General features: G+C 39.0%; 2 protein-coding genes and 1 long non-coding RNA gene across 3 annotated transcripts in view; 1 reads left to right on the forward strand and 2 right to left on the reverse strand.

Annotated features, from left to right (window-relative positions):
- Positions 1–5,483: 5,483 nt before the first annotated feature.
- Positions 5,484–6,221, reverse strand: LOC115925532. The gene has a single exon (XM_030989606.1). The coding sequence runs from the start codon at positions 6,219–6,221 to the stop codon at positions 5,484–5,486; it is 738 nt and encodes a 245-aa protein (XP_030845466.1).
- A 21,998-nt stretch (positions 6,222–28,219) lies between these two features.
- Positions 28,220–46,776, reverse strand: LOC589416 (cytosolic beta-glucosidase). The gene is made up of 9 exons (XM_030989205.1): positions 46,639–46,776; positions 39,646–39,876; positions 36,939–37,126; positions 36,154–36,348; positions 34,984–35,299; positions 34,037–34,187; positions 32,853–32,967; positions 31,798–31,966; positions 28,220–30,220 (listed from the first exon to the last, which is right to left on the reverse strand). The coding sequence occupies exons 2-9, from the start codon at positions 39,848–39,850 to the stop codon at positions 30,000–30,002; spliced, it is 1,560 nt and encodes a 519-aa protein (XP_030845065.1). The 5' UTR covers positions 39,851–39,876; positions 46,639–46,776; the 3' UTR covers positions 28,220–29,999.
- A 22,775-nt stretch (positions 46,777–69,551) lies between these two features.
- LOC115925428 overlaps positions 69,552–72,089 on the forward strand; it is a 2,677-nt gene continuing 139 nt past the window's right edge. Inside the window, exons 1-2 of the long non-coding RNA XR_004064709.1 lie at positions 69,552–70,058; positions 71,422–72,089. The exon at positions 71,422–72,089 is cut by the window's right edge and continues 139 nt beyond it. This is a non-coding gene — a long non-coding RNA (uncharacterized LOC115925428). The remainder of the gene's footprint in view (positions 70,059–71,421) is intronic.

Consider the following 72,089-nt stretch of genomic DNA (forward strand, 5'->3'; position numbering starts at 1 on the left):
CCTGTACACACCAAAGTCGGCTCCTGTCAACCAAAATATATAACAGAGTAGGCTAACGGTACATCAATATCGGGCTCAATACACTAATGTTGACCCCTGAACACCGACACCGGCACCTGTCAACAATTAATATTAACTCTAAATCGGATCCCGTATTTGTGTTTTTGGTATACACCAAAGTCGGCTCCTGTACACCAATATTGGATTTCTACACCAAAGTCGGCTAATAATTATGTGTCAGGCCCCCCTGCTTCAGCAATGGTTCTGGCGAGCTTCAAGAAACTGCGAAGTTTATGTCCACTCAATCAGTTGGGGAGAAGGGGGGTGGCGTCTGTATCTCCTTAGAGGGAATATCCCATTATTTGCCTATTTCGTTTATTATATCAAATTACTCGTTTATGGTTTTGATCAAGCAAGGAAAAAAATCAAATCTTAACCAATGGCGTGGGTCTATGATTTTGTAAAAGGGTGGGGGGCAAAAATGCTGGATCAAGTTGAAATAATACATAGTGAGCCCAAGTTTATGCGGAAACATGAACATTATAATGTCTCCTAGTCTGATGAAATATGCTTCTCGTATAATTATCCCGTAGCTGTAATCTAATGGACTTCAAAGCAACATCTTATAGCTGATTTGAGTTCACACATTTTTTTTTAATACAAAAAAAAACTCATCTTGAAACCGAAACGGTGACAGTTGAATGGGCGTATTGATAGAAGGAGCATCGTATATCATGCAAACAGTTATTTGTTACCATGATTATGAAAAGAAATACTCTCTGCCATGCCATTATAAAGAAAACCTTCTCAAGCTGATGATATTGTCTATATATACATCTCTTGGAAATTCCAAGGAGAAGATTTGACATTTTTACAGTTTCACTTCTCAGGTAAGACAATAAAATCATGAGATTCTTCCGGTCTGATGACATGAACAGGAATAAATCATTTATCCTCTTTGTTAAAGTCTGGACTACATTACTTTATTTGCAATCCAATTTGAAAAGACCATTATACTGAAATGGGACGGCCAAGGATTTGATAAAGCCTAGGAGGGGGGGGCATGCCTTAAGCAAGCAAGGACAACAAAATAATGTAAAAGAAAAATCATCGTCATCATACTAAAACCATTACCAACATTAATTTCCTCATCACAATCCTCCTCGTTTTCCTTTTCCTCCTGCTCGTCATTATCATCATCACCAACATCATCATTAAGTTTATTTTATTTTATTTTTTAATCAATTCATTAATATCCCTGAAATTTAGTATTGTAAAAAGCATTATTAATTGCCATCCCATGCTCACTGTCTCCCACGAGGTTGGATTTGGAATAGGGTCGTATTTCATACATATATGAAGAGTTTCATTCCAAAATGAGCTAAATCCACTTTGGGTACTTGAGTAAATCACCTTTTTTATTTCTCCACTTTCCCTTTAGCCATGTACATGTACCTTCATATTGTTATTATGTTAAAGGTGTCACTCTGGACCAATAATACATGATAAGTAAAAAGTCTACCAGTTATTTCTGATTTTTATGAATTTGTTATATTTTTTTTCGGGCGTACCCATTACAAGCTCTGCTTATCGGGTTTCGCACCTTCTTCCTTGTAATACAAGTTCTTTAATTGTATTCATGTTTCTACGTATACATTGTATTGTTTGAACAGATGTCAAATAATATGTTTGTCAAATTGAATGGAAGAAAATAAATGTTCATTTGAATTGAATTGAATTGACCAGTTCACGGTTAGCACATGTCCCAAGTTACCCCGAATATCCACAGATCTTCAAAACATGAAGAGGTCCCACTTTGTACAATTTTAAATAATCATTCCTACAGCGATGGAGGTGCCTTTGTTTCCCCTTTTCAAAGAATACTTTCCACCTGTGGCTGTGTATCATGGAGTGCAATGATTGTGCATAAATGAAAAATGATTACATAACTTTCATGAGCACGTATCCAGTATTTTGTCTCCGTGTATTTCACAATTTGGTCTACAATGACCTTTATCAGCTCATGCTCAGACTGCAACTATGAACTGTCTTATTGCAACAAGCTTTCGCGTCGCCATTATCAGTGTGTGGACATTACAACGATGCATTACTGAATCAAAACATGATTTATATCAGACATACAATATGGTATTGAAATTGTCCCCGACTTGATTTTTAGAAAATAGCTGCGATGGTAATACAAAGTTTTGGTAATGGGTCGTGAATTTGGTTCGAATGAACATATTGAAAGCATATGTGATCCTACAATATTCAGTGATCGTTGTCGCGGTTGAAATCGAGTCTTAAGTTATCAAATTGTAAATAATAAACTCTTCATGTTGTATAGCTCCCTCTCAAGGTCAAGATATTAATTAAGCTATAAAACAATGTTTCTTGACTACAATCGACTGATTTGCTATTCCCGTTTGGAAATCATATATCACAACTACTTATTCTGAGATTTCATGGTCGCAGCTACCACTGTACGGCCGTAGGCGCTATTTGAAATTTATCAAAATTAACCGGTAGCACCGGTAAATTTGTATATTCAATTTTTCTCGAAAGCAGAAGTGTTCTAGGGGCTAAATTTTCTAGTGCTTATAATACACCCACAAGGGCATCCAAATATATCAAAATTGTAAAGAATCACTATCCACCCATTTTTCAAAATTTCCCAAAACTTTGTATTACCTTTAATGCTCTGTTGGATCTGAACTTATAGGTGAGATATGGCAGAGCCATCTATGAAAAGAGTTTGGCCAACTTGGTTTCACTGGGTCACAACATTGTTTGGTGCTTGCCTAACGAAGCAGTAGTCGTCATATTAGGGACTTTTAGATTTGCACGTCGACAGCTTTGACTGCAACGTGTGACGTCATTTTAAGGCACTGCGCATGCGTCACGTCGTCTCAGTCGGCTATCGAGAATGCGTCAACCTTGATTTTCCTAAATCTAGTACGGTACTAGTAGTCCAGGCATTTCGTGAAAAAAAAGGGGTCAACCTCTCACTAATTGCAACAGAAAGTCTGTCAACTGTTTTATACCCAGAAATATGTCCTCTATAACATATCAAAAGTCTTAAGGAATCCAGGCGGGGGAAAGTTCCGTGGCGGCCATTTTTCAAAATGGCCGCCATGTATAACTACTGTTGTACAATTCTGGGGATCACTTTTTAACAGCACCTCATTTTACCATGAATAAGGTGTCATAAGAAAGACAATTACATTTCCTACAAGATGATACCTCATTCAATAGGTTTTGGGATGATTTGCTTACCAATTTTTAGCCAAAAGTGTGATTTTTTACCATTTTTTTCAAAAATATGAATTGCGCCAAAATACATATTTCTCCATATTTATTTGATTATTATGCTAACCAACTTGAAACTTGCTGAAAAACTGTTCAACATCCTGGTTGATATCATATCCAAATTTCAAGTCTATTACTTTTCAAATTAAAAAGTTATAGCGCTCTAAAGTTGAAACTTTGTTATGAGACAAAATGGCAAATTTGGTTGCTAAGGGCTATCTTCTCCTTAGCAACGGTAATATATTGGTGTGAAAAATAGAATATATCACAAGAAATTGCTATCACAAAGCAGGTGACTACTTTTATAGGAAGTATAATGTCAAATGATGCATTTTCATCCAATTTTAAGGATAAATATTGCTTAGTTCCCGTTGCTATGGTAATAATATGCCTAGCAACCGATATAAAACACATATTTTTGTTGTAAATCTAATATTTCCCATATATCTACTTCTAAATAACATAGAGAGTTTTGATTTTAAGTGCTAAACATACATTTCCAGAGACAAGGAATCAAATTAATTAAATTTTAATGAGCTAAACCTAGCCAAAAAATCCGAAACGGCAGCCATTTTCCAAGATGGCCGCCATAAACCTGATATTTCGCAATATCTCTGCTTCTAAATGACTTAGGGCTTTGATTTTCAGTGCTAAATATACATTTTCTGGGCCCAGAAATCCTTTGAAACACATTTCAATGAGCTAAACCTGACCAAAAAGCCGAAATGGCAGCCATTTTCCCAAATGGCTGCCATAAACCTGATAATTCCCAATATTTCTGCTTCTAAAGGCTTAGAATTATAGTGCAAAACGTACATTTTCTGGGGCTAGGAATCCAATGACACACATTTCAATAAGCTAAACCTGACCAAAAAGCATTATTCTGAGGATGTGTCAACTATATACCATGGCATGCCGTATGCCTGATGGACAACGTTCATGTATAGGTCATAATTATTATAATACTGCATGTAGTTACCATAGCCTCAGACTACCGTCTTCGATCCATCAATCTTCCTCAAAAAGTTTATTCATCGTCATCACTGTCACATGCAGCTTGGGTTGAGTTCGTACATGCTGACCCTCTACAGTTGCCACATGCAGCTGAGCACTCTATGCTCTGCTTCTTGCAGGTGCACTTCAGACTGCTGCAGTCTATCTGGCAGTTGCAGCGGATCATCTTGAGGAGCTCTTCTAGAGCTGGTGGCAAGTCATTCTGTACGAGCATGACTCCTCCACTGCTTTCCCGCCAGTCATCTGATCGTAGCTCATCAGCTGCAATGCCCTTCCACTGCCGAGCCTGGTAGTAGGCACGAAGGCTGTGGTGTTTCGCTGCTGCTGATGTGGACGGTAGACTTTGGGGTTGAACATGAGAAATGCTGGAGGCGACCTTCTAGCAGAACCGCTTATGTCGCACCACGTTGAGCGACTCTGCATGCTTCCCATTGTACAGGCAAGCCAAGGCTTTCTCTCCTGCTTCGATCTACAACATCATCGGTGGACGCTGTCGGTCTGTCAAACACAATCGCTTAATTTATTGTTAACGGAAGTGCGCACTGCGCACTGGTTTTGAATTTGTGAAGGGAAGCTCCCTTGTCAAAGCCATGCACGCGGGAAGTAGTATCACATTCCAGGAGAGCGTGCATGAAGAAAATTTGCTGTGAAACATCAGGGCCTAACTGCTGTTTGACAGACTTCATGTTCCAGACACCCGGTTTCTTCACATTCTTCTTTGGCTCGGGTTGGGAAAACAGGTCAGATGACTCGAGGTTGGTGTGGTAGATGAGCAAGATGAGTAGATCTGTGTCATCTCCGATCAGCACAGTATCAGTGGTTGCTGCAGACTCCACTGCTTTCTGCACTATGAGGAGACCAGCGTCACCTGCAGCATGATGTGTCTGGCAGTTCTTTGCCCCTAGGTTGGTGCTGAACATGTTGATGAAGTGCTACTTATTTGTCTTGTTTGCCAGGAATTGTTCCTTCTTCATTGTAGCCTGCAAATCTTCATCAAACGTCACCGTTGCTCCAGCATTCCCTCTTGCACGTCTTTGGTGTGCTGTTCCCTTTGTTGATGTACCATCATATCCATCAAACACGACTGCTGCCTGTCCATACTTCTTTGGGACATACTCTGTGTATTGCGTGCAGATACATTTTAATGTTGAGCCACGTGCCTATGGAATGCGCTGAACTAGTGTCCCAACATCCAACACGTAGTGGACTTGGCCTGTGATTCCTGGTGCATCCTTTGTCAGGAGTGTCCTGATAGCATCTGCTAGCACTGGCTTATGTGGCTGTCGGAACAGCAGTGAGGAATCAAACAGAGTTGGTGGGTAACTGCACAGCTCATATTTGAACACAGACTCTAGAGCCTCTGTAGCTTTCGCAGCAATTGTCAGTCGCTGGAAAAGCAGCTGGGGATCCACTTGTACTGACTCACCATCAATCTTTACTGCCGATTTCAAAGCCAAGGTGATGGCCTGATCCTTCCTCTTGAATGTGTAGTCAGCAGCAATTTGTCCATCCATGTTGGTCAGGATTGCTGTTCCAACAGTTTTTGCTGAATCCACATTGACTTTTGTGGTTGCATGTACCCATGTCGAAATGCTGCGCAAGCTCGGATCTGAGCTGAAGGGTTTTCTCTCTTTCAGACAGCTGATAACTGCATGTGTGTCTTTCATGTCACGTGCTTGTCTAGCATTTTGCATGCCCTTGTTTTGTTCACCAGTGTTATAGTTTACACCTGTAAGCTGTTGAATAGCATTGTTGACTTCAGCACAGGCAGGCATGGAGAGCAGCCATATGAGACGCTGTTGCTCTGCCATGCCTCGCCCTCTCGTCAGGCCACCGCTGGTCTTCATACTCCTCATTAGGACCTGTTCGATGGTGAGATCTACGGAAAGACCAGCCATAGGCGATCACTTCTTCTGACAACATGGAACCCTTCCTTGAATCGTTGGTACACATCTGGATGTTCATCCTTGAGCTTGCTCATTTGCTACACATAGAGGCGGATTGATTTGGTGTAGAGGTTGTGCCCAGAGGCTGCCAAGTAGGGCAACATTTCTGACACAGCTTCAAGGTGCAACGCCCAGTTGCCAATGCGCTCTGCTCTAATAAACTTCCGTAGTATGTCAACCATCTCCATGTACTGTAGCCAAAGTGTGGCGGTCCTAGAGGACTTCAAGGATTCGGTTTTGGCCCAGAGGAGCTTCTTGATTCTGTTTAAAACATCAGCTTGGCAGAACTCCTCTGCAGACACAGAACCTTCCATCAGATTCTTGTAAAGGGGAACACGTTCATCAAGATCAGCGTTTCCAGTTCCGTTTGTCATAGGCTCATCATCTGGTGACACTGTTGCCTCATTGGTCTCCTCCACTTCATGTGGATCTGCAGATGGTTGAGGGAGTGGCATACCAAGTGCGTCTGACAAAATCAAGGCGTTCAGTGCTGCATCAACAAGTAGATGTCCCCGTATTGCTCGTGCAATAGCCTTGCTTGACATTATGTGTACCACCGCGTTATCTGCATAGATTGCTTCCCAAGAAACTCATTTATGTGTGAAAGCCTCCCAGGCGCAAAAGCATGTCATTCAAAACACTTCCTGTGGGCTCAGTCTCGATGATCATGAGGGCTAGCCACCATAGTGGTTGGTCAAAGGTGATGATGGGCGTAACACCATGGCGACAAGCATGCTCACACACAAACTTCAGTGTGGAATAGATGCAAGTGACATCGCTGGGATTCATGTCGATCATTGGGAGAAACATCACCGATGATTTCCCGGGGTGGTCACCATGATGCACTAGCTAGCTGCATCAGTCCAGACCATGCCGGTCTTGGTGAGGTGAACATAACGGATGTCTTCCACATGAGATCAAGGTCTGCTGTTGGGTCCTTTGCTTTCATATTGATCACCTTCTGGTATGTCAGTGTTGTCATACCGCGGCTCTCTTCTTTGTGGTGATGGATAGGAATACGTCCCACCGTGGAGATATCGATGGAGGTGACCTGCGCCCTGAGGGTAGGTCTGCTGGTCTTGGTGGCTGGGGTTATGGCAGCAATCATCCCCATGCCATGGAATGTATTGTTACCATAAAGGGTACAGATGTTGCGGTCTACATTTGTCTGCAGCATACTAGACAAACTCCGAACTGAAATCAGGTATGTCTGTTCCATGAGACATCACAGCATTAGTTAACACTGCAGACCTAGTGGTACACTGCATCTGCAGCATGAAGGTCATGCACATGGAGGACACGGGCTTTGACTGTTTCTGGCATCCTTCCTTTCGTCACAGGATTACAAGATAATGTCCTTGAATAATTATGACCTATACATGTACGTTGTCCATCAGGCATACGGCATGCCATGGTATATAGTTGACACATCCTCAGAATAATGCTTTTTAGTCAGGTTTAGCTGATTGAAATGTGTGTCATTGGATTCCTAGCCCCAGAAAATGTATGTTTTTCACTAAATTTCTAAGCCTTTAGAAGCAGAAATATTGGGAATTATCAGGTTTATGGCAGCCATTTGGGAAAATGGCTGCCATTTCGGCTTTTTGGTCAGGTTTAGCTCATTGAAATGTGTTTCAAAGGATTTCTGGGCCCAGAAAATGTATATTTAGCACTGAAAATCAAAGCCCTAAGTCATTTAGAAGCAGAGATATTGCGAAATATCAGGTTTATGGCGGCCATCTTGGAAAATGGCTGCTGTTTTGGCTTTTTGGCTAGGTTTAGCTCATTAAAATTTAATTAATTTGATTCCTTGTCTCTGGAAATGTATGTTTAGCACTTAAAATCAAAACTCTCTATGTTATTTAGAAGCAGAGATATGGGAAATATTAGATTTACAACAAAAATATGTGTTTTATATCGGTTGCTAGGCATATTATTACCATAGCAACGGGAACTAAGCGATATTTATCATTAAAATTGGATGAAAATGCATCATTTGACATTATACTTCCTATAAAAGTAGTCACCTGCTTGGTGATAGTAATTTCTCGTGATATATTCTATTTTTCACACCAATATGTTACCGTTGCTAAGGAGAAGATAGCCCTTAGCAACCAAATTTGCCATTTTGTCTCATAACAAAGTTTCAACTTTAGAGCGCTATAACTTTTTAATTTGAAAAGTAATAGACTTAAAATTTAGATATAATATCAACCAAGATGCTGAAAAGTCTTTTAGCAATTTTCAAGTTGGTTAGCATAAGAATTAAATAAATATGGAGAAATATGTATTTTGGCGCAATTCACATTTTTGAAAAAAACGGTAAAAAAATCACACTTTTGGCTCAAAATTGTTAAGCAAATCATCCCAAAACCCAATGAATGAGGTATCATCTTGTAGGAAATGTAATTGTCTTTCATATGACACCTTATGCATGGTAAAATGAGGTGCTGTTAAAAAGAAATCCCCAGAATTGTACAATATTAGTTATACATGGCGGCCATTTTGAAAAAATGGCTGCCATGGCACTTTCCCCCACCCGGATTCCTTAAGACTTTTGATATGTTATAATGGACACCTCCAAGAGCACAAAACAGTCGAGACATTTTCTGTTGCAATTAGTGGGAGGTCATATCAAATTATGCCTGGACTATAGTAGTATATGCCGCGTGCACATAAAATAAACAGTTCCTCGGGTAGACAAAGGAGTATCCCTTCCCTGCTATTATGTACAAATGTGTAGAACAGGGGGGGGGGGGGCGTTTCATGAAACAATTAGTCGGTAGTTTTCACCGACTAATATCATGTTCACCGACAATTTGTGTAAGTGTTGGTAAGTGTTGCTAGGTAGGTCAAGCCATCACTCCACTGTTTAGGGAGCTTCACATGCTAAGAGTCCGGGAACGAATTGATTTTAAGATCCTATTGCTGACTTTCCAATGTTTGACAAAAACAGCTCCAGTCTACCTTCAAAGGCTGATATCAGAATACTTACCCTCCCGCAACCTGCGCTCAAACAAGAAATCACTCTTAATAGTTCCTGCCACCAATACCCAGTCTTATGGTTCCCGAACTTTTTATGCAGCATCCCCTCAACTCTGGAACAATTTACCTCAATGTATAAAACAAGCAGATTCAACAGACAAATTCAAATCCATGTTAAAAACCTACTTTTTTGTTAAATAGCCTTTTTCATTTGCATATGCAGCCCCCTCGATTATCCACTATCTATTATGTATAACTTAATATTTGGCTGTAATTCCTTCTCTTTCTATTTTTCTTAAGCGCTTAGAGACATATTTTGTGATAAGCGCTATACAAATGTTGTTAATTATAATGCTTGTCCAACCTGACAACAACTAATGCATGCAGTTTTGATTCTGTCTATTGAAATACTATTATTCTTATCAGGTGAATGAAATAATTTGTATTGAAGCACTTCACAAAGATGTATGCATTACATTTGGTTACATTACGAAAATGGCCTATTGTTGAGGGTAGAATGAGGAACTGTATATTTTGTCCTCTTTCTTTGTCCGTCATATTCATAGGGTTACTTCCTGCATGCATGTATATCGTCGGGTGCAATCTAAAAGATTTCTAATTGTAGTCAACATGGGCAGTTGAGTACGTTGACACGCATGATCAGTCGGCATTTGTCGTGTTCTCGTCCACTCAATCTAAAAGTCCCTAATGTGGTTGGCCAAACTCTGTGTATAGATGGCTCTGGATATGGGCCCCTTCTGATAAACAGTTGCGATTAATCGCAACTATGTACATAACGGATGGGAGAGTGCAAATTTGCGATTGACCGGGGCCCTAGGCATTAAAATACATGAGTATGTGTAAACATAGATCACCAACATTCTCTACAAAATCACTTTTAATCAAAATATTCGTTATTTTCATTAAATGGAACCTGAACATGTATATTTAATTCAAATAGCAATCTACAGTCAGTATAGGTATAAACAAACCTGCCATTACGTATTTTCCTCACTATCATTTCTGTGTTTTTTATGAAAAGCGATCTAATTTTTCTTGACTGTTTCCTCTGTGTTTTGAAAGGAAAAGTGATGTAATTCTGCCAATAAAAAAAGCTAATTAGCCTACCTGAATTTCCATTGCAATATTTCCCCGTTGTCAAGAAGATGAATGTTCCAAGAAATCCGATCAATGTAGTTCGCATTATAAAAATACGGGTTAAAATGTCCCATATATCAGCAGTTTTAAAGAAATTTCTTTACGTTAACCCGTTGACTTCTGAATTATCTAATTACCGTAGGCCTAATACAGGGACTACTCGGCTCCCGTATACAAAGGGTTAACTCTAGCTGTTTTCTGTGTACACGATATCAGATCCTAAATTGTTGGCCAATGTTCACCAACGTTAGGTCCTGCCTGTACTCCAGTAATGTCTCTTGTACACACCAAAGGTCTAAATATCTTTAAAGGGAATATATCGCATTATTTGCTCTCTTTTATTTATCATCACAAATGACTCATTTATGGTTTCGATCAAGCGAGACAAAAAGATCTTAACCAATGGCCGACCGAGGATTTTGTAAAAGGGTGGGGGCCGGTGAATGACTGAACATCAATTAATCTCTTTCATGTCATGAAACCGGAAGAATTTCGTTAATTCGTCGCTGTTTTCACGAAGTGACGGAGGGAAAAAAAATGCATTCACTTTGCGTGACGATTTTCCTCACTACCATCACTTCGTGAAAACAAGGACGAATGTGCTATATCTTCTTTTCTAAAAAGTGAAATTGTAAAATGGCATTACTATGCAAACCTTCTAAAGCTTGACATTGACTTTAATTCTCTTGAAAATTCCAAAGAAAAGACCTTAAACTTTTACAGTTTCTTTTTCAAGAAAAGAATAGAAAAATAACGAGATTCTTCTGGTTTCATGACATCAAGGACACACGACCATTCAGCTGAGAAAATAACACACCCTCAACGCTGAACCGGAGACAGTCCTTGACTCCTTGCCTCTCCTTCTCTACCCCGACTGAGTGGAGACACCGCGCTGTGTGGCGGCCAAGGATTTTGATAAAGGGAGAGGCGGGAGGGGCGGAATGCATCAAGCAAGCACGGAAGAAAAAAATAAGAAAAATTATCATCATGGAGGATTGGAGGGAGTGGAGAGTGAATCCGATGACCGGGGAAACTCTTTCTGTAAAGCGCTTAGAATTGGTGTTTCGTTTTAAGCGATATATAAATCCAGATTAATATTATTATCATATTTTATTATTTTAATTTTTTGTCTGAAATCATATGGATACCAACGCGTCGGTTTATCAGAGGCAAAATCTGACGGTTATACATGTGTATTGTTTGTGGTTTTGCGGTAGTAGTATTTGAGTGTTTGATTTATATTTGTTGATTATTTTATTAAATTTAACTTCAGGAAGACAGACAAGTTTCGTCTCATTCTTTTTAATGTCATATATAGTAGTAGTATATACATCATGTAGTCCTCACCCTGCTACATTTATACATGCATCATTATGTTTCTCAAATGATTGACAAACGTCTGGTAGGGAGCTGTCTTAAATTTAGGGTAAAATACTTAGCCAAAAGTTTTAACTGAATACCAAAATACCAAGCCAATTTAGCCAAATATTAAGTAAAAAGCTTAAATTTGTACTTAAGTATAAAATTGAATACGGGTCCACAGCCCTAATTCGCATGGAGAAGGGAGCATAAACAGTACCCCCCCCCCCCCATTCTTGCCTTCAAAAGTGAGCATAAACGCACCCTTAAATTTACCGGCGCCTAACGCATTGTGTTATCACGCGAGTGCCAGCATTAATGCTTAAAGGGAACCAAAAAATTGATACTAAGTTACTTTTATTGTAAAGTTTAAAAGATTTGAATAAAATCAGTGAAAATTTGAACAATATCGGGTAAGGAATAAGGAAGTTAGAGCTTTTTTAAATGACTAGTCACTAGAGGGCGGTATTCAATTTGATGACATCATTCTGTGGACAACTCTCCATGCCTTTTGTACATAAAATTTCACAATTTTTTTCGTTTTCTTCATATTTATTTGTGTTCTTGATCCGACTTCATAACATGTGAAATAGAATATCATTTTGCATTCTATATCTTGCTTTCAGGGGAGTAGATTATCTCAATCACAAGAAAGAAGGAAAAACATGAAAAACATGCCCGATTTTGTTCAAATTTTCACTGATATTTTTCAAATATCTTAAACTTTACAATAAAAGTAACTTAGTATGAAGGTTTTGGTTCCCTTTAATGACCACAAGCTGATTGGATGAAAGTTTGCGCCCTGCGCTGGGTATTAATGTGAAGTCACATGTTAGTGATTTGATTGTAATTGCGACAAGGAGAAAAATTTACCTCCCATGCTATTTGCTCTTTTTTTAAGTGACTTAAAACAATTTTTTGCAAAAAGTTCGGAGTAGATGTTCGACCTGTCAAAATTGATGGAGCTAGTTATTATTATCATAATTATTATTAGTATTAGTATTAGTTTTAGTAGTAGTAGTAGTAGTAGAAGTAGTAGTCGGTAGTAGTAGTAGTAGTAGTAGTAGTAGTAGTAGTAAAGTCATTGTTGTGATGTGGAGGTGGTTATTTTACCTGACTGCTAAGAAAGCATAAATACTCAAAGTAAGCAACCAGATGACCGACGGCTTAAGGTCCTCTCCGAAGGACCTGGTAATGAAGATTAATTCCTTACCATCATAGTAGTAGTATTATCATCATTAATATTATAATATTATAATAAACATTATCATCATCATTATCCTTATTTTATAATAGTACATGTAGGCCTAGTGGCCTTCATTTAAAAACAATAATGTTGATATTCGGGCAAATAACTAAGCCCTCCCCCCCCCCCGGCCTTTCTTGGCCTGCGTCAAGGTCATCCGAACTCCCCTATGCATGTCGTGAGGCAGAGTTGTGGAATAATAATTTGTAACTATGCTCATAATTAGAGTTGATTTTATTAATACACATAATGTATATGTATTGACTACAGATGGCGCTACACATACATTTGGTTCAGAGCCATCAATACACAGAGTTTGGCCAACTTGTTTTCACTGGCTCACAACATATGGCGTATATTCTTTTGTTTTGTGCTTGCCCAACAAAGCAGCAGTCGCCATATTGTGACCAACTCGAACTGGGTTGGCCAAACTCTCCAAATCAATGGCACTGATTTGGTTTTACTTGTATTAGTCTGAAGGATCCCTCGTAGAGAGCTGAAAACCGCGGGTTTTTTTTCTTCTTTTTTTCTTGTGACTTCATCAACTTTATTTATCGATTTTTACACGTACCCCTTTTCCTTTGACAAGTTCCCATTTTCCTTTGCAATAAGTGTTCATTTTCTCATTATGTGCCTTTTTTAATCTCTAGTAAATTCCCCTTTTCAGGTACGAGAAGCGCCCCTTTTCACTTTTGATAAGCGCCCCCTTCACCTCTGATGATTGCCCTAGTCAAATCTGAGAGGTTACCCTTTTGCTTTGAAAACTTCCCATTTTCCTTTGTAAAAATTGCCCCTTCCCCTTTTAATAACTAGGATAAGTGTACCTTATATTTTCACTTTTGCCCACTTTCCTTTATGATAAGTGCCCCCATTTACAAAGAGCCTCTTTTCCTTCTCATAAATGCCCCCTTTCATATATGAAAATAGTTTATTTTCATTCTCATAAGTGCCCCTTTTCATCTCTTGTAAATGACCTTATTCAATTCTGAGAGTAACTCGTTTTCATTTGACAAGTGCCCCTTCCCCCAGTGGCGGATCAAGCCCCCCCCCCCCCCCCCCCCCCCCCACTGAGCGACTTTTCGGCCGGCAAGATTTTCAAATTTTTGGGAGCAAAAAAAAAAAAGTTGGGCCCCCTCCCCTAAGAAATCCTGGATCTGCGCCTGCCTTCCCCTCCTGATAAGTGCACTTTTCATCTAAAATGCCTCTTTTATTTTGATACGTCCCCCCTTTCCTTCCTAAAAAATGCTCTTTTTCTTTCTTATAAGTGCCCCTTCCCCTTCTCATAATTACCCCTTTTCATCTTCGATAAGTGCCCCGTTTATTTTGACATTTGTGCCTCTATTTCTTTTTAATAAGAGCCACTTCCCCCTTCTCATAAAAGCCCCCTTTCACCTCAGATAAATGCCTCTTTTCTTTCAACAAATGCACTTGGCCCTTTTTCATTCTCATAAGCGCGGAAGCTTTGACGTTTCACTAAGTTATTAGAGAAAGAAGACGATTCATTGGACCGTTCTCGACTCTTAATCCTTGTTTCAATCATGTTCCCCTTCCTCCGCGCATAGCGCGGAATCTCTGACGTTACATCAGATTATTAAAGAAAGAAGACGATTCGATGTACCATTCTCGACTCTTAATCCTTAATGTTTGAATCAAGTTCATCTTCCCCTTCAGACGTTTCATTAGCTTATTAAAGAAAGAAGACGATCCTTTGTACCATTCTCGTCTCTTAATCCTTGTATGAATTCATTTTCGCCCATTCCTGCGCGAAGCGCGGAAGCTTTCACATAAGAGAAAGAAGACGATTTGTTGTATCGTGTCCTTCATGAATTCAGTTTCTCCCCTACCGCGCGAAGCGCGGAAGCTTTGACGTTTCACTTAATTATAAGAGAAAGAAGACGATTCGTTGGACCGTTCTCGACTCTTAATCCTTAATGTTTGAATCAAATTCCCCCTTCACCGCGCGTAGCGCGGAAGCTCTGATGTTTCATTAGATGAGTAAAGAAAGAAGACGATCCTATGTACCATTCTCGACTCTTAATCCTTAATGTTTGAATCAAATTCCCCCTTCCCCGCGCGTAGCGCGGAAGCTCTGATGTTTCATTAGATGAGTAAAGAAAGAAGACGATCCTATGTACCATTCTCGACACTTAATCCTTGTCTGAATTCATTTTCGCCCATTCCTGCGCGAAGCGCGGAAGCTTTCACATTAGTGAAAGAAGATGATTTGTTGTATCGTGTCCTTCATGAACTCAGTTTCCCCCCTACCGCGCGAAGCGTGGAAGCTTTAACGCTTCAATAAATTATTACTCTTAATCCTTGTCTGTATTCATTTTTGCCCATTCCGCGCTTAGCGCGGAAGCTTTCACGTTTCATTAAATTATCCGTAAAAGAAGACGCTTCGTTATATCGTGTACTTTGACGTTTCATTTGATTATTACGCTTAATCCACGTCTGAATTCAGTTGCCCCATAACAGCTTTGCCCTTTTCACTGAATTATTAGAGAAAGAAGACGATTCGTTGTAGTGTTCTCTATATTAATCCTTGTCTGAATTCAGTTTCCCCACTGAAAATAATTTGTGTTACAAATAAGTTGTGACATAATAATCTTTCTCCAAAAATGAAAAATCTTTTAGGAAATATCAGGAAATAAAATGAGTGAAAACAACAAAAATAAAGATACAATGACGTGAATTTTAAAAAGGGTGAACGGAAACAACAAAAAACTAGAGAACTACTTTATAAGTCATACTAATGTCCGAAAATATTTCTCCTTGTCTCCGATCTCATCACGAAATCGTCACAGAGTTCATCTATGTTTACACTGTCCAGGCATGGGTGTCGATCCGTAACTGATACCTATTCATCAGGGGGGGGATGATCTATTCATTCACCCCCCCCCCCCCCCCTGATGAATAGGTATTACGTAAGGATCGACACCCATGTGTCCAGGAATGTCTGATGTGCATTGCAGATTGCTATTTTTGAGCTTCGCGCTTAACATTTAGCTCGTTGCTTTTTGACGCTGCGTCTTTGCATTTGGCGCACTGCATTTCTATGATGCTGTTGATTGAACAAATTGAATAAATTCATCAATTCCTGATGAAGCCGTATGAGCGAGAATTCAATTTGTTCTTGTCTCATATATGGTTGTCTTATTTACTTCGTATATATGTATGTATTATGAAAATGAGATAGCAAAATGTGTATATTGATGGTCATCTTGCGACTAATAACCATTAACTACTCTCATCGGGCTCTCATCCTTAATATTTCTCTTCATTTTTTTTTTTTTTTTGATGGTGAATTATTGGGGGGATGATTGTACAGGCCATCCCCCCCCCCCCCACCTGAAATATTGGGGGGATGGGGGATATATCCCCCACCCCCCGGGATCGACACCCATGATGGTAACGGTTTTAGTATGATGATGATGATGGTTTTTCTTTTCATTTTGCTTTCCTTAATTGCCTGCTTGATGCATGCCCCTCCCCCCCCCCCCCCGGCTTTGTCAATTCCCTGGTCGTCCCATTTCAGTAAAGCGGCCTTTTCCAATTTTGATTGCAAATCAATTAATGTAGTCCCGACTTCAACAAAGAGGATAAATATTTTATTCCTAGATCGTCATGTCATGTGGGACCGGAAGAATCTCATGAATGTATATTCTTTTCTGAAAGCGAAACAGTAAAAATTGTCAAGTCTTCTCTTAGGTATTTTCCAGAGAAGTACATCATCACCTTGAGAAGGTTTTTATAATGGCATGTCAGAGCGTATTTCTTATACTAATCATGGTAATAAATCTGTTTACATGATATACGATGCTCCTTCTATTCAACTGTCACTGTTTCGGTTTCAAGATGAGTATTTGTGAATTAAAGAAAATTGCGTGAGCTTAATTTAGCTATAACATGTTTCTTTGAAGTCCATTGGATTACAGTTACGGGATAATAATGATACGAAAAGCATATTTCATCAGACTAGGAGACATTATAATGTTCATTTTTCCGCCTGAACTTGGAGCTCACTATGTATTATTTCAACATTTGATCCAGCATTTTTGTTCCCCCACCCTTTTACAAAATCATAGACCCGCCACATGGTTAAGATTTTATATTTTTCCTCGCTCGATCAAAACCATAAACGAGTAGTTTGAGATAATAAACGAAAGAGGCAAATAATGGGATATTTCCTTTAAGGAGATTTAGACGCCACCCCCCCCCCCCTCCTCTCTCTCTCTCTCTCTCTCTCTCTCTCTCTCTCTCGGCAACCGACGTGTTTCGCAGTTTCCTGAAGCTCGTCAAAACCATTGTTGAAGCAAGGGGCCCTGACACATAGCCGACTTTGGTGTAGAAAGCCAATATTGGTGTACGGGGCCGATTTCGGTGTAAAGGTTCAACATCAATTGTCTACGGGTGCTGGTGTTGGTGTTCAGGGGTCAACATTGGTGTATTAAGCCCGATATTGATGAACCGTTAGCCTACTCTGTCGTACACAATTCTAGTTTACATGAGCCGACTTTGGGGTGTACAAGATAGAGTTTTGATGTAGGTCTACAGAGGGCAACTTTGGCGTGTACAACACGCATTATTGATGTACAAAAGGCCGAGAGTTGACGTTCAAATTCTTTAAAACTGCTGATATTTAAATCATATTTTCATAATGCAAACTACATCAATTGGATTTCTCGGAATGTTCATCTTCCTGACGATGGAGAAATATTGCAATGGAAATTCAGGTAGGCTAATTAGCTATTTTTGATTGGCAGAATTAGATCACTTTTCCTTTCAAAACACAGAGGTAATAGTTAAGAAAAACACCTGATAATGGTTTCTATATTCCTACACCGACTGTAGATTGCTATTTAAAAACAGTATATATATAAGTTTAGGCTAGAAATAATGAAAATAATGAATGTTTTAATTGAAAGTGATTTTGTAGAGAATGTTGGTGATCTATGAATAACTAGACGCATGTGCCCAGGGTCCTGTCTTATTAAGAGTTGTGATTGATCCAAATCATTCGCAAGTAATCAATTAATCGCAAATTTGCACTCTCCTATATCTTATGTACACATTTGCGATTAGTCGCAACTGTTTATCAGGAGGGTCCCATATCTCACACAAACGTATATGGCCCTTGTTAACGCCTGTTGAGAACGAACAGTGCTTTAAAAACGATTACAGCTACTTTAGAAAAATAAAGTCAGGAGAAATTATAATACCATATAGTAAATCCTTTATAAAAATCTTTTTTTGGATTACGCAATGCATCATTGCAAGGTTTGGACATATACAATGGGCGAGAAGCTTGTTGACGAAATGGCCTAAACATGCTTAATTAAGTTAAAGTTACGGTCACAAAGGTTCGTACGAACGATAATTTCGTACGAATCTCCCTGTTTTTCCATAGTCTTCCCGAATTTCCATTGTCGAAAATCGTTCGTACGGCGTTCGTAGCAATTCGTAGTGGCATTTGTGACCGAGGATTTTGGTAACATTAAGCCTACTCGAGTCTACCTCTGCATGTCTACCTCTGTGTGCTTTTCAACAAATTTATTATGTATTTTGTGTTCCAGACGCGTCTTTTCGCGCTTCTAGATATTGTATAACCAACCTAAATGTATACTCTTTTTTACTACAATTTCAGATTTGTTCTCCTGTAGCTTCGTGAGCGGCAGTACATGCGGCATTCGGTCTTCACAGTGGGCAGCAGAGAGCGGTCACGAACGGGAAAATAATGATCAGGGTATTTAATAGTTTCTGTATTCTGTACCAAAAGCTGAATTGTTGGTTTAAAAAAAAAGTTTTATAGAGCCTTTAATCATTAGCTATTATCATCATAGCATTTAATTATCATTGTTTATCTCACTTTATCTTCTTTTGTTAAAGCCAACCTAATATCAAGGTGGGCTTCTCTGGAAATTTCTATTGTTTGAATGATGTTAATCTATGTTGGTATTACATCACAGACCGTCACATGTTATTAGGTTTGAAATGAAATTATAGTCTTTCATCATTAAATGTCTCGTTTACCACGGCTTGCATTTGTTAATATTTTGTTTCATTTTGTGCTTGTTTGTTTGTTTATTCATTTGTTTATATATCTATCTATCTATTTTATACATCAGGTTGGTATTGCGTCACCGACCGTCATACTGAGTTTCGTATTAAAACAAATAGTCTTTCATTATTGAATGCCTCGGCGACCACGACTCGCTTTTATTTATTTGTTTATTTACTGATTTATAAATATAATAATCTTGAATTATTTATTTGTTTGTTTGTTTTTGTCATCAGGTTGGTATTACGTCACCGACCGCCATACTGAGTATGGTATGAAAAGGTTTAGTCTTCCATCATTAAGTGCCTCGTCTATCAGGGCTCGTTTGTCGTTCTACTACAAGTTCTATGGTTACACAACATGTAGTCTATTAGTATACGTGGGTAAAAGCCTCAGATTCAATCAACGTCGCTCTACTCCCAGGGACTCAGCGTGGAGAAGGACGCCCAACGTAAACTTCTGCTGCTGCCCTCGGTGTCCAAGGGTGAGTCATCTTCTGGGGGCAAATCAACATTCCAGGGGCAGCGTTCTAGGGGGAGGGGGGGTAATGTTAAAGATATTTTATTAGAGGTGTCGTGGTATAGCGGTTCATTCATTTCAATCTCAATAAAGATACATGAAGCATTACTCATTACTTTTTATATATCTGATATACACCCACAATACACATTTTTGAATTCCATCCTGATACCTTATTTATATCATCCATCTTCGCTACAGATATATTTCCAAGCTGTGTGCAAATTCGGCACGGGTGGTGTAGCCGTAGATGATATAATCGTTTCGGCCATCAAGTCAAGTGAGTATATATACAATTTTTTTAAACACAGGTTGTTAAGTCTAACATGCCTGTAAAACAATCTCACTGTAAAGCATCATAAACGTATTGTACTTTTAAAGATCATAAAGACAATTTTCTGTTTGTTTTCATCGAAAACGTTCCCTTCTATAATGCTAGTGAAGACTTAAAAAGTGGGTCTTGGTCAATATTTTTTCTATGATAACGATGCCTGGAAATGTAGGTGTTGATTATACATCGCAGGCATTGCATCTGCATTGCTTGGTAAGACGCGTTATTACTTTTTTTGTAATGAGTATGGGTGATAACTTTATATGCTTTCAATATGATTAATTTCAATCTTTCTCTTCACAGATCAGCCACAGAGTCGTCTGACCATGCTCGCAACACCCATGACGCATCCAGTGTCGCCATCAGTTCACCATCAAGCCATGACACCAACCGCAGATGGCACAACAGCTAAGCATGCTACAACTCTCCAAGCCCGAGTCTCGACAAGACCAAGTTACAGCACACCTACTTATACTACCTTAGATACTAGGACAGGTACCTCTGACATGAGCACTTCCAGCACATCAGCAAACGGATGCACCAATGGAAATACTTCGGTTGGTTTAGAGATATCTCTCGAAATATCTACTAACCCTAGACAGAGCAATACGCCTAAGACACAGATGGAATCCCCAAACCCCAGCGTTGCCTCAGCGGGTGAACTGTCAGGTTTCCGAAACAGGTTAAAGATTATTTTGCCAGTCATGATGATATTGGTATTGGTAATCATCTCAGGCGCAATCAAGGTAGCTTTTGTAAAGAGGCGGAATGGTCCGAAGGTGCTATCAAGTGTTGTCAACACCTCACGATCGTATGATACAGGTGGCCAGGGCCTTGAGGATAGAGAAGGAAGATACCCTAACCCTCACCAAGATGTCAAGCTGGAAACTTCTGACCAAGATAGTCAAGACCACCACTACATCCCAATGAATTCCATACAGCCAAAGGAACAATTACCTGATGCGAAAGGGAACCATATCGTGATCTACGAAAGTCCCTCCGATGACTCGGAGAAGTGCCAGATCCCCATGAAGCATGAACATGAATATATGAACAGTGAACAGCGCCCTCATTTGTACGCAGACTGTCTTCGGTCGGACCATGAAGGCACTGCAGAGACAACAGGTTACGCGGATTACGCGGGCCTAGACGCCCTACATGATAGAGAAGATATATACATAAACCCTCATCAGGATGTCAAGCTGAAAACGTCTGACCAAGAATGTCAAGACCACCTCTATATCCCAATGAATCCCATACAGCCAAAGAAACAATCACCTGATGCGGAAGGAATTAACCCTGTTGTGATTTACGAAAATGGCGCCAATGATTCGGAGAAGTACCAGATCCCCAGGAAAAACGAACATGAATACATGAACAGTGAACAGCGCCATCATTTCTACGCGAATTGTCTTCGATCGGACTATGAAGGCACTACATAGGCACTACATCGGTTATGTCGGCACCGGGAGAAACAAGAAGCTTCATGTTTTCACTCGTTCTCCCATTGAAATGTCAAGTGAGGACAGCGCCCTCTCGCAAGACCAGTGCATGAAGGAGGGTATCCGGTGTAGTTCCTTAACCCCAACCCTACCTATAACCCATCGTCGTCGGCGTCCTACTAGTCATGACTGACCCTTTGTGACCCTATTAATGATGACGTTACAACCAAATCTATCCACGGCCTAGCGATTAGCTGTGTAGATGCTCATGTAAATAATCTCTTTTATTCCATAAGCCCTTCGAAATTTTTGGCCTACCTTTCTGTTGACCCTCGATATGACCTTGGGTAATGATCTTCTCGAGGTTGTCATCTTCAGATCTCCTAGAAATGTGTCCAAAATATTGCATTTGTTCTTATCTTTCTTCTGGCATATGGTGACCTTCGCTACAATTTGGTTCTTTACAAAACCATGTGATTCATGACCTCCTCCATACGACCCTCGATAAAGCACTATTCTTCCACATTATGACGGTAGATAAAAGACTTATATCACATAAATCAACTCTGATATCAAGTTGGTTTTAATAGTAGAAGCAGAAAATGTGAGGAACGCGTCAGTGAAAGTTGGAACAAAATTCGATTAAAACAATAAAGTTTTTAATGTTTTAAATTGTGATCAATCAAACACAAATTGGTAACTCTGTGACGAATCTTGCGAGATTCTTCCCATTTGCTCTGTCCTGAAAATATCAGGAAAAAAATGTTCAATCACACATGCACCCTGAATACAATTATTGCAAATATATTTCTATGCGACCCCTGTAAAAAAAAAATCTTTTCAGTTCGTCATCAATAACCAAGAAAATTTATGAGAATTCTGTTCAGAGCCAATAATATCGAATAGGAGCTTGCAAGATACGTCACAGATTGCCAATTTATGGTTTACTAATGACAACTTTATAAACTCGTCCTTTTCCTTCTTTTAATCGGCTATTTCTCAAACTTTCACTAATTTGTTTCTCTCATTTGCTGCTTTTATTAATACCAGATACTATTATTAGAATTCCCCTTTCAATAAAAACAAAAGAGAAAATGGAAGTCTTTTTCGTTGTTGAATGCCTTTAAAACTGTCAGAATGTGCTACTCAGAATGTGGAAACTTTTTATTTGTGGGGAGGGGGGGGTCATATCCTCTATGAATCGTCATTAACCTTTCAGTTTCACTCAACTGACACAGTTAATGACAGCTTTAGAAACAGGGAAAACTCCCTGCATTCACAAGATGATTTATGTTTTTAATTTAGTTGAAACATAAAGGCCCGAATTCACAAAGGAGGTTTGTCGACAATCATAAAAAGTAACCCCGTGGAATTGCGTTTACTATGAACGTTTCTGTTTCAAAACGCTTATTCTGCCTTCAAAAGTGAGCATATAAACGCACCCTTGAATATACCGGCGCCTAACGCACTGTGTTATCACGTGAGTGCCAAGATTGCTTGGTGACCACAAGCTGATTCTTGTCATATTTATTCCTGCTCTTAAAACATTTTATATACACCTGTAAATTCAAGAGTAGTTTACCAATTAAGATTGCATTTAAATCATTTGTCAAGACACATAAAGAAACTGAGTATTTCCTTGCAAAAAAAGAGAAACAAACTTTCCATCCATTTAAAAAAAACGGAAATTCGATGTTTAACTTTTTCTTATGTAGAATGTAATGTACATATAAAAAGTTGTATGTTTATATAATGTACATTGGATCTTTTTTAATCTTTGTCTGAACTTTGAAGTTTTGATGTAGATTCATAACCGTTTCTGATTATTCGTTGCCATCTCTTGCTCAAGGAATGCGCCGCAGGGGATTCGGGGAGCGGTCTTTATCCCTTTTTGCGGAAGTCTGCTCGTGGTCACCTGGTCGGGTTTTTTTAATGCTGGAATTGCAGGAGCCCGTTTCCCCGAGCCCCCCCCCCCCCTGCGGCTGAGTTAGGACTTTAGCTTTACATTGTTTTATACTATCGTATAAATTATTGCTGCTGTGTTTTATTTTTTTGTTTTGTTTTTTAGTTTCTTCTTTTTATTTTAACTGTAATTTTTCCTATGATTGTTTGTAAAAATGTGATTATAAATGATCAATAAGACATATAAATAAAAATGAATAAAAAATAAATAAAAAATGAATAAAAAAACTGATTGGGTGAACGTTTGCGCGCTGCGCTGGTATTAATGTGAAGTCATATTTTAATGATCTGATTGTAACATTGGTTTGCAACAAAGAGAAAATGTATCTCCGATGCTATTTGCTCTTTTTTTTAAAGTGACTTCAAACAATTATTGTTTTTTTTAGTTTTTTTCTTTTTGTTTTAACTGTAATTTCTGCTATGATTGTAAAAATGTGATTATGAATGATCAATAAAACATATAAATAAACAAATAAAAAAAAATATATAAAAAAAACTGATTGGGTGAAAGTTTGCGCGCTGCGCTGGTATTAATGTGAAGTCATAATTTAATGATCTGATTGTAACATTGGTTTGCAACAAAGAGAAAATTTATCTCCGATGTTATTTGCTCTTCTTTAAAGTGACTTCAAACAATTATTTTGCGAAAAGTTTGGAGTAAATGTTCGAACTGCCAAAATTGAGGCAGCTAGTTATTATTATCATAATTATTACCAGTAGTAGTAGTAGCAGTAGAAGTAGTACATGTACAGGCATGGTACTAGCAGTGTAGTAGTAGTAGTAGTAGTAGTAGTAAAGTAACTTAGTAGTAGGCCTTCATGTAGTAGTATTATCATCATTGATATTATATTGTTATTATAACAATTATCATCATCATTATCCTTATAGTACTAGTATAATAGTACATGTAGTTGTATCATTTACAAAACAAGAATGTTAATATTCGGGCAATTGAATAATTACCATGTTTTTATCACACACAGGTAATATCACATCGTTAGGATATGGGGCTAGCTTTAGGAGACGCATATTCTATTTTTGTAAGGCTCAATGCTAGCTCAACTTTCCTTCAGATATGACAAAAGGGAACCTTTATAATTATGCATTTTGTGTTCTGAACTCGTTTTTTCATGTCATTTCGGTTATCATGATTTCATCATCTACACATAATCATAATTTAGATTAAGATAATAGATGAACTTTTACATTATCAATATCATCATCAGCAGCAGCAGCACCAGCATAATCACCATCACTATAATCACCATCATCGATCATCATCATAGTCGTCTAGAGGCGTCGCACCGGGGGGGGGGGGTCATAGTGCCCCCCCCCCAACTTTTCCAAGTACAAAAAGTGCCCCTTTTTACATGGGAAAATGCACCTTTTACTTTAACAAGTGTCACTATTAATTTGTAAAAGTGCTCCTTCCCCTTTCCATCTCTGATAAGTGCCCCTTTTATTTTGACAAGTTTCCATTTCCCTTTGCAATAAGTGTCTATTTTCCATTCTCATTATGTGCCTGTTTTAATCTCAAGTAAATTCCCCTTTTGCTTTGACAAGTTCACCTTTTCCTTTGTAAAAAGTGCCCCTTCCCCTTTTAATAACTACACCTTTTTAACTCGGATAAGCGCACCTTATATTTTTTCATGTGCCCCCTCTCCTTTTTAATAAGTGCCCCCAATTTAAAAAGAGCCCCTTTCCATTCTCATAAATGCCCCTTTTCATCTATGAATATAGTTCCTTTTCATTCTCATAAGTGCCCCTTTTCTTTTCTTGTAAATAACCCTATTCAATTCTGAGAGATACTCGTTTTAATTGGACAAGTGTCCCTTCCCCTCCTGATAAGTGCTCTTTTCATCTCAAATGCCCCTTTTTATTTTGACACGTCCCCCTTTTCCTTCCTAATAAATGCCCTTTTTCCTTCTTATAAGTGCCCCTTCCCCTTCTTACAATTACCCCTTTTCATCTTTGATAAGTGCCCCATTTATTCTAACATTTACCTCTTTTTCTTTAAAATAAGAGCCACTTCCCCCATGTAATAAAAGCCCCCTTTCACCTCCGATAAATGCCCCTATTAAAACCTGATCGGTGCCCTTTTCCTTTCAACAAATGCACATTTCCCTTTATTATTGGTGCCCCTTTTTCATGCTCAGAAGTGCCTCTTGTCATGTATGGTCAGTGCCCCTTTTCAGATGCGATAAGTGCCCCTTTTCACATCTGATAATTACCCTTTTAACAATGATATGTGCACCTTTTCACTTCTTATGAATACCCCTATCAAAATCTGATGGCTGCCTCTTTTCCGTCCGACTCGACAAATGCCCGTTTCCCATTCTCATAAAATCCCTTTTTATCCCTGGTGCTTGCCTCTTTGTTTAGGAGTAAGAAATGCCCCATGTTCACCTCTGATAATTAGCCTTGTACTTTGACACATGGTCTTTTTCTTTTCTAATACGTGTCTCCTGTTCCTCTCATCATCACCGTCACCATAATCACCACCACCATAATCATCTGCATCATCATCAGCGTTATCAGCAACGCCATCATAATCAACATCACCATTATCATCACAATAATCATAACCACCATAATCACCATCTGTATCATAATCACCATCTGCAGCAGCATTATCAGCATCGCCATCATAATCAACATCACAAAATCACCACCACCATAATCGTTACCATCAATACAATTATCACATTTATCACATTTATCACAATTATCACATCTAATTACAATTTCAGAATCACCATGCACTGTCTTTTATTCTCATCCTCTCTCAAATGATATATAGTTACATGAACTACTCGATTGTTTGATCCCTTTTTTGCAACATGGGGGGGGGGGGGTGGGTTGACAATTTAATTTAGTGCATTTCAGGAAAATGTCCCTCTGTTTGTACAAGAAAACTTAAAAAATTTGTATTTTCCCATATGAAAATTTGCAACCATACATTCCCCCTAAATATAATTATTGCAAATATATTTGCTTTGGGGTACTATTCGATATCAATAACTGAGAAAATGGTATTTCATGAAATTATTAGAGCAAATTGAAAAGGAGCTTGCAAGATGGTAATTTGTGTTTCACTGATGACAACTTCAAATTTTAATAAATTCCCTGTTTTTCAGAATATTGGTCAAACTTTCACTTTCATTTCTTCTCTCATTTATCTGCTTTTATTTAAACCATCCTAATATCAGGGTGGACTTCCCTTTAATTGGAAAAACACTGTATTAAAGGTACTATGTCCCATTTGCAGGCCCAAAAAATGAAAAAGTTAAATTCCAACTGCATTTAAAAGATAATACTAATTTAGAACTTCCCTAAAAAAAGGGGGGGGTGGCTTGAAAATGTCTTCAAGTGGGAAAATAACGACTATTAGTTGTCAAATCGACTTAGGAGCTATAGAGCCAATAAGTAATATTCTTGATTTTCAGACCTTTGAACCGCATGGTTGTACGTTTTATGCTGTGCAAAGATTCAATCAGTTTAATTTTGGCCAATTCAAGAAGTGGGTTATTGATGTAGACAAATGCTCATGTACCCTTTACAGCTCATTTTATGTATGTTATTACCAAAGAAGGAAAAAAAGCCAATCAGTCACTCAATAGTGTCTGACAGTGAAGTCTAGCAAGTAAACGGGTTTCCTTGCATAATTTGAATATTCGGACACTGCTAACGTTTAATTTTACAGATAGGACATACATGACATATTCATATTTCCTGCAAAGTTCTACAGCATTCGAGGTTGGCTGCAAAAGGGACATAGTACCTTTAAAGGGACTTGGTAGCATTGTTCAGATGAGAGGAAATGGTGCTAAGGCAGTGACTTCCATGTTTGATGTACAATTAAAGATAATCTGAAAGTTTGAGTGAAAACAAACCACTATTAATGACAACAATTGGAGGAAACTGATCTGATCAATTCTTTAATTCTTCCAACTATATTATTACAATTTAATTACATTTTAGGTAAATTGAAATCTTCACAAAGCAATGAATTGGCCATTGAGACATTTAAGTGTTGAAAGATTTGTAAAAGCCTGTCTTATGTCTTATTTTCATGGAAAGACGGTTGGGAAATTTCAAAGATGGTTAAGAGAATTTACTGTTAGAGGATGTCGCACAGTGAAACCTTCAAAGAAAACCATAAATATCTTTGTGGTTTGAGAATAATGTTTACACGTTGGAGGGCAAGTAGGGTAGTACAGTATGAGGAGAAGATGAGTTTTGGGGAGAGGTGGCAAATAAGTTGTGAGTTGTATCATTGTTATCATGCAAATGTGAAAGAACATCAGACCAAAAAAAATGTTTCCTGTAAAGGATATGGGTCTTCAAATGCCTTCATATTCTAAATATTACATGTAACAGAATAAAAATGTTGGTCTCATTTTATTCCACATTTTTGTGTTGTATCATTTACATCCTGTTTACAGTGATTGTCACTTTTACCAAGACTGGGCCAAATTTCTTATCATTTTGATGATTCCAGAATTTTGCAGTACACATCATTATATATGCTATATGGTCAAGTGATCAATTCCACACCATTTCTTTCACACTACCAATCGCATGACCAAAACTCAACTTCATCTTTTATATTTTCGTCCGAGGAATTTTTCCCCCTGAATCCGAGCATGCATCGAAAACATAGGGGAGGGGTCTCGTTTGCATATAACATACGGGGCGACAAACATTTTGGCCCAAATTCACAAAGAAGGTTTGTCGACAAACCAAGATTTGTAAAAACGCGTCAAAACGCGTCATATATGACGCACGTAAACCTAGGTTTGTCGACAAACCTCCTCTGTGAATTCGGGCCTATATGTCTGCTATATTATCATGTAAATCAATGAGATAGATATACAAATACACAATTAATTGACTTTTGCCCATGCTTTATTTGTATCGTTTGAAAGTCAAGCAATGTGAGAAAAGGAAATCATAATGGAGGCTTGTTCAGATATGGCGCTGTACAAACCTCCGCGATTTATATCATGTTAAATGTAGGGCAACCGCCCGCAACCAAGGCTAAGCTTTGTACTATTGTACATTCAGAAATGGAAAGGGTATTGCAGTATTTCCCCGTCATATCTGAACGAACCTTAACAGTCGATTCACCACTGATCATATACAAAGTAGGAACATAATTATATAGCGCGCGTCCAGCCATTGAGGGGGCATAGATTTAATGCTCTGAGGAAGGGGGAGATCCGAATAGTTTGATAAGATGTCAGAGAATGATAATGTCAGATGGATTGGGGTAGGTTGTAGTTTTATGTGCACATTCACCTCTTCCCTTTTGTATGTGTTCGGGCACTTCACCAACAAAATCAAATTATATGAAATTACTTGGTATAACAACCCAAGATAATCTTAAATGGGATCTACACATCAAAACCATCGTCAAAAACGCATCACGAAAACTATATGTACTGAGCAAACTTAAAAGGAACGGTGTCAACACTCGGGACTTGGTATTGATATACATGATGTACATTCGTCCGTGTCTTGAATTTGGTGTACCTGTTTGGTCATCTAGTTTAACTGTTGTCCAAGTAAACAGCATTGAGCGACTGCAGAGGAGAGCATTGGGTATCATCACTGGTACATTTCCCGACACCATGTCTTATGCTCAACTTCTGCAGTCGCTGAGTGTTGTCAGACTGTCTGAACGACGCTCTGTTCTTTGCGAAAAGTTTGCTAAATCCCTAATGATCTCAGACCGCCACCGCCATCTCTTACCTGAAACTAGACAAACTATCTCACAACGCACTCTCCGCAACTCTCTCCAGCTCAATACCCCCAAAATGAGAACAGAGCGTTACAGACAGTCTCCCATTCCCCACTTCACACGAATCCTGAATTCAAATCTGTAGATATTTTCACTCAATATAATGACTATATGTGACTAAGATGTAATTTATTAATTTCTTGTCATGCCATTTAATGGGATTAAATAATATTTCATAGTACCTGTATAATGATAGGACTATATTCTGTAAGTAAACATAAATTGTATATTTTGTATTATCATATCTCTCGGAAAATCATCTACCGGTATATAAAAATATATTTCTAAAAGAAATGTCAACTAGGTTAAAAAAGACTACTTATTAATTTGAAAGTGTATTACTTAATTGCATATGACATTTAGAAAAGGGTAACAACATATTTTACTATTTAAACGTTACAACTGCATAATTAGAACATGTATTATTTCAAGATTGTTTGAAATTAGTTGTTTAGTTCATTAGAATCAGTAATTAATATAAAAAAGATTGCTAAAAGTATTGATTTCTTTATTCTTGTATGTATTTATAATTTGTAAACTGAATTGTATGAGTCTCCAGACTTTTTATTCAGTATGTTTTTATTTACAATAAAACCAGAATTGAAATTGAAATTAGTCTTTTACCTTTGGATCTAACGAAAAAGATTCATGAAATAGCACTAACCACCATGACCCATGAATATGTGTCCTTTATAACGCTGTCATCAATAATTCTTAAAATATTGCGTGCAATCTTCTTCAAATTACCGTCCGAAATCGCCTGTCGGTATAACGAACCTGTCCGAACACATGACTAAATATTTGCATGGACCCTACCAGCTATTTTAATCAAGTTTACTATAAAAAAAAAAAAAATACTGTTGAATTTTACAATTCTACTTTGGCCTGTTCTTCAGAAGGAAATCCATTATCCTTGATGATCTGGGTGTAGGTGAGCGCCGATTTTTTGGCGCGTCGAGTACGCGCAGGATCGTTGAAATCTACGTGGTACAAACCGAAGCGTTTGCTGACTCCATACTCCCATTCAAAGTTGTCGAGCAAAGACCAAGCGAAATACCCCTGCAAGTTGACACCATCAATTTTGGAGGCTGCATGGAAATAAAATGGATTTAGACTTTATGATAGAATAGTACTCACGAGTATTACTAAGAGGTCATAAGGTACAAACAAAATGTAGCAATACAAAGACAGAAAGTTACCGCATGGCGAATAGATAATAAGGGGGATGGAGAAACTGCATTTGAAGTGTCGTGGTTTAGTGTTTAATGCACCTGCCACGGTTCTCAATCGTAGGTTGTAGTAGGTCCATAGTTTGAGGGTCCGAATCCCAGACCAGCACTAATGTCCTTTGGCAATACAATGCGATATAAATATGAACCTAGCTGTGCCTAGCTGTTTCATAAACCTTGTTATCTATATCAAGTTACGATTGCTACTGAAATCGTGGCATTTGATTGGCTAAAAACAAAGCCATAGAGAGTTAGTATTTGTTATTGATAACAAACAAGTTTTATAAAACAGGGCCCTTCTAAGATAAAGTTGAGTTCTGATCATGCGATTGCATTGTGAAAAGAAACCGTTGTGGGATCTATCAGAAAAGGTTGATCATCTAGCATATTGGTGTGTACTGCAAGTCAGGCGCGTACGCAGGATTTTTTCAAGGGGAGGGTTTTAACATTTATAAATCGGGCCGAAAATTTCGCAACGACTCAGCCGACCGCTGAATAAGCGGGGGGGGGGGGGGGGGGGGGGGGGGGGGGGGTAAGAGGACACTTTTTTTCTTTTTTTTTGGTATCGAAATTTGAAAATTTGACATTTTGCTCCGTTGGGGGGGGGGGGGGGTTAGGGAAAAAAAATACCAAAGAGGGGGGTTTAACCCCCCCCCCCCCCCCCCCCCCCCCCCCCCCCTGTGTACGCGCCTGCTGCAAGGTTCTGGAACCATCAAAATGATAAGAAATTTGGCCCAGTCTGTGTAAAGCTACAAGCACTGTACACAGAGAGATGTTCATGGGACTACACGAACATGTGGCATAAAAGTCCGTCCCGATTTGTATGATGTTACATGCCATATTTAGAATATAAAGGCATTTAAAGAGCCATGCTTTTCAGGGAACATTTTTTTATCTGATGTTCTTCCACACTTGCATAATACATAGATAACACTAACAAATCATTTTTACCTCTTCCCAGAACTCAAACTTCTCTTTAATGAAGGGCATTTTCATGCTGGTGACAAAATTACTAGTAGTAGTAGCACTAGTAGTAGTAGTAGTAGTACTAGTAGTAGTAGTAGTAGTAGTAGTAGTAGTAGTAGTAGTAGTAGCCAAGTGTGTCAGTATAGTAAAACATACATTCATTTGGTCTAGTTCTACTTAATCGCGAGAATTTCGGATGCGATGTGTAAAACAAATCTTGACTTTTTATTTTTCGGATCTCGTTTAAAACAATAGCTCCTCGGTGATCTCCAGAATGCACCATCCTCCTCGACTTCGTTACAGTGGAGTTTCGAGATCACCTAGGTTCATAGTTTAAACCGTGCTTCACACATCGTTTAATATTTGTAAACTATTCTTATTATCATTAATATTATTGTTATTATTATTATTATCATTATTATCATTATTATCAGTGTCATTATCATATCATTCAACATAATTGTGTTTACCTTTGAGAGCTTCATTGATATATGATCGGTAGTACTTGGTTCTAAATTCATCATCCAGGTTCAGGGGCCCGTCTTGCTCAGATACACCGTTCTCTGTGACGTAGATGGGTACGTCACCATAGTTAGTCTTGATCCAATTCAGAAGACGACGGAAACCCCATGGAACAACCTGAATATAGAAAGAAAACAAATGAAAATTATTAGTTAAAGTATTAAAAAAATTATAATGCTTGGAGTAGACAGCTTTATAAATATGTAATTATATTATTGCCAAGAATTTGTTAATCCCCGCTCTCCAAAACAAAAGTTATTCATGAATTACCGCCATCCCTTTGGCAGTAATTATTCTAAATGTGGAACTTCTCTATGTTAAAAAGATCTCTGGATATTTGTGGATCATCTTTTACGTTGTAAATGTGCTATCTGCAATGTGGTCTATTGCTCCGGGCTTTTTTAGTCAAGGGTATAGTTTTAGGGTCAGGGTAAAGTCGGCTTATAGTGGGACTAGGGTGGAAGTTAGCGATTCGATTAGTATTGGAAGCTGATGAGAAGCAAGTGTAGCAATTGTCGTACAAAAGTTTTATTCAGACAGAAATTGAAAACATGTAATCAAATTAAAGAAGTTCCAAAGATCACGAAATCAGTCATGTGTCTGCCTTCGTTCATTCATCATCATCATCATCATAATCATCATCATCATGTCATTAAAGTCAGCATTTTACCTCCAACAAGGGGTTACTGATTTGTGCGCCATGACGACACTCCCTTCCTCCACTCCTTGTGGTCTCAAGAATCCTCCTCATTTAGACCAACATTACTGCTTTCTCTCTTCACCATATCTTTCATTGAAATGTTGGCCTTCCTTTCCATCTAATGTCATCTACTTCCAGATTTCACGCTTATTTCACAGTTTCATCTTCTCTTTCCAATCCGCTTCTTTTTAACAATTCCACCATAGCTCCTTCCAGACCCAACCTTTCCATGAGCTCACCTGTGTTCTTTCCTTCACTATCTTCGTTTTTTTGTATAAAGATGTCAATAAATAAAAGACATACCTTCAGCCATTCAGAGGCAGCTTGGGGCCAGACTGGATCGGAAATGAATTCCGCCTGGAAATCATCGTATACAGTAGGTACGGGGTTGAATTCAGCTTTCTTGTAGGCAACAAATCTGCATGGCGACAAGAAGATTTTCAACATTTTAAACCGACTTTTTTTCAGAACAGGAAAACTGTTAAACCAGTGATTTAGCTGGACGGGTTCCTTTTTCCTAATATATCAGTAACAGCACCAAACTTAATCAAGGTCGTCTTGACTAAAAATACAAACAGAACAAAATGTTTGCAGTTTTTTAAACCCTTCGTTCGAGTCTAAATTCCTCCAGAAAACGCTATTGTTCGATTGGTGCCCCCCCCCCCCCCCCCTCCCAACAAATACACCCCATGCACATATTGACTGGTTTCCATGATGTCTAGTGGTTGGGACTGCCTCTCTCTACCTCCCTATCTCTTTCCATCCCATTTAGGCATGCATAACTGACTGGTTAGGCTTACCTTGTTGAGTAGTGGGTGAGTCTCTCTCTCTCTCTCTCTACCTCCCTACCTCTTTCCATCCCATTTAGGCATGCATAACTGACTAGTTAGGCTTACCTTGTTGAGTAGTGGGTGAGTCTCTCTCTCTCTCCCTCTCTCCCTCCCTATCTCTTTCCATCCCATTTATGCATGCATAACTGGCTGGTTAGGCTTACCTTGTTGAGTAGTGGATGAGTCTCTCTCTCTCCCTCTCTCTCCCTCCCTATCTCTTTCCATCCCATTTAGGCATGTATAAGTGACTGGTTAGGCTACCTTGTTGAGTAGTGGGTGAGTCTCTCTCTCTCTCTCTCTCTCTCTCTCTCTCTCTCTCCCTCTCTTTCCATCCCATTTAGGCATGTATAAGTGGCTGGTTAGGCTTACCTTGTTGAGTAGTGGGTGAGTCTCTCTCTCTCTCTCTCTCTCTCTCTATCTCTCTCTTTCCATCCCATTTAGGCATGTATAAGTGACTGGTTAGGCTTACCTTGTTGAGTAGTGGGTGAGTCTCTCTCTCTCTCCCTCTCGCTCCCTCCCTATCTCTTTCCATCCCATTTAGGCATGTATAAGTGACTAGTTAGGCTTACCTTGTTGAGTAGTGGGTGAGTCTCTCTCTCTCTCTCTCTATCTCTTTCCATCCCATGTTAGCATGCATAACTGACTAGTTAGACTTACCTGGTTGAATAGTGGTTGAGACTAAAGAAGTCGGCTGTACCCTTCATGAGCTGCTGTTCTTCAGGAGTGAATGAAGGCAAACGGGATACAGTAAGACCTTGAGCACGACTCATGTTCCCTACCACAGCCTTGACGAGCTCCGGATAGTCTCCTACAACCAAATTTCAAATCATATATTTCAAGTTCAAAATCCAAATACAAATCCGAATATAGTTAAACAAAGAGACACGATACACAATAAGACAATTGGCATTACTCATTATCCCTACTATACACCAGATAGTCTCCTACAACTAAATTCAAATTCATATTCAAATTTCAAATCCAATTATAAATCCGAATCCGAATAAAGTTGAATGAAAGAAGAGACACGCGACATAGAGCTCGATGAGCTCCGGACAGTCTCCTACAACCGAATTCAAATTTCACATTTCAAATTCAAATTCAATTTCAAATTCAAGTCTAAAATCCAACTTCAAATGTTAATTTTCAAATTCAAATTCAAATTCAAATTCAAATTCAGATTTCAATTCAAATTCAAATCTAAACTCAAATTCAAATCCAAATTCAAATGTCAGATTCAAATTAAAATTCAAAATTCAACGTATGCTATTCTACATTGCTCGTCTCTATACATGATTATGCTACCCGTTTTATAGTTAGGATGCAAACGTAAGTGTTTGTGGCTGGGTTGAAACCCTTGCGGTTCGCTTGGAAATAGCACCTGCCCGGAGTAATGAATCCAATAACCGGGATAATAATATGAATAACTAATTTGTAAAGCGCTTAGAAATGTGACTATTATTACTACAAGGTTTTGTTATATGTATTATAATCTTCATGTTTAGAACCATGATCATTGTTTAAAAGGTCGTTATTATTCCCCCCCCCCCCCCCCCCCTCCCCTTCACCCCGCCCCCTGAACCCATATTTTTTAGGATACAAACCGTTTCCAAAGATTGGATTCGCTATGTTGCCGAGTTCAAACATCCTCATCCTCTCCGCCGCATCAACATCGGCCTGATTCTCTGGGTCGGCCGGCTCTGTCCAGAACGAGTTGAAGACGATAGAAATTTTCCCGCCCTGTGTTGCGCGGTACTTCTGATCGTACGTGTGCCACGCACGCGCGTGCGCCTTGAGCATGGTATGTCCGACGCGGTAGGCTCCGTAGCCCGGGCGCGTCTTTCCCGGTGCGAATAAGCCTGCCTCGTACCCCTGGATAGCGATCACTTCGGGCTCGTTGATTGTAAGCCAAATCTTCACCTAAAGACATATGTTTAAAACACACACACAAAGAAAAGTAATAACAGTAATGGAAAGTGGTTATAGCGCATAATAATTCGAAAAATTCTGTACGCGCTTTACTTTTTTTTAAAAACAATAATTCATTGACATACATTGTATCAGAACATAGAATACACGAATAAAGAAGAGCAATTAAACCAGACAATAATAACATAAATGCAAGCAATCATTTACGTACGTGTGAAAAATAGCCTTTATTGTGCGAAATGCACCACGTGGAACAAGCTCCAAAAAAACCCAGAAAAGTACGGCTAAATAAGCTAAAGAACTTATCTCTCCACAAAACCAACTAACCAATTAACCACTATTTTACTTAGGGAATGTTGTGGATGTCATATGGTTGTGGATAATAGTATTTTTCATAGTTCTGCAACTCCCGCCCTCGTTTCAATATTCTACTTTATACATTTTTCCGATCTGTTTTCATCATGACGTTTATTTTGTTTAAAGATCCGATTTTACCCCCCCCCCCCCCGCCCCATCCACCCGACGCAGCCTATTACTGAGTCAGAAGAGGCCATGGCTGCTTTGACAATCGTCATGATATCCAAGAGTAAAATCATCATTTTCATTTGCCTATTAATCAATCAATAATAATGATTGCTTTTTAATCTTTTTTCTTGCCCCTGCACCATCCCAATCATTATTTCTCCACTGGCGGAGAAGTAGATACCAAATGTTATATGTTGAAATATACCGACAGCCATTATCAAATTCGAATTTTCCGCCAGCAATGTTTAATGAGGGATGTGGAGCGGGGGGGGGGGGGTAGTATCACTCCAAAAGACCCCTGATGAAGAATGATTCAATACCTTATCGCCGAACTCATTGAAACAAAAGTCGGCATACGCCTGAAAGTAGGGGACCATCATCTCATTTTCCCATCCACCGAGTTCTTCTAACATCTGAGGATGATCGAAATGATAGAGGGTAACAGCGGGTTGGATACCAGCTTCCAGGAGGGAATCAATCAAACGGTGGTAGTACTGCACCCCTGCGGGATTCACCTGTATTGGAAGAAAAATGATGACATCATTAAGGTATAATAAACAGGGCCTCATGGAAGACCACCAAATTGGTGATATGTGCCACCCTGTATAAATATCAGAAATAAATAAATAAATAAATAAATAAATGATGCATGAGCTAGGGCCAAGTTGGTAATCTTTGGCAATCTTCTTCTTCCTTTTTTGTGGCCATTCTCGACCCAGGTGTAGTAAAGGGGTAATTGGCAGGATTTATTCTTGATGCTTCCGAATCTAAATTCGGTGTAATCATTTTAAAGTTCTTTGGAAAATAGAGGATAACAGAGAGTTGGCTACCAACATCATCGAGGGCACCAATAGGACGGTGGTAGGATTGCACCCCTGCGGGATTCATACATTGGTCTGTTGTTATAAATTATTGTCGACATTTATGTGGGTATACCAGGAGAAAACTGCGATTGGAAAATGATTTAAAAATCAGTTCAGTTTTCGGTACGGAAAGAACTCAAAGCAATGATACGAATGAGTAGACATTTACAAAAGAGCATATTATGCAGAGAAATTGTAAATTTTGTCTCACATCTGCCTTTCAGAGGGGTGGGTGTGCTTACCTGATGAGTGAACCCAGTCGGGAATATTCTTGACCAGGAGAGAGAGAACCGATAGTGCGTCAGACCGAGCTCCTTCATCATTTCGACGTCGCGTTCAAAGTTATGATAGCTATCGCAGGCGATGTCGCCATTCTGGTTGTCATATGTCTTTCCAGGGATGTGAGTGAAAACGTCCCAGATATTTGGCCCTGTGGTGATGGGTGTAAATTCAATTCATTGCAATCCCTAATAATTTAATTTCCATATTAAACCCAATCACAACATGAAACCAAAACAAAGGATAAAATGACATGGAAAATAAAACTTATTTGTAATTATACAATAGTTAATCATAGCATCTAATTAGAAAAGGTGAAATATGAAATAAAAAATGATAATTAAATACATAAGAAAATGAATAAATTAGTAAACGAATAAATAGATAAATTGATAGATGATAAATAGATAGATATTAAATAATTAAAACACAACAGGCCAAATAATGTCTAGGTGACAGATATTGCAATGCGCACATTTTGTATTTCTTATTAAAAACATATACAAACCCAAGACCGTTTTATAGCATTAAGCATATAAACGCATCATATACAATCCCTGGGTCCCGTTTGATAAAGAGTTGCTCCAATCAATCGCATGTTCGCAGTCTCCTATCTCTTATAGTTGCAAATGATATAAACTCTTTTCTCCTCCCCCGGCCCCCTTGGGCTGCCAAGTGAAAATGTGATATTAAAGCAGGGGGGGGGGGAATGCTGGAGAGGAGGACTACTAATCTATTTTATTTTTTTCAGGGGGGGGGGGGGAGGGAGTGAAGCGCCGTTTTAGCATGACTTTCTTTTTAACTCTTACTTTCACCTATCTCAGATAAACCTAAGTTTTTGGTTGATGCTTTATATGTAGTTGATAATGCATGATTAAAATAAAGGGAGAGAGAGAGAGAGAGAACCACCATCATTTTGCAATGGTTTAGGGTTTGTGTAATGTACATTTGAAACCATTTCTTAGCGTCTCAACCCTAAAAAAATAGCAAAACTATTTTTGAGGAAAAGCATTATACTGAACTGAATAAAGAATAGGAGCTTTATATTGGATCATACTAATACTGATACGGGCTAAAGACAATGTGGTATTTGTATAGAGGTATTCCAAAATGACACTCTGATAAACAACATTTGTTCTTGTATCATAATGTATATACGAATTATACAACTGATCTTTATGATTTCTTAACGTGACATAGCTTCTTCTCCCCCTGCAAACAAAAAAGGAAAACAAAGATATTTAATAAAAGGATCATGCGACAAATAATCATTGTGATTTAAATTGATGCAAGGATTTTTTTGAATATGTAATGCTTTTCACCAAAATCTTCTTTGTAAAAACGACTTTTACAAATCACAGCCATGCAAATCTGCCACTGTGTTGTAAGATCACTTTCAGATTAGGAGAAGTGTATTATTTAATGAGTATTTTACATTGAATGGAACGTCTCAACTCAGTAAGCATGGCTGAGATTTGTAAAAGTTGTTTTTAAAAAGAAGATTCTGGTGAATAGCAGTGCTTATTCAAACAAATATTCGCATCAATTTGAATCACAATCATTATTTGTCGCCTAATCTCTTTTAATGACCTTGTTTTCTTTCTCGTTTGGGGAGAAGGGGAGAAGAAGATATGTCACGTTAAAGACATCATAAAGATCAGTGTTGTATGCGTATATATTATATACACAGGTCCCGCGGAACGTTTATCAAAGTGGAGGGCTAAAGTATTTACGATCAGGTAGAGGGTAGCGAGCGTAAATTGGTGTGGGGGGTTCAGGGGTTTTAGGCATTTAATTACGGTCAGAGAAGCACAAGTTTTTTGATGCCGCATTTGTGTCACTGGCAGGTCAGGGGGGGGGGCGTTTTTAATTTTATTTCGTAAGGTAAAATTTACGTTACTATCCTATTTTTTTACCGATTTGGGAGGCTAGGGGGTGGGCTGGTAGAATCGGCCCGTGGATCCGCGCCTGTCCAAAATAGCACACACACAAAATCGCCTCGCCGCTACGCGGCTCAGTAAAGAAAGAATGTAAAGGTTGCTCCGAATAATGAGGAGGAAATAATGTGCAGAACGTGAAAAAATCAAGAGAATGTCATCAGGGGATGAAAGTCAGTAACAGCTATGTAGTTTATAAATGTGTAAGAGGGAAAATGCTGATTAAAATGATAATGATGAAATAGCAAAAAATTGAGGAGTATCATAGGTACCAATTCAATGGATATTTGTATAAAAAAGAGCCCCCGTCAGTACTTAAAGAGCCCCCGTGAAAAGGCTCACGGGGGCTCTTTTGGGGGGGGAAGAGCCCCCGTGGACAAAAAAAAATAATTTGAGCCCCGAGTATCATATTACATCAACTTTGACTCCAATGTAAAGTTTAAATATAAAATTTGCCAGTTATCGTCTTGATTGAATAAATCACATCCAAACAGATCCACATCCGCAAATAATTGTATAATGTATTATAATGTTTGAGGGAATTTAGTATTTATGACAGTTTATCATTTCGTTTTTGAGAATAACAATTTACATATATATGTATTTTCTCGTTTATAATTCATTGTCAGAAAAAATAGTTGTTGTACTTTATATTATTATTATCGAAAAACTGTATACTTACATGATTGCAGAAGAAAATCAAATCAAATCAAATCAAATGAAATATAACTACCCTTTCCATCCTCACTCCAAGCTCCCTCTATCTGATAGGCTGACGTACCAACACCCCAGATAAATCCCTCGGGGAAGGTTCCGTGGAGAAAGGTGTCGCGTTCCGGATCATTGAAGACATCTTCGAAGACGAACTCCGTCGTCGACGAGGAGATCAATGTTAGGAATACGACGATCAGGGCGATGAACATGCCGGGGCGCGCCATGGTTTTCACTTTGATATTTCTAGGTACTGAAGTAGAATTGAGAGAAAACGATATTGCTTTATTGAAACAGAGGCAGCGCTCAAAATACACGGGGGCGATGGGCGATTCGACCCCGTCAGGTTGCTCATGGGGGCGATTGCAAAATTAAAAATCGCCCCCGTGGAAATATAAAATAAAGATTATCTTTTCTGTTATAACTTTAATACAATATTGAGTTTCAATTTTCAAACCCTAAACCAATGAAATGGAACTTAGATTAGCGTGCAAGATTGCTCGTTCTATGAGTATTATTAACGATTCAGCTCGCAGTGCAGTGCTGCCGTCAGCAGTGGTTATAGGCCTACTGCGCCGTTAGTAACGGTACGTGTTCACGCTGCCGCCCCATATCTAGCTGCTGGAGCTGGAGGCGATCGCGCAAGGGCAGAAACATGGTCATGGAGAAGTTTTTCGTCGTGAAAAGCGTATACCCGCTGAAATCTGGTGATTTCAAATGACCAGCAAATAGTGAACCTCGACGAGTAAATCAAAATTAGGGACTTTTAGATTTGCATGACGAGAACGTGGACTGCAACGTGTGACCTCCTTATAAGGCACTGCCAGTGCTTAAAAGGACGTCACATGATTGTGACTGCCAGTGCCTTAAAAGGACGTCACATGATTGTGACTGCCGGTGCCTTAAAAGGACGTAACACGTCCACGCAAATCTAAAATTCCCTATTGGGAAGAAGAGGAAGACCAAGATGTTGTTGAATGATATGGTAACATGGGCAGATCTACAGGGGGGGGGGGGGGGGTTTAGGGGGCTTAACATTTTTGAGCAGACTCAGGCGGCCGGTGAATATTAAAGCGGGGGATGCTGGAGAGGAGGACCACTAATTTTTTTTTTTTAACTCTCACTTTCACCTATCCCAGATAACCCTAAGTTTTGTGTTGCTGCTTTATGTAGATGATAATGCATGATTACAATAAATAGAGAGAGAGAGAGAGAGAGAGAGAACCACCATCATTATGCAATGGTTCAAGGTTTGTGTAATGTACGTTTGAAACCATTTCTTAGCGTCTCAACCCTAAAAAAATAGCGAAACTATTTTTGAGGAAAAGCATTATACTGAACTGAATAAAGAATAATAACTTTATATTGGCTCATACTAATACTGATACGGGCTAAATACAATGTGGTATCGGCACAGTAAGATCGGGTATTTGTATAGAGGTATTCCAAAATGACATTCTGATAATCAACATTTTGTTCTGTTATCATATTTATATACGCATAATACAACTGATCTTTGTGATTTCTTAACGTGACATAGCTTCTTGTCCCCCTGCAAACAAAAAAGAAAACAAGGATATTTAATAAAAGGATCATGCGACAAAATAATCATTGTGATTTAAATTGATGCAAGGATTTTTTTTGAATAAGCAATGCTTTTCACCAAAATATTCTTTGTAAAAATGACTTTTAAAAATCTCAGTCATGCAATTCTGCCACTGTGTTGTAAGATCACTTTTACATTAGGAGAAGTGTATTTCTTTGATGAGTATTTTAAATTGAATGGAACGTCTCAACTCAGTAAGCATGGCTGAGATTTGTAAAAGTTGTTTTTACAAAGAAGATTCTGGTGAATAGCAGTGCTTATTCAAACAAATATTCGCATCAAATTGAATCACAATCATTATTTGTCGCTTAATCTCTTTTAATGACCTTGTTTTCTTTCTCGTTCCAGTTCAGTTCAGTTCATTTTATTCAAAACCACACAAAGCATGATATAATCTGTTACATAAAAAAGAGACTGATAATGGTACATCAATCAACATATTCTAACTTGATTACATAATAAACTGAATGGTTTTAGGACCCCTTTAGAAGCTAAGCTTGTGAGTGGGGCCCTATATAGTCAACAAAGTACATACATTTACAGTAAAAAGAACTAGAAATGTTATACTTGTTCGGAACAAGTATAGGTGGGCTGTTCCAACTAAAATATAACAAAATCGAACAAAAATGAGCGATATACTGCTAAAAAAATACAATATCGTGTAGATTTACGATGTGAACGAAATTCACTTGCACTGATAGGCATAACACTCAAATTAAGAAATTGTTGACATGTGCCTTTTAATTGAAATTTTCACTATGATGACGTCTTCAAAATGAAAAACAATGGCCATTGAGCTTGTAGAAAACTGTCTAAGCTACAACATGTGAAAATTTGGAGAGAAAAAAAATCGATTAATATTTACAGAGATACACTCAATTTTCCATAAATTTGCTGACGTCATAATATGTCAATTCGTAATTTGAGTTTGAATGCCATCATGATGACCTCATAATATTTTGTAATGGCCAAATGAGAAATGAAATCATATCTACGACTCATACTCTATCAAAATATGAGAACAATTGGGTGTCTAGGTGCATCCCAAATAGCTATGATGAAATTTGTGTAAGCATGTTTTTGCCAATTATGCTATGTATTACATGTGCTCGTGCGCACGGCCATTTATCTTAAACAGACGCTCATTCCGTTATGAAATATCATGAAGAACACAAAAGCGTTTGCCTATAGAACCAAAGACGTTTAAATATAATTACTCTGTTTTTATTAAAAAGTGATTTTGAGCATTTTAAAATTCAGACGCGCGCTGATTTTGATGAGATGTTATGTCGAACCTTGACCTAAAGTTCATGTGTTTTAAATATGGTTCAGTTTTGATGACTCGTTATGAAGATATGATTAACAGTTGATTTCCACAAAATAGCGCCTGGATGACGTCACGATGATCCTGAGTTACTGAAAAGTAAGACAATTCTAATTAAGACTAATATCAATCATCATGCAAGATTCATGATAAAGGATTTATTCATTCTTGATATATCCTGCTAAAAAATTAATGGCAGAATATGCTAATGTTTTAAATAATTAAGAATGCATTTTCACAATTTTCTATTATCTTCTAAAGTGCTCTTCCTATTAAGGTCTATCCATATGAAAAGTTTCAACTGTGTAGTATATTGACCATTATGGATCTATGGAAGATAGATTGAGCCAATATATGACCATTGGCCCCGTACAATAAGCAGTTACACCTTTGACCCTTATTGATATAACGAAGAAAGCATTTTCACAATTTCATTTTATTCCATGAAATGCTCTACCCGTCATGTTCTACCTATATTGTGCTGCGCATAGATGCAATCAGTTTATTTTGGGCCATTACAAGAAGTGGGTTATTGATATGGACAAATGCTCATGTACCCTTTAAGCTCATTTTATGTATTTTATTACCAGAGGGAAAATAGTCGGTCAGTCACTCAATAGTGTCTGATAGTAAAGTCTAGAAAGTAAAGGGGTTTGCTTTATTAATTTGAGGTACTATAAAACTACTAACATTTAAATTTCACAAATAGGACATACGTGACATATGCATAATTCCTGCAATGTTCTACAAAATTTGCCAATTCAACATTCAGTTGAAAATTGTGACATGATCCCATCATCTAATCGAAAAATTAAAATCACAATTTTTATAGACCATAGTCTCAGCTATAACATACCAAAATTTGGGAGAGAATAGAGCTCAAATGAGCGAGATAGTGCTGAAAGATTGATGTCATGTAGATTCATAATGTGAACGAAATTGGCACCTTCCATAGGCTTAACACGCAAATTAAGAAAATCTGCCAAGTTACCTTTAATCGCAATTTTGACTATGATGACGTCATCAAAGTGAAAAATAATGTGTCGTGATCTTGGAGACAATTGCCTCAACTACAATATATTAACATTAGGAAGAGAATCATTCAATATTTACAGAGATACAATCAATATTCCATAAATATGCTGACGTCATAATATGCAAAATTCGTATTTTGAGTTCCAAGGTCAATATGATGATGACACGATATAGTTAATGGCCAAATGAGACATGAAATCACATCTCCGACTCATACTCTATCCGAATATGAAAACAAATTGAGGGTTCTCGTGCATCCCAAAGAGCCAGAAGGGTTTTGTATAGGCATGTTGTTGCCCATATATGCTATGTATTACAAGAGTTCGCGCGCACGGACATTTTTCTTGAACGGACGCTCATTCCCTTATTAATGGTCATAAAGGGATAAACAAGGTATCAAATTGTTCGGGAAGAAATGAGGAATACTGTGTCAACAAATACTCGGGATGAATTATTTTGCGTTCGGCCGTGACAAACGAAAACGCGCGCGCATGCGCGTGCGCGCGACTTTTTATAAAACGCCATTGATAATAATAGCGTACGCGCGCGTTTTTTGACCTGAAATTGACCGGACTGATATTGACCTTGATCATGATAAATATGAATGAGAAATTCCTTTCCGTTACGAAGATATGATCATATTTTGATTTTCACAAAATGGCGCCTAGATGACGTTATCAGTCAAGGTCAAAGTTGAAAACCTTATTATGCTCTTTCCTCATGCCAATGCATATGTGTGCCAAATTTCAAGGCATTTGGTTGAGCCATTTTTAAGTTATCCTGCTAGCAAAAAAGTGGGTCGAAATAAGAAAAATATCCTAACGAAAACATAAGGTGGTCTGTATTATATACAGCCCACCTGATAAGAAAATACTAAGATGCAAATAAAAACTATGTCAGTCTTTCAAGTAGGTACGTTTTAGATAACCTTCTAAACCTAGAAAGAGTTGTACTATTTTTTATATCATCAGGCACACTGTTCCATTCTTTAATGCGAGGGGAGAAGAAGATATGTCATAGTGTGGTACGGTATGTCACTGAAACAGCCCCCCGTACGACTTTTGTGCCAAAATTGATTATCAAAGTGGGGGGGGGGGGGGGGTTGGGGGGCAAAAGTATTTACGATCAGGTAGAGGGTAGCGAGCGTAAATTGGTGTGGGGATTCAGGGGGTGGAGCCCCGGAAGCTCAGGGGTTTTAGGCATTTAATTACGGTCAGAGAAGCAATAATATTTTGATGCCGCATTTATGTCACTGGCAGGTTAGGGGGAGGGGGGTGTTGTTAAGGTTAAATTTACGTTATTATCCTACTTTTTTACCGGTTTGGGAGGCTAGGGGGGGGCGGGCCGTTAGAATCGGCCCGTGGATCCGCGGCTGTACAAAAAAGCACCAAAAACAGAATCGCTCATTAAAGAAAGAATGTAAAGGTTGCTCAGAATAATGAGGAGGAAATAATGTGCAGATCGGGAAGAAAGTCAGTCAACAGCTATGTACATGTAGCTTGTAAATTTGTAAGAGGGAAAATGCTGATTAAAATGATAATGATGAAATAGCAAATAATTGAGGAGTATCATAGGTACCAATTCAATGGAAATTTGTATAAAAAAGAGCCCCCGTCAGTACTAAAAGAGCCCCCGTGAGAAGGCTCACGGGGGCTCTTTTTGGGGGGGAAGAGCCCCCGTGGACAAAAAAATTAATTTGAGCCCTGAACAGAGGTGTTTTTCGGCTCATCAGTTAAATGTATATTATATCAGAGCTACATGCACACAATCACTACTCTCTCTCTGTGCATGCTCTGTGCCTGTCTCTCTCTCTCTCTCTCTCTCTACCACATTTTCCGTTTCATACTTTCATAACTGTGATTACATTATTTCCGCATACGATGCTTAATCAAAGCTATTCTTCACGGTTATGCATATTAATGAGAATTTTATAAATTTAGCTGGTATTTGAGCCCATAAAATTCCAACTTGCGACACAAGGCATTGAAACAATGTCATTGTTTTCGTCGATTGGGTATGTTCTTTTTCGAGTAAAAATGTCACTAAAAGTACTCGTATCATTTTCTGGATAGGGCGTTTTGATTGTACGGCTGTTTTCTTGAGGCAATGTCGTTTTCAAAATGTGTTACTCTCCCAACCGTAGACATGCTTGGAGCAGGGAACAAATTGCAGTTTCCCATAAAATTCAGGTGTGTTGACAAAGGGATTATTGCTCTCGTCAACACAGGTGATTGTATATGCAAATTTATCGCTGCTGCAACGTTTGCAACAGGAGTAAATTTGGAAAACGACATTGCCTAACGAAAAGAGTAGTGGAATCAAAACGCGTTACCCAAAGTATTATGATCTTGGCATAGTTAAGATCTCTGATTTCGTGGCATCCATGCTAAGACTAATGTTTTTTGGTATATACATGACTCGAGCGCATGCAAATATTTGCGCTTTTGTCAATGATGCCCCCCCCCCCAAAAAAAAGAAGGAAGATCTATAACCGAGCATGCAGACTTCAAATACGCTAGTGCTTACCATGCATACGCTTCTGAAACTGAACATTTTCCCTCCTTCTCTTGATCTCCCCTCGATATTCTATATTTTTCCCTCTTGTTCTCACTCAAGTGTTTTCTTTATTTCTCACTTTTGTATCAATTCCCCCCCCCCCCTCTCCCCATCTCTCTCCCCCTCTCCGTTTCTCACTCACGAACCACCCCCCCCCCCCCGGCCCCTCTCTCTCTCTCTCTTTACCATTTCGTTTCATCTTTCATTCATTACCAAAATGCTCGAGTTCTTCTTTTTTAACAATAAAATTATCCACAATATCCCATTTTCCCTCGCTGACACACACTCACAAAGTTCCCAAGCTTCCAATGGCTCCCTTTTACTCTGGAATGTCATCAATCAACATGCGATCATTTACAATGAATGGTTCGGCAAGGACAAAATAATACATATCAATACAATATATCAATATATAATCAATACAAGCTAGTTTAGCCATGCAATATATTCTCCTAAAGTCATACAAATTATGCTTGAATAAGTGAAGAACTTACCTATCTGCACAGCAACGTGGAAGAGGTTGTCGAAAACTGCATGTGTGATCTATATTCCCAGTAGCCTCTTGTCGATGGCCCTCGTCTTGTTGGAGTCCGTAAATTCTGGCGAGCGAAGCCGCACTTCTGGTCAAGAATAGTAGAAGAAGCATCTGCATAAAAAGGATGGATCCTTCACTGAATAGGGATTCTTGCTATACACTTTTACCTTTGTGTAAATAATAAAAGGTCCACGGGCGTGGTTGTTAGAAGCTAAAACTACATAAAACTCTCTCCAATTTTTGCAGAGGGAGAGCCTTTGTCGAGAGTCTTTAATAATAAAAGGGATAAATCCTTCACTGAATAGGGATTCTTGCTATATGTAATCTTTCTTCGCTCCAGTGATCCCGAGGCAGCAGACAGCAAGAAATTGTGTAAATAATTTGCTGTTGCCGGGAGTCTCGCATGAGGCGGAGCCCCAGGAAGTTCTTGAACTTTAAAAAAATTAGGAAATTCCAAATAGTCGTTATGAGCGATAGAAATTGTAATTTCCTCCTTTAGAGTCACATAACCCCTTTCATTTCATTTTAGAATTTAACCTCTCTTTCTCTGTTTTAAAGACAATTTCATATAACTTCTGTTTTCGTATTGTTGTACTTTCGTCCACAGACTACTTAAGCACATGTCGAGCCAACTCAGTCGGAAATGTAATATGTAGGCCTAAGTGTAAAGTTAAGTTTCATGTTCTTCCTTGTTTCTTTCTTTCTTTCTTTCTCTCCCTCTCTCTGTCTCTCTCCTTTTCCTCTATATTCTTTTTTAAAAACATTATTCTTTCTTTTCTTCTCATTTTTCTGTGTGTGACATGCGTTACGCGTACGTCTATCAATGTCTTAATATGGTATATTTACATTTTGATGTTTCCCTTTATAGGTGCACCTTATATTCCAGAAAGTGCCCTATTTTGATGGTGCCCCCTCCCCCATGTATTGATCTCGATAAAAAAATAACTTTCTCGTTAATTCTATTTCCAATATCTCTAATACTTGCACTAATCTCCAATTTCAACAAAAAATCGTCTACTTTCTCTCAAGACAACATTATATAAAGGATTCATTAATGCAAGGCTATCTCGCGAGTAATCTCTCAATTTCTAACTTCCTGCTTTCCTCATCTCCCAGTCTCCCTTGCTTTAATATTCCTCGTTACTTCCTTCCAATTGAACTGCAACCTAATTGATGTTATACACTGTATCTATTCTTCAACTACAGGTAGATGCAAATGTTACTCAAAATCCATTATATAAATCACACTCAGGATACAGCCAATTGACGAGAATTGCTTCAATCTATATTTTACATGTATCATTAATATATGGTTTTACAATGGCTATGGTGATGAGTTGTGTAGGTAACATGTTGATGTGTTTGTTAAAATGTATTACCATTGTGCACCTTCTTGGTTACAAAAAAAAATATGTGTATGTATTAACGTAAGTTCGTGCCTTTACATATCACAGTAGAAATCAATGTTTTATATTTGATGCAGAATAATATTAATATTTGGAGATTAGATACACAAACAGTTTCCATAACCGTTCAAGTGTTTCAAGAAAAAGTTAAGCAAACTTTCTCCTGGATGTAAATTCACACTAGCGTATAGCACTAGCGAGCTCTCCGATCCAGGCTAGACTCTTCGCGAGCGGTTTCATTGGAATTTTAAGCGGTTTCATTGGAATTAATCGAGAAATTCCCCTCGCTAGCGTGTAAATAAAAACGCCGGCCGGTGTGACCGCGTAGAATGTAACCCGCACCGATCGTCCGACTATTAGAGATCGATCGAGAGCGGACGATCGGCTCGGATTTTATCCGCGCAGAATGTCCGTGTCGGACATTCCGTGCGCGCCTCAAATGTCTGACGGACAATCCGTGCGGAAGAGGTCTCGCACCAATAGTCCGCCTGCCGCACCGAATGTCCGTACTCTAGTCCACACATATACATAGTCAATATAGTGGAGGCTGTTAGGGCTAAATAGGGGTTGTTTGGTGGAGATTCTTCTAAAAGCACCAAATTTGGCCCAGAGGTAGATTATACCATACTTTTACGATTTCTTCCGGACGCCAAGAAGGGCACCCTCTGGGTATGCCATATTGGGCAAATCCAAAATGGCCGCCATCGGAGTTAAAGGTCAAGCGTAGTTCCAAAAGGAAAAGCGGTTGTATGATAATAGTTTATATATTTATGGGGTTTTGGGGGTCAGAGAATATGATTTTGATGTTCTTTCATCGATTTAAGGTCTCCTAGGGTCTGCCATACTAGTCATATTGGTCAAATCCAAAATGGCCGCCATCTGATAGTTACACATAAAGTGTAGTTACGAAAGGAATTGGGCTAGTATGATAAAAGTTTATATATCTATGGGGTTTTGGGGGTCAGAGAATCTGATTATGATATTCTTTCATCAATTTGAGATCTCCTTGGGGCTGCCATACTGGTCATATTGGTCAAATCCAAAATGGCCGCCATCTGATAGTAACAGGTCAAGTGTAGTTACCAAAGAAAATGGGCTAGGATGATAAAAGTTTATATATTTATGGGGTTTTCGGGGTCAGAGAATCTGAATATGATATTCTTTCATCGATTTGAGATCTCCTCGGGTCATACTAGTAATATTGGTCAAATCCAAAATGGCCGCCATCTGATAGTTACAGATCAATAGTAGTTCCAAAAGGAAAAGAGCTCAAATGATAAAAAAAAAATTATATAGTCAGGGGGTTTTCTGGGTCAGAGAATCTGATTATGATGTTGCTTGTATCAATTGCAGGTCTACTTGGGGCTGTCATGCTGGCCATATTGGCCAAATAAAAAATGGCCGCCATCCGAGTTAAAGGTCAAGCGTAGTTTCAAAAGGAAAAGGACCAGTATGATAAAAGTTGATGAATTCATGGGGTTTCCGGGGTCGGATAATCTGATTATGATGTTCTTTTATCAATTTTATTTCACCATCCTGTCCCAAGGCTACAATGAAGTCCATTTCCTGGTTGAAGAAGATGAGGGAAGATGCGACAAATTCACACTTGAGTGGGTTTAAATCTTGGCCTGCGCCCATATGTTTCATCAATATGCAAACTTTCCTCTGTGAAATGCATAATAAATTCGTTTTCGAGGATTGGCAAGGAAAATAGATAAACAGTAGAAACAGACCATGAATAAAGAAATAAACAGCTTGTTCGATTTGTTTTGAAGCATTATATTCAAAGACCCGGACAGCTTTATCTTTATTATCCATATAAATAACGTCTATAATCACTGTCAGACGGGAGATAATACCAATACGAAATGCATTAAGCAACGTCTAGACATAAAGGTCGAATCTCAACTTTAGTTTTCTCATTCTTCTTTACATTTCGAAGCGTTACATGGGATCTTAATAATAACAATAATAATAATTATAAACAATATTTATAAGGCGCTTAATACTGGTGTCTCTAAGCGCACCATATTCTGACTTAACAATTATTTACCAAAACTTATAATAAACACACAACTTATACATCTGTTCTTTATTCAATAAATCATGCATATATAATAATAAAAAATAAGATAAGAGTGAGATCAAACATACATACAAGAGGTCAAACATAGGATCAAACATAGGATCGAACAAACAAAAAATAAGACGATGTGCACCTCCTTTGACCGACTCACAACTGCAGAATATTATTTATGAATTAAAAAGGTGCGTTTTCAGCAAGGACTTGAATTGGTCGAGAGAATGAATATTATGAAAGTGCGCTGGTAATTTGTTTCAAAGGATAGGGGCCTTTACTGAGAAAGCTCGATCGCCATATTTTGTAACGGTACGAGGTCCGAGGGTTAACTGCAAGGTTGATGATGATCGAAGAGGTCTTAAAGAACTAGAAGAACGTAAGGAAATCAAATCTGAAAGATATTTAGGGGCTTGGCCATGGAGAATTTTGTATGTAAGAAGAAGAACTTTAAATGTTATACGATGGTGTATGGGAAGCCAGTAAAGAGAACGCAATATTGCCGGGGGTTATGTGCTCAAACTTTCTCGAGAGAGTAACAAGCCTTGCAGCAGTATTCTGAATTCTTTGAAGTGGAAGTAGGGACGATTGCGGAAGACCAGAAAAAATTGAATTACAATAATCAAGGTGGGAGGATACAAATGCATGGGTTAATTTTGCAGTTGTGGGCCGGTCAAGTAGTTCCCTAATTTTCCCAATTTTGAAGATTCCAAAAGATGCCGATTTACATACGTTTTTAATGTGCTGTTGAAATGTAAGATTTTTGTCGATTAAAACACCCAGGTCTCGAACGTATTCACTACCCTTCAGTGAGCCATCTCCGGTAACCAAGTCGGGGAAGGAATCGGTGTTTCTGAATTTGGAAGTAGTGTGGATCATTTCAGATTTTCGTTCATAAAGGCAAAGTCTATTCTAAAAACTATCTTAATCCTTTTTTTTTTTTACATACATCAATGCCCCCATTTAAGCATACTTTGAATCTGGTCACGCTTCGAAAAGTTCGTGGCCTAGCATTTTGCTTCTGTTAATGCTCAAATAGAGAGTGTGAACAAATTAGCACGAAGTAGGAGCAGTGCAATTTAAATATCAAGGGATGGATTAGAGTTTATTTCTGAAAGGGCTATTTTATTTTCATGAGTCCTTTCACTTCATTGAAGAAATAACCTCTCTTTATATCTTAGAGACACTTTCTCTTGAAAGTCAAATAAACTCGAGAGCATCCTGGGGCTCCGCCCTGGAACCCCTGGTACGGGCTCTTCCAGGCCCCTAAATTAAGCTGTGCCATATTGTACGGATCCATTAGAAAGCATAGTTCTCCTATGCAAACTTCCTCTGTGAAATGCATAATAAATTCGTTTTCGATGGTTGGCAATGAAAATAGATAAACAGTAGAAACAAACCATGAATAAAGAAATAAACAGCTTGTTCGATTTGTTTTGAAGCATTATCTTTAAAAACCCAGACAGCTTTATCCATATTATCCTTAAAAAATAACGTCTATAATCACTCTGAGATGGAATAAAATACCAATACGAATTGCATTATGCAACGTCTAGACATAAAGGTCGAGTCCCTGAGAGGGTCTTGACCCCAAACCGCCAACAAAAAAATGAAGAGAGAGAGAGAGAGAGAGAGAGAGATAGAGAGAGAGTCAGAGAGAGAGAGAGAGAGAAGGTAAAGCGGAGATTAAGGGAAAGGAAGAAGAGGAAGAAGAAAAGAAAAGGGGGAAAAGAAGGAGATCGGGGGTTAAAGGCCTTCGCCACCCCTCCCCCTCCCCTCAACAAAAGAGAGATAGAGAGAGAGAGAGAGAGAAGAAGGAAGGAAAAATAAGGGAAAGGGAAAGAAGAGACAAAGGGAGAGGAAGAAGAAAAAAAGGGGAAAGAAGGAGATCGGGGGGCCGCCGAAAGGGCTTTGCCTCCCAGGCTGTTGCCCCCCCCCCCCCCTCCCCAAGCAAAAAGAAAGAGAGAAGGAAGAGAAGGGAAAGAAAAAAAGGGAAAAGAGGAGATAAAGGGAAAGAAAGAAAAGGAGGGGGATATCAGTTGCAGTTTCCCGCCAACAAGTTGGGGATCGGGGGGGGGGGCAAATGGCCCTTGTCCCCCCCCCCCCCCCCCCCCCCTTCTACAGCAAAAGGAAGAGAAGGGGAAGGGAAAGAACAGAAAGGTACGGGAGATCAATTGTGATTTTTCCCACCAACGCGGTGTGGATCGGGGCGAAAGGCCTTCGCCTGCCCTCCCCTGGCAAACAAAAAGAGAGAGAGAGAGAGAGAGAGAGAGAGAGAGAAGGAAGGAAAAAAAAAAGGGAAAGGGAAAGAAGAGAAAAGGTAGAAGAAAAGAAAAAGGGGAAAAGAAGGAGATTGTGGGACCGGAAGGGCCTTGCCGCCCATGCTGTTGCCTCACTCCCCCCCCCCCCCCCCCCGCAAAACAAGAGAGAAGGAAGGAAAGGGAAAGAAACAAAGAAGAAAAGAAAAGAAGGAATATCAGTTGCAATTTTTCTGCAAACAAGATGTGGATCGCGGAGAAAGGCCTTTGTCTCTCTCTCTCCCCCCCCCCCCCCCCCCCCTCCCCGACCACCCCACCACCTCCCCGCCAAAATAAGAGAGAAATAAGGGAAAGGGAAAGAGGAGAGCTAAAATGGAACACAAAAGAGGAAGAAGAAAAGAAAAGGGTGAAAAGAAGCAAAGATCAGTTACGATTAATCCCACCAAAATCGTGTGGATCGGGGGAGAGGGCGAAAGGCCCCTGCCTCCCTCAGCAAACTTAAATGTGAGAGAGAGAGAGAGAGAGAGAGATGTAAGGAAAGGGAAAGGGGGGAAAAAAGAAGAAGAAAGGTAGGGGAGATCAGTTGCAATTTGTCCCGATTTGTACCACCCCCCCCCCCCCCCACCTTAGCAAAGAGAGAGAGAGAAGGAAGGAAAAAAAGGGAAAGGGAAAGAAGAGAAAAGGTAGAAGAAAAGAAAAAGGGGAAAAGAAGGAGATTGGGGGCCGGAAGGGCCTTGCCGCCCATGCTGTTGCCCCCCCCCCCCCGCAAAACAAGAGAGAAGGAAGGAAAGGGAAAGAAATAAAGAAGAAAAGAAAAGAAGGAATATCAGTTGCAATTTTTCTGCAAACAAGATGTGGATCGCGGAGAAAGGCCTTTGCCTCTGCCCCCTCCCCGACCACCCCACCCCCTCCCCACCAAAAAAAAAGAGAGAAAGAAGGGTAAGGGAAAGAGGAGAGCTAAAATGGAACACAAAAGAGGAAGAAGAAAAGAAAAGGGTGATAAGAAGCAGAGATCAGTTGCGATTAATCCCACCAAAATCGCGTGGATCGGGGAGAAGGGGGCGAAGGGCCCTGCCACCCTCAGCAAACTTAAATGAGAGAGAGAGAGAGAGAGAGAGAAAGAGAGAAGTAAGGGAAGTGAAAGGGAAAGAGGAGAGAAAGGGACAGAAAACAAAGAGGAAGAAAAGAAAAGGAATTAGGGAAGATCAGTTACGATTTTTATTGGTTCTTCTATTTTCATTTTACAATTATCATTGTACAAATGTATTTATATATTCATTTATTTATTCCTGTTTGATAACAAAAATATGAATATAAACTCATAAACTCATAACAGCAACAAAATTAAATGTAGGAGGAAACTATCTTGCTGGGAGCAAGAAGCGCAAAAATGATCATGCATTTGCATGTACATGTAAGTGTATCATTAATATAATTCATATAGTTTAATTACATCTTGTGAAATAGTATACATTCAAGCTTTGGGGATTTTTTGTTGGAGTATTTGTATGAAAGAAAGCGTTTGGAGCTTATAATGCACATGTTGCAATTTCAGGTGCAACTTAGTGTTCAAATATGGGACACGCACGGCCAGGCACTAGTGTAGGAAATCTTCAAATGTTAATCAGGTATATGACTAAATTACTTATCAGTTCTGTGGCCTTACGAAAAAGTTAATATTTAGTCAGGCCTGAATTGAGTCGCAAAACAATTATTATGTTAAGGAAAAAAAACATATTTGATGAAATTCGAAATTCCCCAATAACCAAAACGATTGGAGAGCGAGTACTCGTTTTGTTTTTCTTCAAAACTTGCTCAACTATAAATGGCTCGGTGTAAAAATGTCAGTGGAAAAAATGTCAGAGGTAAAAATGTCAGAGGTAAAAATGTCAGAGGTAAAAATGTCAGAGGTAAAAATGTCAGAGGAAAAAATGTCAGAGGTAAAAATGTCAGAGGTAAAAATGTCAGAGGTAAAAATGTCAGAGTTTAAAATGTCAGAGGTAAAAATGTCAGAGGAAAAAATGTCAGAGGTAAAAATGTCAGAGTTTAAAATGTTAGAGGTAAAAATGTCAGAGGTAAAATGTCAGAGGTAAAAATGTCAGAGGTAAAAATGTCAGAGGAAAAAATGTCAGAGGTAAAAATGTCAGAGGTAAAAATGTCAGAGGTAAAAATGTCAGAGGAAAAAATGTCAGAGGTAAAAATGTCAGAGGAAAAAATGTCAGAGGTAAAAATGTCAGAGTTTAAAATAAAAACAAAAGCATGTGACAAGTTTGTTATGTTTACACCCGGCGGGTTATATATCAGGCTTATCGAAAAAGAACAGCGAGGGATATTCTGCAGTCGTTATTTCACCGCTGTCTTATTGTATTGTATTAGTTAAGTCTTATTTTGAGCGTATACCAAGGTTGTAACTTGTAGAGGAATCATGTACTTTGAAGAATGCTATCAGTTGTCTGATGACCGCTTGCAAGGCGTGAAACTCGGAGTACACCATCCATGTCCCATTAGTCTGCCTTATTCAATATTTATATACCGGTATATTATGTTTTTGTATAAGCAAATGGTACTGGTACACTAAGCAAACTTCTAGGGAAAAAGATTTCTAAAATCGATAAGTTTGGCCATGTTTTATAGGCTGAGTTGTCGCTCCATGGTGTAATCATTAAAAAAAAAAAAAACAAGGTTATTTAATAAAAGGATCATGCGACAAATAATCATTGTGATTCAAATTGATGCTAGGATTTTTTTGAATAAGCAATGCTTTTCACCAGAATCTTCTTTGTAACAAGGGAAACGCTCTCGGCGGTCTCGCCTGCATAACGCAATTCAATATGATAAACCAGAACGTCAATGACGTAGCGCTCATCCACATTTCGCAACAACAAATATCGTAAATTTTATGTGGTACACTTTTGAACTGGTCAAAAAATAACAATTTGATGCCCTGGAAGGGACATAATTTCATTTCATTTGCATAAAGTACCATAAATAATCAATGGAGCAAAATCTCACAATTCTGTGTAGAAGTTTAGTGTTCCAAATTTAGCTCTACCAGATAAGGCAAACCAAATCAAAATCGGTCAAGAAATGAGGGAAAAGAAGCAATTTTTGTTATTTTTGGAATAAATTTGCATAGATTACCATAATTAATTAATGGAGAACAATTTCAAAATTATGTGTTTAAGTTTAGTGTACCAAAGTTAGCTCTACGATATGAAGCAAACCAAATCAAAATTGGTCGAGAAATGAAGGAGACGAAGCCTTTTTTGTGATTTCAAATAAATTTGCATAAATTAGCATAGATAATGAGTTTCACTATTCTGTGAAGAAATTTTAAATCCCCCTCCTAGCCCTATCATATGAAACAATCAGCATCAAAATCAGAATCAAAATTGGTTGAAAAATAACGAAGAAGAAGCATTTTGAAAATCTTGATGTTGATGCCTCAACAATTAAAGTCTAAGTTTGTTGACCTTAAATGACCTTTGACCTTAACTTAGTGACCTGAAATTCTAATTACATGATTGGGGAGACTTGATAACCCTATAGTCTAAGTTTCATTGACTAAGAACTTATACTTTAAAAAATTATATCAAAAATTCAAAAACTTAACCTTAGGTTAAGTTTTCGATGATGATGCTACAACATAGTCCAAGTCTTTTGACCTGAAATGACCTTTGACCTTGACTTTGTGATCTGAAATTCTACTCACATGATTGGGGATACTTGATTACCCTATAGTCAAAGTTTCATTGACTAAGAACTTATACTTTAAAAATTATATCAAAAATTCAAAAACTTAACCTTAGGTTAAGTTTTTGATGTTGACGCCGCCGTCGCCGCCGTCACCGGAAAAGCGGCGCCTATGTCTCGCTTTTAGCTACGCAGACGAGACAAAAACGACTTTTACAAATCTCAGCCATGCAAATCTGCCACTGTGTTGTAAGATCACTTTCAGATTAGGAGAAGTGTATTCTGTAATGAGTATTTTACATTGAATGGAACGTCTCAACTCAGTAAGCATGGCTGAGAATTGTAAAAGTTGTTTATACAAAGAAGATTCGGGTGAATAGCAGTGCTTATTCAAACAAATATTCGCATCAATTTGAATCACAATCATTATTTGTCGCTTAATCCCTTTTAATGACCTTGTTTTCTTTCTCGTTTGCAAGGGGAGAAGAAGATATGTCACGTTAAAGACATCATAAAGATCAGTGTTGTATGCGTATATATTATATACACAGGCCAGTAACAGCTATGTAGCTTGTAAATTTGTAAGAGGGAAAATGCTGATTGAAATGATAATGATGAAATAGCAAATAATTGAGGAGTATCATAGGTACCAATTCAATGGATATTTGTATAACAGAGAGCCCCCGTCAGTACTAAAAGAGCCCCCGTGAGAAGGCTCACGGGGCTCTTTTTAGGGGGGAAGAGCCCCCGCGGACAAAAAATTAATTTGAGCCCTGGTTGTAGAGGAATCATGTACTTTGAAGAATGCTATCAGTTGTCTGATGACCGCTTGCAAGGCGTGAAACTCGGAGTACACCATCCATGTCCCATTAGTCTGCCTTATTCAATATTTATATACCGGTATATTATGTTTTTGTATAAGCAAATGGTACTGGTACACTGAGCAAACTTCTGGGGAAAAAGATTTCTAAAATCGATAAGTTTGGCCATGTTTTATAGGCTGAGTTGTCGCTCCATGGGGTAATCATTAAATAAAAAGAAAAGTCAGTACAGCCCCCAAAATAGGATCAGATATCTATGAACCTTCCCCCTCCTACTTCTCCTTCGTATTTGAAGATTGTTGGACATTTTAACTGCGTGGCAATGTCTACTATTATATGTAATTTCCAATAAATGCATATTTCCGACAATTCCACTTTCTTGAGGGCTTGGTATTTTGATACTCTGAAACAAGCAGAAAGCCATGTTATCAATGCTAACCGCACCATCACATTCCCGAAGTGCGCGCGTTGCAATAAAATATTGTCGATTACTATTGCGGTATAAAATAGTCTGGGAGAAAATCAATAAGCAGCTTTGTTACTCCGATACAAAGCAGAAAGCCGCCCATGTTACATCAATTAAAGAGAAGGTTGAGTTCTGGGGAAAGGTAAAAAAAAATTATTTGTGAGCGTTCAATGCAAGTGTGATAGAACATCAAAGAAAAAAGTTATTCCCTGAAAATCTATTTCAAATGACTTCATATCCCAGATATAACAAGTAACATCTTTGTATGCCTGCCCGATTCGTATGCCATATGTTTGTGTAGTCCCAAATCAATATCTTTCTGTGTACAGTGCTTGTTACTTTACCAAGACTGGGCCAAATTTTTTATCATTTTGATGACTCCAAAACCTTGCACTACACACCAATACTTACATGTTTATGCTAGATGATTAACCTTCTCTGATTGCTTCCCAAAAACAAAAAAAAATTCAAAATCTATTTTCCACATTATATTATCTTCAGGACATGTACGATATACAACACATCCATTTAGAAAGGAATATAATAGACTAGCCCATGCAGTAGCTGTACGTCTTGACATTCTGAGTGATTCTTGACACTCTGACATTTTTACCTCTGACATTTTTACCTCTGACATTTTTACCTCTGACATTTTTACCTCTGACATTTTTTCCTCTGACATTTTTACCTGGCACCCTATAAATAGCTGGCCCGGATACTTGAGCCTCTCACAAAACGCAAGTATAGACCTGATGTGTCGTCAGTGGCGTCGCTAGACCTTTTTCAGTGGGGGGGGGGGGGGGGAGGTATAGAGGCCGACGATTCCCGACAAAACAAGCCACCAATTAATTACCGACAAAATTAAATGTTCCAATATCTACAAATTTGACCCTATAAACCCGGGGCCAAAGGCTAAATTGTTATGCGCAAATGGTCATTTTCGTCGACGACATAAATATACAAATTATTTCGTCAACTTAGTAAGCATCATAGCTATATATTTTAATGCAGGCGCGTAGCTAGGATCTTATTTTAGGGAGGGGCGGTATTGAGCAAGCGAATCACTTAAAGAGCGCGCAAAGCGCTCCCTAGCTGGGGGGAGGGGATGGGTGAAAGGCATCCCGCGCAAAGCGCAGTAGCTTAGACGTTCCATTAAATTATTATGAAAAGAAGACGATTTGTTGTACCGTTCTCGACTCTTAATCCTTGTCTGAATTCAGTTTCCCCATCCCACACGAAGGGCGGAGGCTTAGACGTTTCATTGAATTATTATAGAAAGAAGACGATTTGTTGTATACCGTGCTCTACTCTTAACCCTAATTGTCTGAATTCAGTTTCTCCCCTCTCGCGCGAAGCGCGGGAGCTTCGACGTTTCATTAGATTATTAGAAAAAGAAGACGATTCATTGAACCGACTCTAAATCATTGTCTGAATTTTCAAAAATGTTTCTTTGTCCGATAAAAGTCACAGTTCTAAGGGGAAAAAATTGCTGGCCGACCGACAAAAAAAATACCACCGACTTCAACCCCACACCCCTCCCCCCCCCCCTCCCCTTTAGCGACGCCCCTGAATGTAGAGTGGCCTGACACTTTGATGAAGACACCCTTATTTCATGATTGCGTGTGTTGAATTGCCATGGGCTTTACAACTTTAAACCTCCAGAGTTTATTTTGCATATATAGGGATAAAGGAAATAATGAATATTCAAATATCATAGGTAGCAAATAAAGGATGACTTACAGAGGAATGAAAAAAAACAGATAGGAGAGGATGTTCAAGCATAATGATGTGCACCAATCTATAAATGTGAATTACTAAGTAGCCTGTTCACACTACAGCTCTACAATAACAAAGCATTTGTAGCCTTACTTTTAAGCAGTTGAAGAAATTAATAAAAGTAGGCCTACTTGAAGAAATCGTTGAATTATAAGATATTCAGTTTATTTTATTAAGTATGACAAAACATACATTTAACACCTTTGGAAAAAAATAATACCCCAGGAACGTGAAAAACAAAACTTTTATTGTCACACATGCCTATAGTCGGACATATTTAAAAACTGAAATGTGGCACCACCCAAAAATATAATTTCGAGATCCTTCTTTGTCTTTAATTTGCACCTGAAAATAAATTCTCTGTTCCTCGTCTATATCATCGCGGCGAAAATTTCAGACTTTTCTTCTTTTCATGCAGCCTCAGACAAATGTGCCAAAGAAGTTTTGTCTTCTTGTGTTCCTGGAAACAAAATTTGGGCAATAGTTTTCAAGTTCAGTTTATCTTTACGAGATTTATATATGTATAATATTAAGCTTTGGTTGAGCTTTCTTTGGGTCATTGTACTTATCAGAGAAGTTTTGATGAGTTTCAAGACAGAGAATGTTCTCTCGCAAGTTGCCGTTGTAACCGGGATTGTAAGGTAAATAAGAAGAAGGATGTCTACCTCTGAGAATGATCTCTTATAGATTGGACTGTTGTTGAAAATCTCACAGATTGTTTTAATGTATATTTGATAGGTTTACTCTCATCGTCACACACGTCTTGGAGACTTGTTAGCTGCCGAATTAATGCTACAAAGTCAATATCTCCGGCATACACTTCCCTCAACTCATCAGCACGAGATATATTGGGGAGGGGGTTCATGATAACCGAGCTCGGCCGAAATATTTGAGGGGGGGGTTGGCTCAATGATATCCGAGCCCCTCAAAAATATCGGGGGGCTCCGTGATGTTATCCGAGCCCCACCAAAAACACTTGAGGGGGGGGGGGCTTATGATATCTGAGCCCCACCAACATATGGGGGGGGGGGTTAAATGATATCGCGCGAGATCCACCAAATATATTTTTTGGGTCAATGATATGCGAGATCCGATGTCTGAGCCCCCCTCCCTCTTCCCTAAATAAATATTTATAAAATGTTTATATTTGAATGGTACGTCTGTAGATTATAGGTATACATGAGTTTCATGCCTAGAATATAATCATTGGGGAGGAGGGGGGTTCATGATATCCGAGCCCCGCAATAAGTCTCGGGGGCGGCTCAATGATATCTGAGCCCCACTTAAAATATTGGGGGCTCAATAGTATCTTAGCCCCTAAGGACTCAATGATATCTAAGCCCAACCAAGAGATTGAGGGGCTCAATTAATGATATATATAAGCCCCGCCAAAAATATTGGGGGGGGGGGCTCAATGATCTCTGAGCCCCCCCCCCCCCATATATATTTTTTGAGGGGGGCTGTGCCCCCAATCCCCCTCCCCCCGGTTCCTAAGCCTAATTACAGTTCAATAAAGTCTACTTTTTGAAACTTAAAGGGATTGGGTAACTTTGTTTTAGGTTCTGAAACAAAAAATCCTGGAATGATAGTTAGGGCTAGTTCTGATCGGAAAACGACCCAAATATCGGAGTACCGCTACCTGCCCTAGGGCCCTGTCCTATATACGGATCAGAGAAAAAATACTTTTATGACTTTCGGGGGCTATTTTTGGCATTTCGGGGGCTAATTCACCCCGAGCCCCCGTGTATTTTCCTCCTGATACGGATAGTGAGTGCCCTGATGGGTCTACTTCTAACTCGTGTTTTTAGCCATTCTTTCTTTACTTTTTCCTTTCCTTTCTTTTTTCTTTCCTTTCCTTTCTTATTTTTTCAAAGAGGGGGGGGGGGCGGTCCATCGCCCCCGTATATCCGCGCCTCAGTGACACCCACACAAACTAACCTTATTTATTACCGAACAACAAAATGAAGAAAGAGCCCCTCGACACCATAGGTGTAAGTATTCAGCCAGTTCCTACCCCCCCCCCCCTCCCCCACCAAAATAAACTTTAAAAGCGATTTTATTTTTTTTATTTTTCTAATTTGATACCAGTGATATACAGATGTTGCTGAAATGGCCTAATTTTCCGGGATTTTTCCTCGCTTTTTAGTAAATTATACTTTTTATGCGTTTGTTGGAAAATGACATATATCACCCCCACCTCCCACCCCCACACTTTTGAAAGAGTATATTAAAGAGAATTAAATAGAAAGAAATAAAAAAGAAAGTATGCTCATGTAACCGTAATTAAATGCCCATACCCCTGAGCTAATTCCGGGGGCTCTGCCCCCTGGACCCCATCTTGGACCCTAAGGCTGGCCCCTGGATGCTAATCTGACCTTAATTGTAATGCCTAAAACTCCTGCGCTTCCGGGGGTACGAAGCCACGTACAATCGATTACAACAGTAATTGTGGGGCCGATATCACGAGTATGCCTTCATAGAATAAAGGTTTTAAAGGCCCACTGCACTACTTGTATCTACTTGCGCCCTCTATATAACAAACAATGCCTAATCGGTGACCATTGGTCCCCCATGATCCTCTTTTTCTTATGTTAACTGAGAGCTTAGTTGATGAGATAACCACCTGTCCAATGACCTTGCAGGGCGCTCTAATCCCTCCTGTAAACTATGACAGATAAGCTTTAAAGAAAATATTCACTTCTACTTTCAAAAGGACTGGCCCATTTGTTTTAAAAAATTGTAGAGAGTTATTATTATGTAATTTGTAGAAATGCCAACCACATGATTTACAATGAGTCTAAATACATTGATTTGCCGAGTTTCTTCCTTTTATCAAATATACACGTAAACAATGGGCGCGGATAGCAAACCGCACGGATCGTCCCTCGGACGATCCGTGCGAGCAGAAAACCCGCATATTATGTCCGACGGACAAACGAAACTGGTAGGACAAACGGCGCGGTCACACCGGCCATACGTAAATAGCAGTGACGGTAACGACGGATTAGGAGGAAGGGGTGCATACGTTAACTACAAGCGTATTGGGGATGATCATACTATCATTTTAGAGTGTGCAATCTGGGTCGGAATCCAGCATAATATATTTATAAAAAAGAGGTTCACATAAAATCACTCATGATAAAGCCGCGCCCGGCCCCTACAACATCATTTTGGATTTTCAGATGATGGGGCGGGTGGCAGGGGTAGGGAGCAAAGTACCCCCCCCCCCCCAAGGGCCACTTTTATTTTGTAAAGAAGTGCCCCTTCCCCTTTTTAACTCGGATAAGCGCACATTTCATCAACACATGTGCCCCCTTTCCTATCTGATAAGGGCTATTTAGAAAAATGAGGCCCTTCGTAAATAAAAAGTGTTCCTTTTCATCTCTGGTAAATGACCATTTTCATATATGAGAAGTTAATTCTTTTCACTTCAGTGCGCTCTTCATCTCCGATAATTGCCCCTATTCAAATCTGAGAGATGCTCGTTTTACTTTGAAAAGTACCCCTTCCCCTCCTGATAAGTACTCTTTTCATCTATGATGGGTGCCCATTTTCACCTTTGCTAACTGCCCTTTTATTTTGAATCGTGCCCCTTTTCCTTTCTAATAAGGGACCTATCCCCTTTTCATAAATGCCCCTTTTCACCTCTGATAAATCAATTTCTGATGGATGCCCCTTTTCTGTCGACAAATGCCCATTTCCCATACTCATAAGTGCCCTATCTCATTTCTGGTGAGTGCCTCCTTTTAGGTGTAAGAAGTGCCCCGTTTGAACCTTTGATAATTACTCTTTGTACCTTGACACATGCTCCTTTTCTTTTCTAATAAGTGTCTTTATCCCTTTCGATATGTGTCCCCTTAACCTCTCATCATCAGGCACGTAGGCACGGGGGGGGGGCACGTGCCCTCCTAACCTGCTCATCATTAGTCTTGCACCTAATTTAAAGCGACTAAGAGTAATTTCCCCTAAAGCTCGCTCGCTCGCTCGCATTTATAGATCATACAATTATATGTCACTTTAAAACAAATGTTCGTTCAGTCTTCCGTGATGCTTATACACTGTAACCCCATCATGATTTGTTTTTTCCTCTTTATAAGATGTAATTTTTCACTCTGCGACCTCACAGATCTTACATCTTTTTCCCGCTCGCTCGCAAATGAATATTCAGACAATCACACCCAGCCGAAAGTGTGATGCTTAAGCAATATCTTGTATGATAATTTATATAAAGAAAAACAAATATTGAAATCGTCCCTGATAATGGAATCACAATGAAAGGGTATATACCAATGTCTATATTTTCGCTTTGAGATTTCGCTTTGTAGGTGCCCTATATATAAATAGCTCCGCCGCCCCTGCTTACGCATTAGCGCCAGCGTTAATTTCACGCTTGCGCGCACAGGGGGTGTCTGTGTGTGTGTGTGGGGGGGGGGTTCCTCTCTAGCTCTGAAGCAGATTTTTTTTTTTTTTTGTACCTGGATTTGTGCGATTCGGTTAATACTTTTAGAGGGAGTCTGAGGGGTGATGTGCCCCCATCTGAAGCTGACATTTTTCGGATTTTTGAAACTGGATTCGTGCTTTTTGGTTAATACTTTTTTAGGGAGTCTGATTTGATTTCAAAACACCTGCAGTTAATGCGGGATGAGGTTGCAGCCTCTCTTTCCCCGAAAATTTAAAAAACTACCAATATGCATTTGTTATATCTTATTCTCGTATATTTGGTGACAATTAACACTTTTCACAACATACATAAGCTCAAATTTCCGCTCACTCGCCAAATTATTAAACCAGGAAATAGATATTGGGGCAAGAGGCTTCAGCCCCCACTGATGGAAATGTCAAAAAAAAATTGCGCGCGAGCATAACTTGAAAACGGGGAATGTTGATATCGGACAAGAGATGTGACGTGAGCATGTCCCCTTTTCAAAATAATTGTGCCCGTTTGTAGGTACCAGTACACTATTAAAGTACAGTGCTTCTAATATGACCTTGTCAGTATTGGTAAGTTTAAATAACGGTCTGCGCGAATTTCGAATTTCCGCCCCCCCCCCCCTATTGGAAAATACTAGATCCGCGCCTGTATATATATATATATATATATATATATATAACATGACATGACATGATAACTAAGAAAACACAATATATATATATCATACACAAATACTGAGGAGGCGCGATAGCTCAGTCGGTAGAGCAGTGGTCTCGTAATCCGGTGACTCGGGTTCGAAACCAAGGCGATGCGCTAGTGCCCTTTGGTAAGGCATTAATCCTCATTACCAGGTCCCTCGGAGAATACCTACAAGCATTAATAATAGCAGTCAGGTTTGGATGCTCGGGAATATTAATAACTTTTGGAGCTGTCGAATTCAGAATCGAGTGATTTTTTTTTTGTCGTACCGAGGACGTAGCCTGGTGGTTGAAATCAATTTTCAATTAGGGTCCGTATGGGGCTTGGAATTATCGAGGGTCATGCTCTGTGTTGGGGTACTTAGGGTTATATATAATCACCCTGGGAATATTCATCTAGGACCATAATGGGAAGAGTATTTTATCTTGTGTCATAACGAGGTATACCATTTTATGTAGGGCCATACGATGTGTATATAATTTGGGTCATAGGATTTAATCTAAGGTCATAATGTGGTATAGGGTTTTATCTACCGTCATTTGTGGTAGAAGAGTGCTTTATTTAGGATTGGATGGGGAAGGTTTATAAATCAAATTATTTTGTAGAGAACCAAATTGGGAAGAAGGTCACCCTATGCCAGAAGATAAATGACAACAAAATGTAGTATTTTGGACACATTTCTAGGAGAAAAGGCGACAACCTGGAGATCATTACCCAAGACCATGTTGAGGGTCAACGAAAATGTGGTAGGCCAAGAGTTTGATGGGTTCATGGAATAAAAGAGATTACTGGCATTTGAACATCTGCACAGCTAGGCGCCATGCCCAGGACAGATGTTGTTGTAATGTCATCGTCTCCAGGGTCACAAGGGGTCAGGCATGATTCGTATAGGACGACGACGACGTTGGGGTATAGGTAGGGTTGGGATGATTACATGAACTATACCGGATACCCTTCTTAATGCGAGGTATGTGGTAGGAGAGTGTTTCATCTAGGGCTGTATAGGTTATAGGTAGGGTTGGGGTCGTTACAGAAACTATACATGATACCCTCCTAAATGCACTGGCCATGCGAGAGGGCGCTGTCTTCACTTGATATATGTCAATGGGAGAGCGATCGAAGACGCCAAGCTGCTCGTTTCTCTCGATGCCGACATAACCGACATAGCTAGTTGTCTCTGCAGTGCCTTCATAGTCCGACCGAAGAAAATTCGCATTGAAATGAGGGCGCTGTTCATTGTTCATGTATTCCTGTTCATTCATCCTGGGGATCTGGCACTTCTCTGAATCATTGGCGCTATTTTTGTAAATCACAACAGGGTTCCCTTCCGCATTAGGTGAGTGTTGCTTTGGCATGATGGGATTCATAGGGACGTAGTGGTGGTCTTGACTATCTTGGTCAGACGTTTTCAGCTTGACATCCTGATGAGGATTTAGGTAGATGAATATATCTTCTCTATCTTCTAGGGAGTCAAGGCCCGCGTAATCCACGAAGCCGGTTGTCTCTGCAGTGCCATCATTGTCCGACCGAAGACAATCCTCGTAGACATGAGGGCGGTGTTCACTGTTCATGTATTCATGCTTATGCTTCATGGGGATCTGGCACTTCTCCGAGTCATCGGAGGGACTTTCGTAGATTACGATAGGGTTCCCTTCCGCATCAGGTGATTGTTCCTTTGGCTGTATGGGATTCATTGGGATATAGAGGTGGTCTTGACTATCTTGGTCTGAAGATACCAGCTTGACATCTTGGAGAGGGTTCGGGTATCTACCTTCTCTATCGTCAAGGCCCTGGCATCCTGCATCGCACGATCGTGCAATGTTGACAACACCTGAAAGCACCTTTGAACCATTCCGCCTCTTTTCAAAAGCTATCTTGATTGCGCCTAAGATGATTACCATTATAACTATCATCATTACTGGTAAGACAATCTTTAACGTTTTTGGGAACCTTGGCAGTTTGCCTGCTGATGCAACGCTGGGGTTGGGAGATTCCAGCTGTGTCTTAGGCTTATTGCTCTCTCTAGGGATAGTAGATATTTCGAGAGATTTCTCTAAACCAATTGAAGTATTTCCATAGGTGCATCTGTCTGCTGATGTGCTGGAAGTACTGATGTCAGAGGTACCTGTCTCAGTAAGGTAAGGTATCATAAGTAGGTGTGTTGTAACTTTGTCTTGCCGAGACTCGGGTTTTGAGAATTGTAGCATGCTTAGCTGTTGTGCCTACTGCGGTTGATGTCATGGCTTAATGGTGAACGAATGGTGTCACTGTATCCGCCATGGTTGTTGTGAGCATGGTCAGACGACTTCGTTGGTGATCTTTGAAGAAAAAGATTGAAATTAATCAAATTGAAAGCAGAAATAGGGATCTATTCTCCCATACTCATTACCAAAAAGTATTAACGCGTCTCATCAGGCAATGCAGAGGTAATGTCTGCGATGTATATAATCAACACCAAAATGTCCAGGCATTGTTATCATAGAAATAAGGACAAGGGCCCGGTTTCATAAAGCTTGTAATCAGTGACAAGTTACACAAACTGTTATAAGCTACTGAAAACGTGGCATTTGATAGGCTGACAGCAAATTTGTCATAGAAATTTAGCATTTTTTATCGATAACAAGTTATATGCAACAGAGCCCGGTTTTTCAGTGTCCACTAGCATTATAGAAGGGAACGTTTTCGATGAAAACCAACAGCAATTTTTCATTATGATCTTTAAAAATGCAATACGTTTATGATGCTTAACAGTAAGACTATTAAAGCCGGTAATCAAAAGGGCCTGTTAGACTTGACAACCTGTGGGATTTTTATGAATACTCACTTGACTTGATGGCCGATACGATTATATCATCTACGGCTACACCCAGTGGCGTACGCAGGATTTTTTCAAGGGGGGGGGGGGGGGTTCAAAATCGGGTCCAAAATTTCGCAACGACTCAGGAAAATTTGAAAATCGCGCCGGCCAAAAAGTCGCTCAGTGGGGGGGGGGGGGGGGGGGTAAGCGGACACTTTTTTTTTTTTTTTTGGTCCCAAAAAAATCGCAACGACTCAACCGACCGCTGAATAAGCGGGGGGGGGGGGGGGGGGGACACTTTTTTTTTTTGGTCTCGAAATTTGAAAATTTGACATTTTGCTCCGTTGGGGGGGGGGGGTAAGGTCTCCTTTCTTAGGTCAGCTATGGGGGTAATTTTTTTTTTTAAATAATTAAAAAAACAAAAACAAACAAACAAACAAAGGGGGGTTTACACACATAAAAATACCAAAGGGGGGGGGTTAACCCCCCAAACACCCCCCTGCGTACGCGCCTGGCTACACCACCCGTGCCGAATTTGCAGACAGCTCGGAAAAATATCTGTAGCCGCGAAGATGGATGATAGAGGTAATGTTTATCGTGTTTGCATATTGAATATATATATATATTAAAGTAATGAGCACTGCTGTTTGTCTGTAAATATATACATGTAGATATAAATTGAGATTAAAATGAATGAACCGCTATACCACGACACCTCCACAACAAAATATCTTTAACATTTACACCCCCCCCCCCCCAAATTTTTTTTTTTTTTAAATAAATAAATAAATAAATCAGGGCAATTATCCTATGAAAACTCTCCAGATACCACTCACCTTTGGACACTGAGGGCAGCAGCAGAAGTTTACGCTGGGCGTCCTTCTCCATGCCGAGTCCCTGGAATTAGAGCGACGTTGAATGAATCTGAGATTTCCATCCACGGATACAACTAGACTACATCTTGCGTTACCATAGAACTTGTAGTAGAACGACAAGCTCGCCGTGATAGACGAGGCAATTAATGGCGGAAGACTGAACCCTTTCGTATCATACTCAGTATGGCGGTCGGTGACGTAATACCAACCTGGCGACAAAAACAAACAAACAAAATAATGAATACGAAAATTATAAATAAATAAATAAATAAATATACAAGTAAATAAAAGTGAGTCCTGATCGACGGACATTCAATAATGAAAGACTATTTTTTTTTCAAACGAAACTCAATATGACGGTCGGTTACATAATACCAACCTCATGAATACAAATAAATAGATACATAGATATATAAACAAATAAATAAACAAATAAACAAACAAACAAAACATTCAACAAAATATAAATAAATTCAAGCCGTGGTATACGAGGCGTCTAATGATGAAAGACTATTTCTGTCATAACAAACTAATATGACGGTCGGTGATGTAGTAAAAATTAATATCATTTTTAAAAAGAAATTTGCAGAGAAGCCCACCTTGATATTAAATTGTCTTTAACAAAAGAAGATGAAGTGAGATAATAATAATAATAGTACTGCTATAATGATAACAGCTAATGATTAAAGGCTCTATCAAACATTTCTTTTAAACCATCAATTCTGATTTTAGTACAGAATACAGAAACTGCTTAATACCCTGTTCATTATCTTCCCGCTCGTGACCGCTCTCTGCTGCCCACTGTGAAGACCGAATGCCGCATGTACTGCCGCTCACGAAGTTACAGGAGAACAACTCTGAAATTGCAGTAAAAAAGGAGTATACATTTACGTTGGTTATACAAAATGTAGAAGCGCGAAAAGAAGCGTCTGGAACACAAAATGCCTAATAAATTTGTTGAAAAGCATGGTTTTATCATAGCGGCAGACTCGAGTAGGCTAATTGTTACTTAAATTTACTAAATAATTAAGCATGTTTGGGCCATTTCATGCAACAAGCTTATTCGTCGCCCATTGTTTATGTCCAAACATTACAGAAAAGTGAGAGAAACCTGCCATTTATAGGTGTTTTTCTTGACTGTTACCTCTGTGTTTTTAAAGGAAAAGTGATGTAATTCTGCCAATCAAAAAGCTAATTAGCCTACCTGAAATTCCATTACAATATTTCCCCATCGTCAGGAAGATGAACGTTCCGAGAAATCCAATTGATGTAGTTTGCATTATGAAAATGTGATTTAAACATCAGCAGTTTTAAAGAATTAAACTCGCAACCTTAATGCATACGATATCAGATCCTATAAATATTATTGTCGGTCAATGTACACCAACGTTAGTTTAGGTCTTGTACTCCAATAATGTCTCTTGTTCACATCAAAGTCGCCTCCTGTGCATCAATAATGTGTCTTGACACGCCAAAAGGTGCCTTCTGTAGATCTAAATCAATAATGTCTCCTGTACACACCACTACAGGGAAATGCTGTCAACCGTGGACCAAGTTTAGTACTTGTGCGGACGTACCTCCTATGGGATGATCCAGGTAGCGAGCGCCTCTCCCGCGCAGTCAAAAGGGGGCGCTGTGACATTTCGCGATACACATCGGACTGATCCAGTCGATGTTGCCTACACGCTGTGACATCTAATATTCAAACGCCCCCTACGTCGTAATTTTGATACGGCGGAACCGGTATCGCAACCGTGGACGGTCCCCCATTGCAGGTACGTCCGCGGTTTGAGGTAGTTTTCTATGGAGTGGTCCGCGGTTGCTGGCGTTTTCCTACGCATGTACACACAACCAATCCTTTGGAACCGTTGTGCAATGTAACCCTGCATTTTTTGAATGGTTAGCTATGTGTACTGTGTACGTGTCGCTGTACAAAGCTTGCCTTGGGAATAGTGCACACACAAGCTATATATAGCTACGGTGTGCATTATGAGTATTATGAGCTAGACTGAATCTTGGTGTTTTCTCTGCAAAATAATGCTGAATACTGAGTTTTCCTGCTAATCTACAACAGTATGGGTAAGTTTAAGAATCATCTACCTTATTTACAATATGTACAAAGATCTATTCGATTTCTAGATAGTTATTTATGACAGTGTTAACTGCGACTTAAAACACATTCCGACAGGATAAGACTGAACATGTTTGATCCCATATGTATGAAGGGGTGACCAAAGTTCGCGGATATTTGTTTTTTTCTTGCACATTACAAAATATCCAGATCAACATATATCATGTTCCATACGTCATAAGAATCGTAATTTATCATATAATCAGATTATATGACATTCTAAGGCTGTATTTACTTCAAACCAATGATAAGACGAAAATATCGGAAGGCTTACCACTACCGGCGTCTGTCAAAAGGTGTGACCTAAGTTCGCGCATGATATTTACTGCCCTCTTGTGATGGGCTTTACAGATTTAAACATTCCAAAAAGGGACATAGTTTCGATCAAAAGCCGAACTTTATATTGAAACTTTGAAAAAGATAAATAATTCTCTCTATCATTGAAATTTTGCCCGAAAAAAATACCTTGTCAAATTGTTCAAATAAAAGACAATATTTTTCAATGTTTATGTGTTAATGACAATATAGTCCCTATCTGCATGTCATTTATTTGTTTAAAAAGCTTATCATGTGTCTCCTTTTTATATGTCAGCCATACATGAGTTCTCGCTCTTTTCTCTCTTTGTCTCTCCACTTTCCCCTTTTAAATTGTTACGAAACCCATAGATTCATTGTAATTCACAAACACAGATACGGTGGAAGCAGGCGCGCAGGTTCCGTTTTTTGCGTAAGAAATTGGAATTTTATCATTATTTTTCGGAGTCAATTATCCCTCTAATAAACTGATTTTCATATTTAAAAAACACAATTTCTTATGATAAAAAGCGTGAAAAAGCTAGCTTATTCACATTTTTATGTCACATTTTGACCTTTGGAGTTTTCGACGGTGCTCAAAGATTTCGTTGTCTCAGTCCCACACAGGCATCGCGTATCGTTCTCCTGTTATAAGCGCTTTTAGTGTTAGTACGCGAACTTTGGTCACGCGCGAACTTTGGTCACACCACCATACAATGTACGTAACTTGATGTAGGATCATGATGGGTTATGGAGCAGATATTCAAAGCAAAATGTGTCAATTTACATACACATTAACTCTGCTGTGATTAGTATCATTGTTCGCAAGATTTAATGTTTTGTTCTAGCTTTTTAGAACATAAATAGAATACTGCATACAAACCCAGCATATTAAAGAATTACGCTTATTCGATGTCATATCTACGTCTGTGAATGTGTGATTTCATGTTGACAGTTGTTGATATTCATATTTGTTTTTGTTATACTCTAATTCAAAATGTCTTTTTTAAATTACAGATATCGACGCAACATGACAAATGAGTAGTTTCCATATCGACGTCGTTCTTTATCATCATCTTCACCAATACATCAACGCCATCATCACCATGTCTTTGACGTCGACCTCCGTTTTCGCGTTTGAACTTTGAAGATTGTTGCGAACTCTAATAATGAATTGGATATTGGCATTATCGACGTTTGTTCTGTCTTTGAACACTGTCGCATCGAACTTTGATTGAAGGTAAGAACCTCCTTTTTACCTCCTTCGATTTGCGTTTCGTCGTTTGCAGGTCTGATCCTGACTTCGACTAATGATGACCTAATGATGACCTAACCTAGTCTTCAATCACCCTCGACGTCAAACTCTATACCGCGTTTCACCATCGCTGAACAATTGACTCCGCAATTGATTGACATCGCCGACTCTTGACCTTCGTTCATCATTCATTATTGAACTGTACTACGATCACCGACATCATCTACGATCAGCCAAAAAGGCCTAGTTACCATTTGTTTCTTCAAATTTCGTCTTTCGACTGAATTCGAGTACGACATCGTCAAAGAATCTCGCACCTCCGCTGGAAGGACAGTTTGTATAATGTATTATGTAATTTGAATATGAGTGGCAGTCTTCCGCTTTAGAAATAGACTTACCACTTTATAATATTGTTGTGTGCTGAAAATGT

The sequence above is a fragment of the Strongylocentrotus purpuratus genome, unplaced genomic scaffold (genome assembly GCF_000002235.5).
Source record: "Strongylocentrotus purpuratus isolate Spur 01 unplaced genomic scaffold, Spur_5.0 spur5_scaffold_18, whole genome shotgun sequence".
NCBI classification, from domain to species: Eukaryota; Metazoa; Echinodermata; class Echinoidea; order Camarodonta; family Strongylocentrotidae; genus Strongylocentrotus; species Strongylocentrotus purpuratus.

What these genes read in the sequence shown, in the direction of transcription:
- LOC115925532 (XM_030989606.1), bottom strand. Translation starts at nt 6,221, where the DNA reads ATGGCTGGTCTTTCCGTAGATCTCACCATCGAACAGGTCCTAATGAGG.
- LOC589416 (XM_030989205.1), bottom strand. Translation starts at nt 39,850, where the DNA reads ATGGCGCGCCCCGGCATGTTCATCGCCCTGATCGTCGTATTCCTAACA. An exon ending in CTCAACCACTATTCAACCAG is followed by an intron (nt 32,968 to 34,036) that starts GTAAGTCTAACT and finishes GTCGCCATGCAG; the next exon opens with ATTTGTTGCCTACAAGAAAG. An exon ending in CTGCCTCTGAATGGCTGAAG is followed by an intron (nt 31,967 to 32,852) that starts GTATGTCTTTTA and finishes TTCTATATTCAG; the next exon opens with GTTGTTCCATGGGGTTTCCG.